The sequence below is a fragment of the Microtus oregoni genome, unplaced genomic scaffold (assembly GCF_018167655.1).
Source record: "Microtus oregoni isolate MIOR12 unplaced genomic scaffold, Mior012 000072F_ref0000427, whole genome shotgun sequence".
NCBI lineage: Eukaryota > Metazoa > Chordata > Mammalia > Rodentia > Cricetidae > Microtus > Microtus oregoni.
In genome coordinates, this window is record NW_024543979.1 from 5,142,877 (window position 1) to 5,214,965 (window position 72,089).

Genomic DNA, 72,089 nt, shown 5'->3' on the forward strand with positions numbered 1-72,089 from the left:
AATAATTGAGACCAACTAGAGTTTATGTTACATCACCCAATGTATGCATCACTAGATACAAGACAACAAACTCTCAACTCTGTCCTCAAGATGTCTGTTTACATGAGCAGCACAAATTGTAGTGTCTTAGTGGAGCTCCTGTTTTCTCAGACACTGGATGCCTGGAGTCTTATAATAATCTTATACAATAAAGGATTGTCTGGAGGCATTACCATCCCTGACTTCAAACTCTATTACAGAGCTACAGTATTGAAAACAGCTTGGTATTGGCATAAAAACAGAGAAGTCGACCAATGGAATAGAATAGAAGACCCTGACTTTAACCCACAAACCTATGAACACCTGATTTTCGATAAAGGAGCTAAAAGTATACAATGGAAAAAAGAGAGCATCTTCAACAAATTGTGCTGGCAAAACTGGATGTCAATCTGTAGAAGAATGAAAATAGATCCATATCTATCACCATGCACAAAACTCAAGTCCAAATGGATTAAAGACCTCAATATCAGTCCGAACACACTGAACCTGATAGAAGAGAAAGTGGGAAGTACTCTACAGCACATGGACACAGGAGACCACTTCCTACATATAACCCCAGCAGCACAGACACTAAGGGCATCATTGAATAAATGGGACCTCCTGAGGCTGAGAAGCTTCTGTAAAGCAAAGGACACTGTCACTAAGACAAAAAGGCAACCCACTTACTGGGAGAAGATTTTCACCAACCCCGCAACTGACAAAGGTCTGATCTCCAAAATATATAAAGAAATCAAGAAACTAGACCATAAAAGGCTAATCAACCCAATTATAAAATGGGGCATTGAGCTGAACAGAGAATTCTCAACAGAAGAACTTCAAATGGCCAAAAGACACTTAAGGTCATGCTCAACTTCCTTAGCGATCAGGGAAATGCAAATCAAGACAACTTTAAGATACCATCTTACACCTGTCAGAATGGCTAAAATAAAAAACACCAATGATAGCCTTTGCTGGAGAGGTTGTGGAGAAAGGGGTACACTCACCCATTGCTGGTGGGAATGCAAACTTGTGCAACCACTCTGGAAAGCAGTGTTTCGGTTTCTCAGGAAATTCGGGATCAATTTACCCCTGGATCCAGCAATACCACTCTTGGGAATATACCCAAGAGAGGCCCTATCATACAACAAAAGTATATGTTCAACTATGTTCATGGCAGCACTGTTTGTAATAGCTAGAACCTGGAAACAACCTAGATGCCCTTCAACGGAAGAATGGATGAAGAAAGTATGGAATATATACATATTAGAGTATTACTCAGCAGTAAAAAACAAGGATTTCTTGAATTTTGCATACAAATGGATGGAAATAGAAAACACTATCCTGAGTGAGGTAAGCCAGACCCAAAAAGAGGAACATGGGATGTACTCACTCATATTTGGTTTCTAGCCATAAATAAAGGACATTGAGCTTATAATTCATGTTCCTAGAGAAGCTAAATAAGAAGGTGAATCCAAAAGCAAAACACATGGGCATCCTTATGAATATTAACCTTCATCAGGCGATGAAAGGAGACAGAGACAGAGACCCACATGGGAGCACCGGACAGAAATCTCAAGGTCCAAATCAGGAGCAGAAGGAGACGGAGCACGAGCAAGGAACTCAGGACCACGAGGGGTGCACCCACACACTGAGACAATGGGGATGTTCTATCGGGAACTCACCAAGGCCAGCTGGCCTAGGTCTGAAAAAACATGGGATAAATCCGGATAGCTGAACATAGCGGACAATGAGGAATACTGAGAACTCAAGAACAATCGCAGTGGGTTTTGATCCTACTGCACATACTGGCTTTGGGGGAGCCTAGGCAGTTTGGATGCTCACCTTATGAGACCTGGATAGAGGTGGGCAGTCCTTGGGCTTCCCACAGGTCAGGGAACCCTGATTGCTCTTCGAGCAGATGAGGGAGGGGGACTTGATGGGGGAGGGGGAGGGAAATGGGAAGCGGTTGCGGGGAGGAGGCAGAAATCCTTAATAAATAAATAAATAAAAAAAAGAAATATCTACTTTAATAAAATAATTATATATTAGCAAACACAGTGGTATTGTATACACCCTGCCTAAAATCTATTAGAAACAGCATTTCTAAAAATAAATATTAAAATGGACTTTAGTGTTTAACTGAACTGTTCAAAATAAATCTACAAAATATGCTAGAGAAAAAAAAGATGTCTGTTTACATGAGCAGCACAAATTGTAGTGTCTTAGTGGAGCTCCTGTTTGTTCAGACACTGGATGCCTGGAGTCAGCTCTGTGCTTTGGAGCAATCTGCCTTCTGAATCATCTGTCTTGAATGACACTGTACCTTGAACCAACTGAGTATTTACTGACCAACCTGTTCCAGAACAGCTCTCTCTGCTGCATGTGTATCAGCTCTGTTTTCCCTTCCACAACTCTGCCTTAACCCTTGCATCACTGTAAGCCTTTATGGGTGACACTGTGTATCGTTGTGTTCAATGCAGTGTGTGATCTGAGATACATTATTGGTCACTAGGATTTGTTGCAGCTGTCTTGGCATGGATATATGGGTACACACTGCTCTTTGAAATGAAGAATCAGAGGCACCTTAAGAATGAATTTAACCTTTCTTGTATGTGGGTCAGGTTAGCTCCTTAGGACTGAACATTCTGGGCTCAATCATCCCCTGACTATTTTCCCTTAAAGCTGCTTTAATGTTCTCCAGTTTATACCTAACAAAGAGATTTCCATATCCTCTGGACATCCTGAGGAAGCTTCCAAAGGGACATTGCAAAACACAAATACCCTATTCAGGAGGTCTTTACAGTTTTTTGAATTGCCTGGTGATGGAAAGCTAATCCTTTTCCTCAAGAATAACACAGATTCTGGCAGATAGCAGGTTTTGTTTTTCTGCCTTTCCTGGAGTTTGACCTGTGCTTGGGAGGTTTTATGGCTTAAGGCAGGAGAGGGTTGGGTTAGCTTCACTGCTGCTGTCCCTCAACCCTGTCTGCTTTGGTTGTCATTAGAGCTCTTCACACAGCTGCTCTCACCCTGTCTGCTTTAAGGATGCTCCTGGAGGAGGCTTGCCTGAGCAGCTGGACCATCACAGGCAGCAGCTCGACTCCCAAGATGTCAGCTCTTAGAAAGGAAATCTGGCTGTGTTGACGATGGCATTTTAAACTGTTTCATGTTTCACATGCTCAGTTCACTGAAGGTCTTGCTTTAAAGCAGACACTTATAACTTGTGGAGTGGACATATAAATTTCATTTATATTGTTTTTCCTTGGAAATCTCGAGCTTCTTTACTACTGATTTGGTGTTTCTAATTATTGTCATTTTGAAATTTATGACTTTTTAGAGTTTTACTTATTTTCTTTTTAAAAAATGTGTTTAGTATTGTGTGTTTACATCCAGGATGCCCTTGTAGAGCTAGGGGACAAATTGTGGCATCAGTTCTCTCTTCCACCTTTGCATGGGTTCCAGAGACAGAGCTGGGTCACCAGGTTGGCACTGTCGGAGCCTTTAGAGCACTCCCCCACTGAGCTATCTCCCCTATTCTTTTCTAATTGCTTCTTTTTAAAACTGCTTTTAGATGAAGACTTTCCTTTTAGAAGACTTTATTAAAAACATTCAAGCTCTTCACTGAGGAAGTCTGGGGAATTTCCCTGAGAGAAACATGTTTGCAGCTGTCCTGGGTTGTGTAACTTTCCTTAGTTGGAGCCTTAGGTTTGCTGTGACTTTTCTGTCACAAGGAAGCTGAAAACGATTTAAAGGGAAGGAAAATGTAAAAGCTATTCACATGAAGAGGACTGCTTTCCCTCAGTCAGCAGAGTCAGCCCCTGGCCTTCCTGCCCTCCAGCACCATGGCTAAGTTAACAGGGCTTTGAGTTCCTGCCCTCCAGCACCTTGGCTAAGTTAACAGGGCTTTGAGTTCCTGCCCTCCAGCACCTTGGCTAAGTTAACAGGGCTTTGAGTTCCTGCCCTCCAGCACCTTGGCTAAGTTAACAGGGCTTTAAGTTCGTTACTTTCAGTTTCATTTCTGCAGCACCATGTGATTTTTTTGCAGTGCCTGTGTGTGTGTGTGTGTGTGTGTGTGTGTGTGTGTGTGTGTGTGTGTGGTGGGTTGGCTTATAAGAAGAGCAGCATAGGAAGCCAGAGACAGGAAAGCAAAGGCAAGACAGAGGCAGCTGAGAACTGTTCTTGCACCTGGGAAGGGGGACCAGATATATTTACTTTTTCTTCCATTAAGAAGCAACTGACTCTGGAAGCTGAAGTTAATTTCCATTTCCAAGAGGCCACAGAAGGACATTCAGAAAGGCAGGTATGTTTTGTCTGGTCTGCAGGGGTGTGACTGGCTTTAGGTGTAAGAAGCTCAGTTTCTTTCTTTTGACAAGAGACAGATTCTAAGTGGTAGCCTGACACTCCAGTCCCCCCTGCCCTGGCAACTTCAGCTCAGGTCACTGACAAGGGCTATATGCACTTCGTCATGCTATTGATTTTATTCACATATATGGGAGAAAGTTGAAGAGAACCTGTGACATCACCTGTTATCTAAATGCTCATGATTCTGCACATTCTCCTTCCTCAGCATAATATCCTCAGGCTCGTCTGTGTGGTAGTGTGCATTAGAATTTTATTTTTTCTTTGGAAGAATAATATTCTATCGTGTGGGCCATCACACTCGGTGAATCTACATATCTGTGGATGGTCTGTTGATGAGAGATTGGGTTAGAGTCACATTTTGACTTTAACCTGATCGTTAGTATTCAAATGTGTCCAAATCCTTATCTGTGTGTTGTATGTAACTAAAACAAAGTTCTTTGCTCAAAGGTTACTATTCATTTTTATAAGAAGCAAGACTATTCTCCATGACGTAGCATCATTCTCTATTCTTAGCTGCAATGCACAAATATCTAAGTGATTTGAATTCTGATTCACATTTATTTGTTTTTGTTTTGTGTGGTAGCTGTCCTGGTGAGTACAAAGTGACATTCTGGTTTTGGGTGGCAGTTCCTCAATGTTTCTGAAAGCCACATTATAATGCAGACTGGGTTTGAAAAATTGTTGAGCAACTAAACCAAGTAGGTCTTAAGATAGCCTCATTCTTGTGTAAACTGCAAACACAAGCAAAATCAAGCAAGTGATTTCAAGTAAGTATGCATGTTTCCCAGAAGCAAGACTCAACCTCAGTAAAGTCTAAGAAATCAAGTCACATGAGATTACGTGACTATAGATTTTACACCAGTCTCCAGAACAACAAGACAGAAATCTTGTAGCTAAAGTTTCTTAACTTTGCTCTTACGTTTTCCTAATAAAGGTGACCTAAATGTTGTTGTGGGAACACAGACACTTTATCTTTCATTCTTGTACTTCCCAGTTTGTACCCTGCATCTTTTTAAATAAATTCTTTAAAATTTTAGAGTTGTCTTGTACAGAGTGATTAGCAATATTGAATGTTTTCTCATGTGCTCATGGCCATTCATAATCTGCTTTGGAGAAACGAGAGTCCAGTGTTCTGGCCATTTTAAAACTGAGTTGTAACTGTAGAGGTTTAAGATATTAATCTTGTACCGCGTATTTAATGTACAGAGCTCATCCTTTGGTGCAGGAACATTCCTAATTTTGTAACATGGATTTTATCTATATTCACCCCATTGAGATTTTGATATCACATTCAAGAAATAATCTGTTCTTGAAGTCCAAGTTAGGTAAAACTGAGACCAGGTTAGCCCAGGCTAGCTTATTACAATTAAGGTCTGCCTTGCTCCCTGCAGTCAGAATATGTCAGGAGGGGGGTTGTCAAGAGTGAAAAGTTAAGTGAACACACATGTAATTCACACTGTTTATTCATTTGGACATCTCAGTGTGTGCGTGATTCATGGGTGTGTTCCAAAGCTTCTATACATTTTCAACCATTTTAAATTCACAGAGGGAGCAAGGACTTAGAAACCACTGCTCTGCCATTTTGCTGGGTCTTTAAGGCTTTGCAAACTCACCTACCTTATTGGCAGGGTACAGTAATCTGTAACGTGTAGGCACTTACAGATTGTGGGGTTCACAAGGTAAGGCATTCATTACAAGGCTTAGCATATTGTAGGACTTTGTGAAGATAGTCATTGTTTGGGTTTTATTCCATTGAAGTCAATCTTTCTTCATGCTGGCAGCCCATGTCTTACATAAATCTTCTTTAGAACTGTGGAAGAATGATAGAGAATGTCCTCTGTATCTGCTTGCTGCCTTAGGAAATGTACAAATGTCATCAGTCCTAACTCACCTTGGGCTTGAGTAACACTGAGGTAAAGAATGACTTTGTATTCTTCTTGCAGATTCTTTTAGCTTGGCAAGTTGCTATGGCCAGACCACAAATGATGGCTCCCATTTGTCTGGTGGAGAACCACAAGGACCAGCTGTCTGTGAACCAAACAGCCATCGAGATTCTGGACAACATTTCCCAGCCAGTGGTAGTTGTGGCTATTGTTGGATTGTACCGAACAGGGAAGTCCTACCTGATGAATCGTCTGGCAGGACAGAATCACGGTGAGTGGCATGCTGGGTACTATCCAAAGGTTTGACTATCTTTGTGCCATTATATTAATTCTGATTCCCAATTAGAACAAAAAAAAGCCAAAATCCTTTCAACACATCTACCCTCTCAAGCTAATCTGCATGAGTAATTACTGTTCGCCAATAATCGGTTCCTGCGTCAGGGAAACTCCCAGGAGTGCTCAAGACAGGGCCTTTTCTGATGCTCTAAGCAATGGGATTCTGTGTGTTGGTCTCTGGTCTCATACATCAGGTTTTCTTTCTCAATAAAATATTTTCACCAGGGAAAAATATCTTTGAATATCTAAGACTTTAAAAATTGTGTAGGGCTGGAGAGATGATCTAGGCTGCTCTTGAAGAGGATAGGATTTGGTACCCAGTACCCATGTGATAACTCAAAATTCTTTGTAACTCCAGCTCTGGAGGATTTGCTGCCCTTATTTGGCCTTTATGCACTTGGGGCATGTGCATGGTGCACTCACATACGTACAGTCAAAATTCTGATAGTCATAAAATGAAATCAATAAATCTTAATACCTGTTCATTTGTAATTAAAATTTTGAAAACATTTTAAAGGACTTTATATCATTCTATAGTTGCACATTCCTGTTTATTTCTTCTGCTTTTCTTTAGTAACTTTGAATATAAAAACTATTATACCAATTTCTTTTTTCTACTTTCCTGTTTTTCTCTTCTTGTGTGTCTGTGACATGGAACCCATACCATTTCCCACAATATGTAAAATACCTGTTTTTTTGACTGTCTTGTTGTTTGGCCTGACTGTATCTATGTAGTCCCAGCTGCTGTCAAACTAATGACAATTCCCCTGCCTCTGTCTCCTGCCTTTAGGGATGGCAGGTGTGTACAAGTGTGGCTGGCTCAAAACCCTCACTGCCGCCACCAGAGGCTCCATATTCTCCCCTTCGTGGATGCTTCTGTTTCCATTTGGAGTCCTCTGAGGCTTAATTCTCTTGTTAAATGCCCACTATAGCTTGAAATAGATGACTTATAAACTAGTATAGTTTTGAGGACAGATGAAGCACCATTTTGATTGCTGAGATTCACAGCACTGCCAATTCTACTGCTTCCATCTGATTTTCGTGTGGATTGTTCTCTTCTTTGCTTTTCATGGCTGAGTCTGAAACACCAGAGAGAAGAACTTAATGGGGAAGGACTTTTCTCAACATGGTTTCATAGATTTCACTTCCTAATGGTTGGGCTTCTTGATCTTGTGGCTCTATTGAAACCACAGTGGCAGCTGCATAAAAGACTGGTAGCAGAGATTGGGAAGAGTTAAGACTTCCGTATCCTCCATCTAGGCTTCAACTCCCAAAACTTTCAGAATTCCTTAAGATGGTGCTGGCTTCCATGAACTGAAGTTTTAGTGCACGAGGCCTCCTGGCACTGATACTTTTAGCACACCAGGCTGCCTGTGCAGGACGTTCAAAAACCAACCCTTATCCCTCATCTCTCCCTGCAGGCTTCCCTCTGGGCTCCACTGTGCAGTCTGAAACCAAGGGCATCTGGATGTGGTGTGTGCCACACCCCACCAAGCCAAACCACACCCTGGTCCTCTTGGACACCGAGGGCCTGGGCGACGTAGAAAAGGTAGGATGAGGTCCATGCTGACTGTTATGAGCCCTTGTTATCTAACTAGCTAACTTATTCATGAATACATCTAATAGTTCTACAGACTGAATTACAGTAGGTGAGATAAATACTGATTTATTTAGATTTCACATTTAGACAAGGTCAAGTTTTTGTTTTTGCTTTTGTTTTTGAGACAGGGTTTCTCTGTGCAGCTTTGACGCCTATCCTAGAACTTGCTCTGTAGACCAGGCTGGTCACAAACTGACAGATTCTCCTGCTCATAGCTCCCAAGTGCTGTATTAAAGACCTGCACCACCATTGCCCAGTGATAAGATGAATACATTAGGTGATACATGCTTTTATTTCTTGCCATTTGAGTGAATGACTTGAGTCAATTCAATAAAATTTTGTTTAGTAGTTAAATTCCTGGATAATAGGTATAGTAGTTAGATATTAGGGAAGAAAATAAAGGTTTTTTTTTTCTCATGAACCTTCCTAGTTTTATTGAGGATCCTACCTGTGTGTTTCTCATATAGTCCAGTACCTGGAAAGAAGCAGAACAGAGAGAAGAAGAGCAGTTACGGGGCAGCCTCTGACATCTGAACTCCAGAAGGAGAACTAGGGCAGGGATTTTAGAGCTAGCCTGTGTTGGGTAAAGGGTGAGGGTATTCATCTCTAGTGCCTACCCGTCACTGGAAGTCTTTCCTGGAGGCCTTGTCATTCTAAGTGCTGGCATATGAGAGCTGTTACCCATCAGCTCGCACAGAGCTAGATGAACAAGATGTTCCCTTCTGAAAGGTGGACCAGGTGGCACAGTGCTACCCCTACTAGGAGCAATTAGGTGGATGGATGCTTCCATGGGAAGGTAGATGGCATCACAGGAGGAGCAGTTAGGTGGACAGAAGCTCCCATGGGAATGTAGATGACATCACAGTAAGAGCAGTTGGGTGAACAGATGCTTCCATGAGAAGGTGAATGACATCACACTAGAAGTAGTTAGGTGGATAGATGCTCCCATAGGGGATGACATCATCCCATCTCAGTTGGTGAGCAATGGCTGACTAGTCTTCTGAGATACCTAGGATACATTTTGGAAATGGGGTTAAGGATTGGGTTTACATTTTTGAGAGCTATATTTTTATTGTGTGTAGTGTGTGTGTGTCTGCTTGTGGTATGTGTGCGTGTGAGTAAAGACATCCTAGGTATTTGGAGGCTTTGGATTCCCTGGAGCTGGAGTTACAGAAAGTTAGAAGCAATCTGATGTGTATATTCGTAACCAAACTGCGGTCCTCTGGAAGAGCAGTGAGTGTTCTTACCACTGAGACATCTGTCCAACCCCTTGAGTTTACATTTTTTATGGTGAAACTTGTCAGCTGTCCTCGGGGCAATCTGGGGAGAACTGATTCTGCAGGTTCAGTGAAGGCCTGTTTGTCCCACAATAACTAAATAGGATAAATTTGGCTGTTTAAATAAGGGAACTGAGTGATTTAAAAAGATTTTTGATGTATGCAAGATGTTATGTGGTGCATGTAGATGCATGTATGTGTGTGTATGTAGATGCGTGATGTGTGTGTGTGTGTGTGTGTGTGTGTGTGTGTGTGTGCAGGCACAGGTCACAACACCTTCCTGCTTCATGGGTTCCAGAGATTGAAATAAGCTGTTGCGGTTGCCCAGTTAGAGCCTTTCCACCCTGTGTCTTCTTGCTTGCTGATTCATCCTTTTATTCTCCTCTTAGTTCTAGACATAGAACCGGACACTCCACTCTCCTAGATGCTTGCCATGTTCATCTGCATGTTTATATCACAGGGTTTCTTTCGTGTGTGTCTGCATCTGAGTCTGGTGCAAATGTGTAGCGTGTTTTCTCTGTCCACTCATCACTCCAGGTTGAGTCCCTGCCTTGGCTGAGAAAACTGCAGCCGTTCCTTCCCTGTGCTGCTCTGTTTGCCGCACACACACACTGCGACTGCCCTATCCAGGGACACATCCTAGCACTTACCTGTATCTATTTCCGATGACTCTTGTGTGTAGTGTGCATGGGATCTAATTCTGCTTTTCTGCATGTGGATGACTCTAGAATACTCTAGTCTGGACTTGACCATATTCTCAACTTTATTTTTGTCCCCATGAGATTGTCAGTGCCCCTAATCTGCAGGACGTAGTCTAGAAAACTATTTCTACATTTTCAAAATGGATTATGAATATTTGTCATTGATTAAAGTGTTGGCTACAAGTTGTTATGGATAATGGTCAGGTGTTGTAATAAGAGCTTCGGGGCTGCGTCCCCAGCACCCCGGCCGCCTGCTAGCTTATGCCCCGAAATAATTACACAGACACTGTATTTTTTAAACACTGCTTTGTTCATTAGCTCTAGCCCTTACTGGCTAATTTTGATATCCCGATCAACCCATCTCTAATCATCTGTGTAGTACCGGTCTTACCAGGAAAGATTCAGCATGTCTGACCTGGCGGCTTGCTTCATCGCGTCTGCCAGGGAGAGGGGAGCACATCCTCTTTCTGAGGCGTCTGCCCCAGAGAGGAGAGCTATCGAGTCTGAGCTCACTTCCTCTTCCTCCCAGCATTCTGTTCTGCCTACTCCACCCACCTAAGGGATGGCCTATCAAAATGGGCCAAGGCAGTTTGTTTATTACCAATGACCTTCCTCCATCAGTCAGGAAAAAAGCTAAACAAAGGAAATTAGATTCAAGACTATTGTATCGAAAAGGAGAAAAAGACAGGGTATAGGTATGATCTTGTTTTGAAAAGAAAAAGAAGCCAGGTTTCGTGGTGCATGCCTTTAATCCCAGCCCTTGGGAGGGGATGCAGAGTCAGCAGATCTCTATGAGTTTGAGATCAGCCTAGCCTACAGAACAAGTTTCAGGACCGACTTCATAGCTATTGAGAAATCCTGTCTCAAAAAAACCAATAAATAAATAATTAAAAAAAAGAAAAATGAGAAGGAGAAGTAGGGGGATAGAGATAGAATTGGATAAAAGGGAAGATTATTGAATCTACTCTGGAAAGAGGGAGGATATAGAAATGATGAGATGAAAAGGTAGATTATTGAATCTACTTGAAAAAGCAGCTGCAAGCTTTAAATGTATTACATCTGACTGAACTTTTGTATATTGTATAGAAATGTTGAATATTGATACAAATTTAAAATTAATATTGTTAAAGCATACTGTACAGGCATTTCAAATTTTGTTCAAGGTATTGTACCTATGTAATTTATTTAACAATGTAAGGAAAATTTCTAGTCCTTGAAAATTATCATTACCAGCTATTTAGGATAAGAAGAAAGTGTAGGTTAGTAGTTAATCACCTAGTATAATCAAACTTGTAGTCATATTTTCAAGGTCAAACAGATATATTTTAGATAGATAGATTATCATCAAAGACTTCAGAGATCTACAGAATATGGCATTTAAGATGTTTTAATAACTTAGATTCTTTTTTTTTTTTAATGAAAATGAGACATGTTTCCTCCTGGCAGCACCAATCTACTTTAGAGAAGATCATGGGCCTCCAAAATTCCACTTGAACTTTTCTTTCGTTGTGGCAAAAGTAAGCCACTGGGAAAGAAAATGCCCCTGCCTCAACTGCTGACAGTATTCTGTCCTAATTAGACAAAGCAGGACACAAATTATCCTGCTTAACAGAAAAGTCTGTCAGATACACTAGGCCTGTAGTTCAAAGATGGATGATATAACATTGCAGAGGAAGTTTGGGTGACTGTCTAGGCAGCAGATGTTTCTGTCATTACCCACATTTTGGGAAGTCACTTGCTTTTACTTCCTGTTCACTCTGTTAATATTATTTCCTTCTTGAGTCTCTGAGGCAGTTGAAGATTAGATAACTATATTTATAGTTTCCTAGATGCAGAAAGCATGTTAGGATAGAAAGTAAATTAGGTATAAGACTTTGGACTTTCGAAGGTAGGATAGATGTGAAATATTTTCTCTGAATTTGTCAAATGCAAATGAACTAGACATTGATGTACTTACCATCTGTATATATTTTAGTTATTGTATATAATTTTTCTTATATTAGTTACATACTTCTTTTTTATTTTAGACAAAAAGGAGAAATGTAGTGTCACTTTGTTTGTATTTTAATAAATAAAGCTGACTTGAAGATCTGAGAGTCAAAAGTCCCATTGGTCAGCCTTACACACTAGGTAGTAGTAACATAAGCCTTTAATCCCAGTAGCCTCTCTAGTTTTCCATACAACCTGGGGAGTGCATATCTTTAATCCTAGTGGTGCACACATTTAATCCCAGTCCTTGAGAGGCTTATAAAAAAAGAGGAGGCAGCTCTCTGGCACAGTCTCATTCTGAGATCCCTGGAAGCAGGATCACCATTTTTCGACTGAGGTCAAAGTAAGAGCCAGTCTGTTTTGCTTTTCAGGTCTTCAGGTTGAACCCCAACTTCTCTCTCTGAGTTTTTATTAATGGTTCCTCACTCTGCCTTCATGTGTCTTCCAGGGAGACCCTAAGAATGACTCGTGGATCTTTGCCCTGGCTGTGCTTCTGAGCAGCACCTTTGTCTACAACAGCATCAGTACCATCAACCACCAGGCCCTGGAGCAGCTGCAGTATCCTTGCAGGACCTGAGTGACCATGTTTCATTGAGTGTTCTGGAATGCATATGGCAGCACTGACCTGCCCTGTCACTGTGTGGCTTTTGGTGGGGCAGAGGACACCCAGGGCAGCAAAAACTCTTTATTGTGATTTATTTTAATAAGAAAATCATGAGAATGTGCATGTGAATTCACTTTTCCTTAACCCAGTTCCAGTTATGTCACAGAACTCACTGAGCTGATCAGGGCAAAGTCTTCTGCAAGTCCTGATGGAATCAAGAATTCCACAGAGTTTGTGAGTTTCTTCCCAGACTTCATCTGGGCTGTTCGGGATTTCATGCTGGAGCTGCAGATAGGTGGAAAGAGCGCCATGGAGGACGAGTACCTGGAGCACGCACTGAAATTGATCCCAGGTAGAGGGAGAGCTGGGGTAGGGGACCGGGAAGGGCTGGAATCTGTTGAGTTGCTCCCATCCTCAGGGGGGTCCCTCTGTATTTGCAGTGGGATGGAAATCTGTAGAAATGCTGATAGGTCATTGGCTGGTAATGCTTGGGAACTGGAGTTTGATTTCTTTTGAGAAAAGTAGAACCTGGAACACCACCAGATTATTCCAAATCATGTTCTTTACAGTTTGCACTTTAGCATCTAGAGTCTAAAGCATCTAACCTTCTTGAAGTCCAGACATCTGTCTTGTCTGTTTTGTGCCTATCTTCCTTTAAGAAGTAGCTGGCTACATAATTCTTATTCATAAATGTTTCATGCATAACCAATCTCAAAATGCATTTCACAGAGTTATACATTGTTCTACTCTTGCAGGAACAGAGGGTTTCAATGTTGAATTGGTTATGTTGTCCACAAAACAGCTATACTCTAAGTATAGTTACAAATGTAAATTTTTTAGTCTATGTCATCATAATTCATCATTCTACAGTGTCAGAATCAGTTATATTATACTTTGTAAACTATTTGCATGTGTGTTATTAGCATGAATAACGTGACTTTACAAAGTGTTGAAGTCCATGAAGTCTAGTGAAGAATACCAATTCTGATCTGCTCAGTGTTTTTATTTTTCTGTCTTTGCTTTCTCAGGACATTAAAAACATAGTATTGAGGAAAGCATTCTGTGAAACCTGTACTCATAGTCATAAAATTGGATATGAAAAGGAAAGTAGTATCCAGCCCAGGACACCCCAAGGCCAAGCTCTCAGCACTAAGAAGAGACAAACGGCAGGGGATGAGACAAACACAGGAGATAGAGGATGCGTGATAAGAGGAGGAGAAGGGAGAGGGGCACAGATATTTGTTCCAGAGTACTACGGACTGCCTCTGAATAGAATGGAGACAATAATGGCACCTAGACAAAGGGCAGTTTACAAAATAAAAGAGGAAGTTTCATGTAATGGTGAGGTCTTTAATTTTAACTGGGCATGTTAATTAGGTGAGCCAAGGGACCTTTTGGTTGTTGAACTTAGATGCTTCCAAAGCTGGACCTTGGTATTTGGTCTCAGGAGGATGAAATGGCGTAATAAGGAATAGAACTTGGTAGGTAGTTCTACAAATGTAACCTAAAGAACTTTAGCAAGGCAGAGGGATTGGGGGAAAGGCAAAGCCTGCCAGAACCATGCTCACCACACTCAAGCTGGCCAGAGTCTCTTCACTATAATATATTATTATTGTTTATTTTTTAAACCAGGAATCAAATGTGGCTCTTAGTTGGCCTGGTGTTCATTATGTAGCCCAAACCGGGCTGGCCTGAAATTCACAATTTCTTTTGTCTTTTCCTTCCATTTACTGGGTTTGAATGTGTAAGCCACCACCCAGATTTTCTTTCCTTTCCTTTTGTTTCCTTCCCTTCCCTTTCTTTTTTTTCTTTGTTCACACATATAACCCAGTCACAGGCAAACATGAATACACACACCACAAATGTTCACATGAGCAAAATGGAGAAAATTCTCAGGTCAGGAGTTTCATAAAATGCTGTCTTGATGTTTCTCATCAAATCTCTAGACTTATGTATCCTACATATTTTCGTAGATCTTCCATCCTTCCCCAGTTGGGAGAAACATCTATTTTCTAGGAGTGTATACTTGGCATTGACATCAAATGAAGTCTTTTAGTGTCAATGTAGTTTTTCTTTGCTAACTGTGGCATCATTCTGAGAACTGCTAATGCTGCTATTTTTACTACTTTTTAAAAAGTCCTTTGTGGCTCTTCTTTTGAGTCCCATAGCTCCTTCTATACAAAGGGGTGATTGGATCAGAAATCACACTTGATGTTTTGTTGCTCAGTCAACAGGATACACAAATAAAATGTGCTTGATGGCATGTTCAGGTCTGTGGATATCAGCCATATGATCCTCCAGTGGAGTCAAGTGTCTCCTGAATATTTCACCAGACGTCTGCCAAGTACAAACTTGGTATACTTTTGACCTGTAAAGAGTGTTGCATGCTTATGGTAGAGACCTGAGAGTGCAGAACACTTCACAGAGACAAGGGCTTCCATCATTTGCTCTCTGTTCTAAGTCTATTCTCATGGCTTTGTGTTTCCCTTAACACTAGGTGACAATCCCAGAATCCAAGCATCCAATCTGCCCAGGGAGTGCATCAGACATTTTTTCCCAAAGCGGAAATGTTTTGTTTTTGATCAACCAACGCGTGACAAAGCACTGTTACGCAAGCTTGATACTATCTCAGAAAAACAACTGGATCCTATGTTCCTGGAACAAACAAGGGCTTTTGTTTCTTACATCTTCACCCATGGAAAGATCAAGACACTCAGAGAGGGAATTAAGGTCACTGGGAATCGTGAGTGTTTTTTTTTTAAACACACTTTTATATAGAGTAATATATGTTGAAATTAATATGTGTATTTTAAAAACTTATCTATACAATGATAATATGCTTGTGTCCATACTCTGAAAAACCTATATGTTTTATAATTAACTGTAGATTACAAATCCTTCTTTAAAAATGCATACTTCATCACTGGTATCTATAGCTCTAACACACCTATATGAAATTCTCAACTGATAATAAAATCACAAGTGAAAATTGTCTAATCAAGTACAAAATCAGTGTTTAAACTGCTCAAGTTGATGTATTTTATTTGCAGAGGGGGTGATTTGTATACTAATTATTCTTTGGAATGACAATGTGTAATGTAATTTGGAAATTGAAATATTTCCAACATAAGTACTAGTGTTTAAGCAATGTAAATCCATTCTTTTAAGATTTAATGATACGTTTTTCCTTTTTAGTTTATGTTAGTTTATCTATTTTAATGAATTTCAAGATTTAAAGGCAACGTTACATTTTTTATAGATAATTGAATTTATTGCATGAAGATTGATATTAATGTTAACTGGAACCAGAAAACCACAAAAACAAAGGGAAAATCCAAAAAAATATAATGTCTTGTAGGAGATTGTTTGTTTGAGTTTATGAGTGTGCATGTATAGCTTTGAAAGAGTAGAACTATAGTCTTAAAACTGCATCACAGACACTTATAACTTCATACTTATCCCCTAAAACTCCTGGTTCATGAAGGACTGGGGACTCTGGTGACGACCTACGTGGATGCCATCAACAGTGGAGCTGTGCCTTGTCTGGATGATGCGGTGACAACTCTGGCCCAGCGTGAGAACTCAGCAGCTGTGCAGAAGGCAGCTGAGCACTACAGTGAGCAGATGGGGCAGCAACTGAGGCTCCCCACAGACACGCTCCAGGAGCTGCTGGGTGTGCACACAACCTGTGAGAAGGAAGCCATTGCTGTCTTCCTGGAGCACTCCTTCAAGGATGAAAACCAGCAATTCCAGAAGAAGCTGCTGGTAATGTTGGCATCATTATCTTTCATGACTCTGACCTTTCAAGGCTGTGGTGCTACTGTGCCTTCATGACCCCGGGTGTGTGATTCATTCAAAGATGAGCACTCTGTGTGGTCATAGGGAACACAGTTGTGAAAGACTCAGGCCCCCTTCTCAAACTTCAGGTGCTTTATATACAGAAATCTCTAATGAGCCGAATAATGAGTATGTAGTGGCCCAAGTCCTTCACACAGTTAATTTCTGTGGATTGCAATGCTTCACACAACACCTGTAGCTCATCCCTGAACTTGCTTTATTCTTCTGTTCCTATGAAACAGTTTTGTCTCACTAGAGTCCCACTGCAGGTCACTGTTCTTCTATTGCTCCTTGTCATATCTTTGTGTCATGGAAGATAGAATTATAGGATGGGACCCAATAGGAACCAGAGGTTGTCGCACGCAGAACCATCATTTTATAAAAGGTCCTGAGGACTAGGAACATCGGGAACTTTTACTGTGGCCTTGTACAGATTTTGTAGAATCTTAATTCAGGCATTAGGACTTCACATTCTCTTGTGGTCTTATTACACTACAATACTTTCTTGTGAGAAATAGGCTGACTCTTCTACAAACTTTCTTGGAACTTTATCTGTTCTATTCCTTCAATGTGTCAGATCTCTGTTCATTTCTCTTGTAGGAATTAATAGATGAGAAGAAAAAGATGTTCATGTTGAAGAATGAAGAAGCATCAGATCAATACTGCCAGGAAGAATTGAATCGGCTTTCAAAGGATTTTGTGGAAAATATTTCAACATTTTCTGTTCCTGGAGGACACAGGCTCTACATGGAAATGAGGGAGAAGATTGAGCAAGACTATTGGCGGGTGCCCCGGAAAGGGGTGAAGGTGAAGAGCAGGGAGCATGGGAAAAGGGGGAGGAGTAGAAAGCATGGGAAAGGGATGAAGGTCAATATCAGGGAGCATGGGAAAGAGATGAAGAGCAGAGACATAGAAAAGGGAACAGGGTGAGGAGTAGGGAGCATGGGGAAGACGTTGAGTATAGGGTGCATGGATGCTCATAGCAGAGGAAGGATAGTGTCATAAAACAGAAGCATACAGTACTTCCTAAGTGCAATAAGAAAACACAAGGAGCTGGGCGGTGGTGGCGCACGCCTGTAATCCCAGCACTCGGGAGGCAGAGGCAGGCGGATCTCTGTGAGTTCGAGACCAGCCTGGTCTACAGAGCTAGTTCCAGGACAGGCTCCAAAACCACAGAGAAATCTTGTCTCGAAAAAACCAAAAAAAAAAAAAAAAAAAAAAAAAAAGAAAGAAAGAAAACACAAGGACAGCATGGCATGTCTAGCTTCATGTTGGTGTTGGTGACCAAAACATGGCTTTGCAGGGCAAGCAAGTGCTTTACCCTCAAGCCCCATCACCAGAATTGTGTTTGACTGAAACTGATGCTATTTACTATTAATTCTGAGAAATATTCACATAAAAATTCTGAATCACAAAGTTTCAAGTTTGTCAGGATACTGTACCTATGAGCTACTAATAAATGTAAGAACACAGCTAACATATTAATCAGTTGTTGCCAGTGAAACCATGGTGTGTTCTTTTTTTCAGTTCTTTTTTTAGTTGTGTAAAATGCTTTAGGTGATGCCCCACCACTACTGCGAGAGTTTGCACATTTGTACCTTGAAGTCCAGGCAGATGGAGGGACTTGACCATGAATACAGTCAACAAGAGCAGAAAAAGTGAAGGCCACACAGTTATGCAGCATTTTACATGGGATACAATATTTGAAAGCATCATAGGTTACAGTGCCCAAATCTGCACATGATGTGGACAGGAGTGATCTGGGAACAGGTGGTGGCAGGTGGCCCTAGTGGAGATGACAGGGAAGCCATGAACCCAGAAGTATCTATTGCCACTGAAGAGCAGGGCAGTCTTCAGGCATCCCCATAGCATTTGACAGTGAGGAACAGTGTTGACTGTGTTAACTCACACAGGTTCTCTCCCAGGATGCCTCAAAGTCTCTGCTCCTTCTTGGTCTTGCAGGCAAGTGAAGTCTTCCAGAGCTTTCTGCAGTCACAAGCCACCATTGAGAGTTCCATCCTGCAGGCAGATACAGCCCTAACTGCTGGCGAGAAGACCATCGCAGGTATAGGAGATTGTCTCTTGGCTTTCAGCAGGGGTTAGGTTCCTACAAGGCTTCCTGATAGAGGCCAGGGTAACCCATTCCCAGATTAAAAGCTCTCTACCCTTCTGTGGAAGCTCACGCTGCAAGCAACAGGAAGTCAGTCTGTGTTTTAGCCAGATGGGCAGGGTCTCTTCATCCCCTTTAGAAACATTCTCTCCATTGTGTGGATCAATGTGGAGTCTGTGGTTTCCTTTCAGATCTGAATTTTTCTCTGGGTTTTGGAATATAGACATTTTGCTTAACCCATCATTTCTGTCCCCCACCATCCATCCTCATTCTTCCATCACTTTCTTCCCTCCATGAATCTTACTGGGGCAGAGGAGCGGGCCCAGAGGGAGGCAGCTGAGAAGGAACAGGAACTGCTAAGACAGAAACAGGAGGAGCAGCAGCAACTGATAGAGGCTCAAGAAAGAAGTCACAAGGAAAACCTTGAGCAGCTGAAAATGAAGCTGATGCAAGAGCGTGAACAACTCATCAAGGAACATAAAATAATGCTCGAGAATCAGCTGCAGGTAAGACTCCTTATCCCCCTGGTGCTTGTCATACCCTGGGTAGCAGGAGAAATTATGTAGCCTGCTCATGAGTGGAAGCACCTCTCTAAGGTATTGTTCCTTAAGGGGCATTCCCTCAGGCTTTCAGTTGCTCCTTTAGGGTTTGAATGACTTCAATAGTTTGATACATCAGTTCAGGATATTTAAAAACAACCTCATTGGTACTCACCAAACAAACTCCCATCCAGGTAGCTTAATAAGGACAGCAATGGGCCTGGGTTATCAAGGCCTATATTATCAGGCACCTGACACCCACCCTCCCACTCTGAGAATGATCTATGCTGACATAAAACTGAAAGAAATATCCAGACTGCAAAGAACAGATAATTGGCAGCTTCTGCAGCTCCTGTTGCTGTCTTCAGAGTACACAGCCTGCTTGAAGCAGCACATGGCAGAAGAGTGATTGTCTCATTGCCCAACTACAAGCAAAATGGTAACAGATTTCTAAAAGAACTGATTGGCTGCCACTGTCTGTATGACGTGGTTGCCACACTGTCTCAGTGGATTGGGCTCCACACAATCTGACTAGTGCTTTTCAGTGGGCATGAGTGCGGTAATGTGTTCACACCTCTGCCAGCATTACAACCAACCAGACATAGTGGATCAATCCTAGGGAAATTTCCACTATTCTTCCGCACAGTGTGTAGGATTAACTCAGAGAACCTTCTTCATGGAAAGGGAAGTAATTTCGGGCTATACTAAGGACCACTCGCCAAATGTTTGAAACTATAACTTGTACAATGTTGGGATTTTACAATATTGTCTTCTCTCTCATGTTCACCGTTTTTAGCATCAAAGGGCTTTGCTTGAAGAAGGATTTAGGGAGAAATCTGAGGAAATGAAAGGAGAAATTCAGCGACTGACATCTACTGTAAATGACATGAAAGAAAACAGTGTTTCCTTTATAGGTCATCTTCTAAAAGAATTTGCTACAGGAATTGCAGCCCCTGTTTTACTGCCTGTGATGGCTGTAAAAAAAATTATTTCAGCATTTAAATAGGATTCACTCTTATTTTGATTAAGTGATAGACCATGAATATATACTCTGCCTTTTTATGAAGCTTCATGTTTTCATTTTCATTCAGCAAATTTCAGCATTAAAAGTGCTAATTAGAGTACATGTATGCCTGCCGCACATTAGATAGAACATGTACTTGTCTGCACAGACAAGGCTTTCTTCAGGGCACAGATGTTTAAACCATTCCTGTGGAAGCTATGATTACTCATTATACACTGTCACAGTTACTGTTGGTCAGCTTGACTGGATATAGAATCACCCAGGACACAAGCTCTTCTATACCCCGTGAGGACCATATATATATACCATATATATATACCATATAGGGAATCATCTCTGGTCACTATGGTAGAAAACCCATCCCAAGTGCGGGCACCACCATTCCTGTGGCCTGGGGACTCAGTTAATAGGTGAAATCAAGCTGGGCACTAACATGTACCACTTGTTACTTCCTGACTGGATGTCATGTGATCAGCCAGCCTCTGCTTCTGACTGTATGCCTTCTCCGCCATGTTAAGTGTGCCATCTGGAACCCTGTCTTTCTTAAGTTGCTTTGCTTGAACCATTTTGTCACAGTAAGAACAAAAGGTATTGATATCATTGGTGGTAAATCTGGAAACTACTTAAGCATCATTGAGAAAGATTGGTAACAAATTGTAATATGTTCTGATCCTGGACTACTGTATAGTCTAGAAACAAGTGTCAGTCAAGCTTCCTGTATACTAACATAAGTTGATCATAAAGATTTCTTATTAAATAAAGTGAAAACTCTACATAACAGTGTGATTTATTTTAAAAGTGGTTCTATTTCATTCACATGCACAGTAGCATGGATCAAGCCTTCCAGAAAATTAATGTAACCTGTGATCCTTTGGCTTCCACTAGGGAGAACAAGTTAGAATCAAAAATTGAAGGGACACATGTGTTTCCTTATGTACTCAGTCTCATATGTTTCTTGAAGAATGCTGGGAAAACATGACAAATTTACATTTTAAAATAGTGAAAATAATTTAAAATTTTCTATTACATGGTGAAATTTCACTATCCTGAAATAGGAGAAGCTTTTCGAAGGCAACTATGATGAGAACCTCAGTTCCAGGAAGCATAACATTTGCATCTTAATGCTGTTTTTTTTTCCTTTGTGACTTTAAAATAGTAATTTAAATAATAAATCTTATGTAACACAATGGAAACATAGGCAATCATTACAATTTATGCATGCCATTTTTCTATTATATTTATTTGCACAGTAATAGAGGAATTGCAAGTAAAGAGTCATCACAGTGTAAAATATAAAAGGTGCACAGCTCAGAGATGGCTCAGTGATCAAGAATAATTCACATTGTTCTTATAGAGAAGCTCAGTTCACAACATCCACCTGGGGTGGTTCACAAATCCTGTGACTCCAGCTCCAGAGGATCTGACATCCTTTTCTGGCCCCAAAGGTCACCAGTAATGTCATTACATATCATAGTTTAAACAAATTTTAAAGACTGACATTGACAATGGGCCATAAGAGTGATGATACTCAAGGACCCTTACTATTACATATATACAATATATTTCAAATATATCTATTTCCTCTCCAAGTTCTCTGACACACTCAAATTCTGCTCCTAATTTCACATCTTCTTTTTCTCTTCATGCTCTTCTTCTTCTTCCTCATCTTTACTTCCGAATGTAATTGAAGGCCTCATGTTTATGTCTATAGAATACCATCTGTTGCAGCACAGGCAACTCATCATGAGCCACACATCTGTAGAAAGCGCACTCTGGCTCTTCCAGTTGCCAGCTATCTACCACTAAGTTTTCCTCAGCTAGAACTGGGTCCCTTAAGCTCATCGCCACTCCCTGCTGGAGTGACGACCAGCTTGACAGTGAGCATATCTTCTACCAGCAACTATAGCTACTGTCATAGCCCCATCATGTCCAAAGATATTTTGAAACAATAAGGTCTTGTTTTAAAATCCTTATATTTATTTCACAATTCTGTTGTAAATATCCCCATGACTTCTGGAATTTTAGAGAAGCTTTCTTCCTCTTTCTTAATTCCTCATAAAATGTCAAGAATGAATTGTGTGGAGGAAGGATCTTGATGCTATTTAAGGTGGCTAGCAATGAACGTTTTCAGAACTACTTCCCTTCATGCAAATGAGTTGCAGACACAGGAGCATTCAGAAAAACATGTCTGACCAAATACATTGCCAGCTGTGGAACATCAATAACAAAAACATGTATAACAACAAATATCAGATATTGTGCATTTTTTGGGATTTCAGTTTGGTGCCTGAAATTGTTTAGGAAGAGTGGAACTACAAGAGCTGAGAGGGCTGTGTGCAGGGTTGGTCAATCAGGTGGGTGTTGAAGTCCCTGTAAATGACAATAATAGCTATGGGAAGACAGGGGAAACAAGTCTAAAGTCAACCACCAAGGAGAGAAATGAAGGAATAGTGGCCTTGTTGAGGACAATGTGATGAAGGAGAATGGATATGTATGGTGGTTGAAACAAACACTTCAAGGAGGAGAGAGCTGGTAAGTGAGAAAACAGAGCAGAGGGACTCCTACCTCAAGTTTAGTTCCTAAGACAAAAGGAAGGTAGGACTTCCAGGGTCTGTTTTAGCCACTTTTTACAAAGCAAAACCTTCATGAACCAAGAACATTCTACAGTCCCAAATCTACAAGAGGGTCTTGTGCTGATGATGGATGCTTCCTAAAGGCAGTGTGCTGGTATTGGATGTTTCCAAAAGCATAGAGAAAGCCTATGTGAAAGGTCAACCTGGCTTCAATATGGCAGCCTTTGAATTTGTTGGAAGTGAACGCATTTTAAACCACTGTATGTCCACAGATATGTCCCCAGTTCTCAAAAATGTAACAACATCTCAGTCACACACACACACACACACACACACACACACACACACACACACATTTACAGAAAATCTTTCCTCACTACGGTGTGGTAATCCAAAACCATCTCTGGTGTAGGAGGTCCTTCCGTTTATGTGTTGCTGTCATTGGTTGAATAAAGAAACGGCCTTGGTCTACTGGATAGGACAGGACTTAGGTGGAGTAGACAGAACTGAATGCCGAGAAAAGGGCAGAGTGTCAGATGCCATGGATTTCCAGCCTGAGAAAATAAATCCAAAATTTGTAACAGATGGGAGCAAGCTACAGTGAAAATTTACAGCAAGTAATAGTCACTTTATTCACAAGGCAATAATTCCAATACATCTTGTAACTTGGCCTAAGTCTCCATATAATGTCCTTGGCTTTGTGCTGACCTTGTGAAATGACGCTAATTGATTACTGAATAATGCTGTAGCTTGTAGCAATAAAAGGGTTTCTAGTCACTCCATACTGGAGCCGAAATCAGAATCATAGTTCATGCCTCTCATTGCAGGCCATGGTAGAGAAACATAGGCCCTGTCTGCAGCATGGCAGACTCCTGAGGTCTTTCATGGCTGTTGTATAAAGAGGCTCCTCCCAGCCACTGCCTGTGGGATTGAGAGCACAGCTGCAGATTGCATGGTGAGTTTCTGTAGACTCTTACATGGGTCTCTGTAAAAAGACTTCTAGCTGCTGCCTATGGGAAGGAGGCATGAGATATCTGTTGATACCTCCACCATGTTGGAAAGCCTAAGTAGGTGGAGCCTGCAGCCAAAACTGCCACATTGGTCCCAGCCATGCCTGATTTGCAGTTTAAATCAGTGGTCAGAAAAGAATTACAGATACATACGATGAAGACAGATTCAGACATAAAGAAACCTCTAATCAGGTTCCTGTATGTTTAAATATGTGCATAGGATTGAGAGAGAGAGAGAGAGAGAGAGAGAGAGAGAGAGAGGAAACAGGAGACAGTCATAGATTAAAGAATAATATAAAGATAGTAAATGAAGTTTTTGAAAAAGGAATAAAATAATAAATATTATAATAAGCCATATGAAAATGAAAATACATGGAGAGTCTGGATTATGTATATTATTGCATTTTCTTTGAATGTTTGTTAATGAGCTAAGTGCTGAGAGACATTTGATTATGGGGGCTATTAAGTTAAACCAACATGTATGATTTCAAAGTATCTTGACTTCAAAGTTTAAATCTAAGTATATGTTGCTTTGGAAAAGAAGTTTGGTTTGTTCTGTCCACGGAAGATGAGAAGCTATGGATTCTTTCCAGGTTAATATGGTTTGAACTAGCAAGAACCTCTGTAAGATCTCCAATGGGAACAATGGCCCAGGTGATCCAATATTCAAAATAGCTACAGGGCTACTGGTTGAGATGAATAAACCATACAAAATACCCCATTCAGGACTTGACCTTAATTCTACATATTTTCAGGATCCCCATAAGATTACCAGCACACCTAATCAAGAGGTGTAGTATAGAAAATTACACCAAAATTCTCAAAATATTGTTTATGACTGTTTGTTTTCATTTAAAGGGGGTTGATTATAAATGGTTTATGGTAATAGTCAATCTCTTTCTTAAGAGAAAAGGAGGCTATTAATGGGAATGTTAAAAGTCCAGCTTCCAAGGATCCCTCTCAGCGTTGTGACACAGCTGCGGCGAGAGCGTCAGACTCGCACTCAGCGTCTCTATCCTGCATCCTCTGGGACAAAGGATCATGCTGCAAACGCTGCTGTGGCAGCCCTCCGCTCTGTTGTGGCAGGGATTTTAAACAGTGCTTCTATTTGAGCCTCCAGGAGCAGCTCGGTGGGCAAACAGGGAGAGATCTGCTGTTTATCAGCTGCTGGAAGCTCCCTGGGTTTTTGTTCTCTGTGTACTACATCTAACCTTTCCAGTGACTCATTTTCCCCCAGTTTTTCAACAAATATCAGGGCAAATTTTACCACAGGATTTGTCGTGACACCGTTGCACAGGGAGTTTTTACAAAGAATTGCCCCAGAGGATTTTCAGCGCTCTGCAACCGCTTGTGCTCTGACTTGCGCTGCCTAAGCGCTGCAAGGGGGATCTAAAAACTGCTCAAACCAGGCAGGCAGAGACTGTCTGTGCCTGTGGATCCCAAGAGGTGTGGAGTTTAAATCCACATCGGAAACAACTGTGGCAATAAAAGTCACTGCGCTAGATTCTATATTGAACAACTGGCTGTATGCACAGGCTGCAGCTGAAGTAGGGCTCCCGTCAAGCCAAGCTGGAGGCAGGCAACTGAACTGGGGGTTGGGGGAGGTGGTGTTGGGGTTCTAAAACCAAATGTTGGGCGCCAGATGAAGGTATGTCACAAAACAATCCCACACCAGTTTGGAATTATGATTAATAAAAGGGTTATTTATTTAAAGGAAAAAACTTACAGATCACTGTCCTAGGCAACAGCCCTCTGCATGACCAGCAAAAGGGGTCTAGTAGCCAGAAGCAGAGTCTGAAGCAAGGGAGAGAGACCACACCTCCTGCTTTAAAAAGCAATGACCACACCAAAGGGCGCTGGTATCTTAAAGGCTATTGATTGAAGGAGTGGAAGGAGCTCCCGCAGCAGTACAGGAAATGAAATTTGTAATAATATTGATAGTATTGGAATGTATTATATTGAGTGAGGTCAGGAAAAACAGATTTCACTCTCAAATGTTAGTCCTACATTGGAATGTTTAGATCTCTCTGTTTAACTTGGATGCCCGGAGACACTGGAAGTTTTAAAATGGCCATTGCTAGGAAGGGTAATGAATGCATATTATATGAAAATACAGAGAGAGAGAGAGAGAGAGAGAGAGAGAGAGAGAGAGAGAGAGAGAGAACTCTGCCATAGGAAGGAAAAATTGATGGTAAAAGAGTTGGAAAAGGTGAGGAGGTGATAGGAAATTAATCTGACTGGAACTGTGTGTAAAAGTCATGTAGAAATCTACAATTTTGTAAGCGAATTAGACAAAAATAATTTATAGCCCATATGTGTGTTGATGTGTGTGTATATGTGTGTGTGTGTGTGTGTGTGTGTGTGTGTGTGTGTGAAGATCACAGGACAACTTTTTCAAGTCAGTTCTGTTCTTTCTGTGGGAACCCCTTTAGCCAATAGCTTTTAAGTTGCTGGCCCAGTTTGAGAGTGGTCACATGTACTATATATACAGTTGTAAAAGCATGCACAGCCCCTGGGCTGCTGGATTCAGTTCCTATTCTCTGCTCATGAATTGGACTGCTGATTGGTGATGCTCCCCCTAAATAAAGAAACCTTTATTGTACTTCGTTCTGGGTTAGTGTGGAACTATTTTATTATAGTCAGCAACAGATTGGTGCCCAGTGTGGGACAGAGCATAAGCATGGGACTGGCTGAAAAGGCCTGCAGCCTTCTACACCTGCCTACGTGGCTTGAAACTTCTCTGCAGTGGAGCTACATTTTTGGCATTTAGCTGCAAATATTTCGGCTAGCATAGCAACTTGGCAATTTCCTGTTGTTCACCCACACAGCTTTCCTTGCCTATGACCCCAGGAGCACAGGCTTTCTGGTTTGCTTTTATGGCTTTTGAGCACTGGGTCCCTTGATATTTTTGGCCACCAAAAAACCTTCTTCATGTCTGGATTTGGTTTAACTGCTTTTAATTTGTTAGTAAATTTTTTAGTATTTAAGCTGGTGCCACTGCAGAATGATAGCTGGGCCCTTTGAGAGGTCACTGGGTGTGACTCCCTGCTCTGCACCAGGAATCACAACACCTACTGGCTAATAAAGATTATTACCCCTCAGTTCACTAAAAACATGTAACAGAGGTAAGTTCATGAAATAAATAAATTAATACATTTAAAATGATATATTTGTAGACAATATCACCATTCAGAATTTTAATAACCTTTTTATTTCTACTATGGATGGAATTCTGCAAGGATTATGTGGTGCTCTTAGTACATCCATTTTTATTATCATGAAACTTAGCCTTGTTCTCCATATTATATTGATGTGGGATTCCCCTCTGTATGCTGTAAATACTATTGGTTATTAAGGAAACTGTCTTGGGCCTACATGGAGAATAGAGGTTGGTGGGGAAAACTAAACTGAATGCTGGGAGAAGGAGGAGAAGTTAGGGAGAAGCCATGGAGCCACTGCAGGAGACAGACTCTGGAACTTTGCTGGTAGGCAACAACCTCGTGGTGATGCACAAATTAATGGAAATGGGTTAAATTCAGACGTAAGAGTTAGCAAATGAGAAGCTATATCAGACTGGTGTCCATGTGGCCAGCTAAAATCCACTAAAAAATAAGAAATTTTGGAAAGGAATTCTAGATACGGAAAAAAAAAAGTTCAGCTGAATTTTTTTTTTTCTGGATAGGCTTTGCTTGATGGCAGCACACAGCAGCTCCTTTAAAAGAGATTTTCCTGATTCAGTGGTAGCAGAAAAAAGTCACGGTATCAAAACAACTGCTTCCTGTTTTGCCAGCAGAAACAGTTTTGGCTCTTTGGGGAGTTGAGCTATGAAGCATTTGAATGGGGTTTGTGGAACCAAGTGCTTGGATACAAACTCGGAAAAGTAGCTGAAACCATGCCCACAGCACAGTGCCCTCAGTCTGAACGGGTGGCAGGATCAGGACTGCTAGGAGTGCACAGGCTGGAGAGCATGGTGGATTCCTGCTACCATACACAGATATATTTCCAGGCCATGCAATGCTCTGCTTGAGATATTTAGCTATTACTCAGATAAAATGGGCTTATGTGCTGTATGCTCATTCTCAGAGTTAAAGAGCTGAGTGCGGCTCCTAAATGACAGTCCCAGAGCTGGCTAACACTTACATATTAATTTAACCCATTTCTATTAATCTGTGTATGGCCACGTGGCTGTGCCTTACTGGGTAAATTGTCAACATCTGAATCCGGTGGGGCTCCATGATGTCTCTCTGACTCCACCCTTTTTTCTCCCAGCATAGAGCCTAGCTTTCCCTGCTTAGTTCTGTTCTTCCCTGCCATAGGCTCAAAGCAGTTCTTTATTCATTAACCAATAAAAGCCACACACAGACATAAGGACCTTGCACACCATGTGCAAGATTAGGCCCAGAAGTTAATTGATTAGATGAAATCTTTAGAAATATTCACAGGTTATAATTTCAGGCTTTACAAAAGACAGTGGTAAAGGGATTTGAATCGACTGAGGAAAATATCAGAACTGATAAGTGTAGTAATTAGGGGCGGCGGGGCTGCGTCCCCAGCACCCCGGCTGCCTGGCTAGCTTATGCCCGAAATAACAACACACAAACTGTATTCATTTAATCACTGCTTGGCCCATTTCTATCTAGCCTCTTCTAGGCTAATTCTCACATATTAATTTAGCCCATTTCTAATCATCTGTGTTGTGCACCTAGGTGCACATACCGGGAAGATTCTAGCCTATGTCCATCCTGGGTCGGAGCTTCATCGCATGCATCTGCCTGGGAGCTGAGAGCATGGCGTCTCTCTGAGGCGTCCGCTCCCGAGAGGAGAGCTGTGGAGTCTGAGCTCACTTCCTCTTCCTCCCAGCATTCTGTTCTGTTTACTCCTCCCACCTATCTTCTAACCAATGAGGGCCAAGCAGTTTCTTTTTATTTAACCAATGACCTTCCTCCATCAGATAAGCAAGAAGAGGAGCTACCAACAAAGGGTTTAGCATTTCCAGAACTTCTCAGAGTTAGAAATGACTTACAAAGAGTTTTAGAAACTTATGCCATTCTTACCTCTGACAAACCAGCATGTTCTCAATATCTAAACAGATACATAGAATGTAAATGAAAACCTATTGGTGTAAAAGATTTAAAAAATGTTAAGCAAGCAGTTTTATTTTATGGCATGCATTCACCATTGGTTAGGGAGATGGTAAAGACACGGACTTCAAGCAGTGAGGTCACTCCACATGACTGGCTTCAATTAGTTTCAGCGGTCCTTGAAGATGGGCCACAATTACAGTCAAAATGTTATTGGACAGAGGAGGCTGAAGTCTTAAAACAACAGAAAAGGGTCAAAGGATTTGAGGCTTCCCAAAATCAAATTCTTGCTGAGGGCTGTTATGCTATCCACATTTTCAAGTTCTTTATAATGTACATCCCTTTTCCTTGTGCCATACAGTAGCCTTTAAAGCTTAGGACAGAATTGAAAAACCAGGAAGTACAGTTAATGTTATAGTAATGTTAAACAATGCCCACGAGAACCCTTTAGTGACTTTTTATAAAGATTAACTAAAGCTGAATAAATAGGAGTAACAGATCCAGAAGCTACTCTGAACTTACTCACACTAATAATAATAGTGAGTGAATACTTGTGAGATGTGATCTATTATTTGTGGACAATTTTATTAGTATAGATTCTTGAGTATTGATACAAATTCAAATTATATTTGTAATATTGCATATACTCCTATTTCTGTTTACAATATTTGTTCATCGATGCAGTTATTTAGTCATATTGTATGCAAGCATATTTCTATCACTTTTAAAGATATTTTGTATATTTTCTACAGGAACCAGCTTTTTGTTTCATTGATTCTTTGGATTGTTTTCTGTGTTTCTATTTTGTTGATTTCAGCTCTCAGTTTGGTTATTTCCAGTCTTCTACTCCTCCTAGGTGAGTCTGCTTCTTTTTTTTTCTAGAGCTTTCAGGTGGACTAAGTCTCCAATGTGTGCTTTCTCTGTTTTCTTTAAGTGAGCACTTAGTGCTATGAACTTTCCTCTTAGGACTGCTTTCATAGTGTCCCATAAGTTTGAGTATGTTGTTTCTTTATTTTCATTGAATTCCAGGAAGACTTTAATTTCTTTCTTTATTTCTTCCTTAATCCAGGTATGGTTCAGTAGTTGACTGTTCAGTTTCCATGAATTTGTAGGCTTTCTGGGGGTAGCATTGTTGTTTAATTCTAACTTTAATCCATGGTGATCTGATAAGACACAGGTGGTTACTAATATTTTTTTGTAACTGTGGATGTTTGCTTTGTTACCGACTATGTGGTCGATTTTCGAGAAGGTTCCATGAGCTGCAGAGAAGAAGGTATATTCTTTCCTATTTGGGTGGAATAATCTATAGATGTCTGTTAAGTCCATTTGCTTCATTACCTCCATTAATTCTCTTATTTCTCTGTTAGGTTTCTGTCTGATTGACCTGTCCATTGGTGAGAGAGGAGTGTTGAAGTCTCCTACTATTTGTGTGTGCAGTTTAATGGCTGCCTTGAGTTTTAGCAATGCTTCTTTTACTTATGTGGGTGCTTTTATACTAGGGGCATAGATATTCAGGATTGAGACTTCATCCTGATGAACTGTTCCTGTTATGAGTATAAAATGTCCCTCTCCATCTCTTCTGATTGATTTAAGTTTGAAGTCAACTTTGTTAGAGATTAGTATGGCCACACCTGCTTGTTTCTTAGGTCCATTTGCTTGATAAGCCATGCACAAAACTCAAGTCCAAATGGATTAAAGACCTCAATATCAGTCCGAACACACTGAACCTGATAGAAGAGAAAGTGGGAAGTACCCTACAACAGATGGGCACAGGAGATTGCTTCCTATGTATAACCCCTGCAGCACAGACATTAAGGGCAACATTGAATAAATGGGACCTACTAAAACTGAGAAGCTTCTGTAAAGCAAAGGACACTCTCACTAAGACAAAAAGGCAACCTACTGACTGGGAGAAAATCTTCACCAACCCCGCAACAGACAAAGGTCTGATCTCCAAAATATATAGAGAACTCAAGAAACTAGACTTTAAAAGGCTAATTAACCCAACTAAAAAATGGGGCACTGAATTGAACAGAGAATTCTCAACAGAAGAAGTTAAAATGGCCAAAAGACACTTAAGGTCATGCTCAACCTCCTTAGCGATCAGGGAAATGCAAATCAAAACAACTTTGAGATATCATCTTACACCTGTCAGAATGGCTAAAATAAAAAACTCCAATAATAGTCTTTGCTGGAGAGGCTGTGGAGGAAGGGGTACCCTCATCCATTGCTGGTGGGAATGCAATCTTGTGCAACCACTTTGGAAAACAGTGTTTTGGTTTCTCAGGAAATTCGGGATCAACCTACCCCTGGACCCAGCAATACCACTCTTGGGAATATACCCAAGAGAGGCCCTATCATATGACAAGAGCATTTGTTCAACTATGTTCATAGCAGTATTATTTGTAATAGCCAGAACCTGGAAACAACCTAGATGCCCTTCAATGGAAGAATGGATGAAGAAAGTATGGAATATATACACATTAGAGTACTACGCTGCGGTAAAAAACAATGACTTCTCGAATTTTGCTTGCAAATGGATGGAAATAGAAAACACTATACTGAGTGAGGTAACCCAAACCCAAAAAGATGAACATGGGATGTACTCACTCATAATTGGTTTCTAGCCATAAATAAGGGTCACAGAGTCTACAATTGGTGAACCTAAAGAAGCTAAGTAAGAAGATGAACCCAAGGAAAAACATATAGTTATCATCTTGGCTATGGGAAGTAGACAAAATTGCCGGGGAGAAAATTGGGATCTTGGGGGTGGGGTGGGATGGGGGTAAGGGGAGAGGGGGAGAGAAAAGGGAGAAGGGGAGGATGGGGGAACTTGGGGAAAAAGGATGATTGGGATAAAGGAAGGTTGGATAGGGGAGCACGGAAGCACAATTCTTAGTTAAGGGAGCCACCTTAGGGTTGGCAAGAGACTTGAATCTAGAGTGGCTCCCAGGAGCCCAAGGTGATGTCCCCAGTTAGTTCCCTGAGCAGCTAAGGGTAAGGAACCTGAAATGACCCTATCCTATAACAATACTGACGAATATCTTGCATATCATCATAGAACCTTCATCTGGTGATGGATGGAGATAGAGACAGAGACCCACACTGGAGCACTGGACTGAGCTCCCAAGGTCCCAATGAGGAGCAGAAGGAGGGAGAACATGAGCAAAGAAGTCGGGACCACGAGGGATGCACCCACCCACTGAGACAGTGGAGCTGATCTATTGAGAGCTCACCAAGACCAGCTGGACTGTGACTGAAAAAGCATGGGATAAAACTGGACTCTCTGAACATGGCGAACAATGAGGGCTGATGAGACGCAAAGGACAATGGCACGGGGGTTTGATCCTACGTAATGTGATGGCTTTGTGGGGGCCCAGCCAGTTTGGATGTTCACCTTCCTAGATATGGACGGAGGTGGGAGGTCCTAGGTCTTACCACAGGGCAGAAAACCCTGACTGCTCTTTGGACTGGAGAGGGAGGGGGAAAGGAGTGGGGGGGAGGGGGAGAAGGGTGGGAGGAGGGGGCGTAGGGTGGGAGGAGGGGGAGGGAAATGGGAGGCTGGGAGGAGGTGGAAACTTATTTTTTTTCTCCTTTTCTCAATAAAAAAATATAAAAAAATAAAAATAAAAAAGATATTTTGTATATTGATTCAGTTTTAGGATATATCATACTGCACTATACTTTTCTAACTATGATCAAGATACTTAAACATTATTTATATTTTGAGGTCATTGTCCTCGTTTTCAGCACAGCTGTTTCAGATTGTTTACTACTCTAATATGAAGCCTTAGTCTTAAGGTATATAGATATTAAGAATTGTAGAACAATATTCAAAAATGTTTGCCATACTTATTGTTAGACTGATCAGGTTCTTTAGGTGCATAGAGGTTGCATTTGACATAGATAGGTAATCTTCAACCACTTCAAAGAACTGTACAGTATGGCATTCAAATAACTTAGGATTCTGTTTCCATGAGACATGACTGCTCTTGGCAGCACTGATCTATTTCCAAGGGAATCTTGAACACTGAAACCCCTCTACTTGGAGCTTGTTTCTTTTTAAAAATATTGGCCTTTGGGCAAAGAACTGCCAATGCCTCAACCACTGACAAAAATGCATGGTGTCCAGACTGGACAAGTAGGATACAAGAAAGGAGACTGCCAAACCTTGCAAAGACAGGGTCAGACAGTTTTAAATTTTTTCTGGCCTCTGAAAATGATCTGTCTGTTACTCTAGGCCTTATCCAAAGTTGTTTGCTTCAATGTTGCAAGTGAGACTTTGGGTGATTACCCAGGGAGATTGTTGTTTCAGTCATGTGTTGCATCTTTTGGGAAGTTGTTTGATTGCACTTTCTATTTACAAAGGCAATATTATTTCTCTGTGAGTTTGAGACCAGCTTGGTCTACAAACGCTGGTTCCAGGACAGGCTCCAAAGTTACAGAGAAACCTTGTCTCTAAAATGAATAAATAAATAATATTTCCCTTCTCATGTCTTTGATGAAGTTGAAGATTAGACCATCATAGTTACTTTTCTCTCATGACATAGCCAAGCCTTTTCTAATATGAGACTTAGACTCCTTAAGATAGGATAACTATTAAAACATTTAGTTTCTTGCTTGATATTGTTTATACTAGTTGTAATTCTAAATTTTATACTTGATATGTATTTTTATTATATATAGTTTTGTCTTAGATTTAGAACTTTTTTATTCTGACAAAAGGGGGATATAATGTTGGAACTCCTTCAGCCAATAGCCTTTAAGATACTTGTCCATTTTGGATGTGGTCACATGTACTACAAATAGAGATGTAAAAGCTTGTGCAACCCATTATTGGCTAATAGATTTTGTTCCTGATCCCCACTCATGCATAGGACAGCCAATCTGTGAATCTACCCTTAAATAAAGAAACTCCATTTTAGGCTACTGTGAGACATTTTATTATAATCAACAACTTGTTCTTCTAGCTTGTTGAGGCGATTCTTCCTGTACTTTCTTCCATGCTGGCTCTTCCAGGTTATCAGGTCCTTCAGTTTCCACGTGAATCCCCAAGCTGGCATTTCAAAGGCATACCCCTGTAATCCCTTTTCTTGGTGTTCTGATATAGAAGTCAGGTTTCCAGTCTTCTGCAGATAGCACCTTTACCTGCAGGAAACTACTTGCTGCACCCTGGATGGTTTTCAGAGCCATTTCCTTGGACATGGTTCAGAGGATCAAATTCAGTGCCTTGCATATGCTAGACAAGTTCTCTGCCTGCCCTGAGGGATTTTAAATATAGAAGCTTTTTATCCACTAATAGGGTAATTAGACTTATTTCCTTTCCTGTTTGTATCACTTTCTTTTTCTCTTTTTTGTCTTATTTCTCTGAGTATTCAATCTGTGTTTTAAATAATAGTTGAGGGAATGGTCACCCGTGACTCTATCCTGTATTTAGAGGAAATAATTTCAGTTATTTTCTATTCAGGATTTTGCTGTTGGTAGAACTTTCATAGTATCCTTTATTGTGTGTAGGAATGAGATTTCTCTTCCTGGTTTGTTTTGGGCTTTAATCAAGAATGTGTCTGGTTTTCAAAGACTTCCACCATCTATTGAGATTATGATATCATTCCTATCCTTGATCATATTATGTGCTTAACTTCTTTTAATAATTTGAATATGTTGAATCGTGCTTTAATAAAATACATGCTATTCAATCACCATGTTTTTCTGTAGTTTCTCTTGCTGATGACTTTAACTCCAGTTGTTATGACCCAATAAGATAAAAAATTATCTTTTTGATTTGTTAAAAGTGTGTGACAGACTGTTTCAATTTTTAATATGTAATTATCTTTCTTTTCTAACTTTGACTGGATATCTGCTTTGTCAGGTAGAGTATAGCTTTTGGAGTTTGTTTCGTTAAAATGTGATTTTCCATCTTTGTAGTTTCAATCTTCATATGGGTTGCCAGCTAGTTTAGTTTCTCACTGCAATAAACAATTAGTTATCATTTTCTGCTTTTCAATTCAACCTGCCATTGTATCATTTACTGCATAGTTGAGATCATTTATATATAAGTTAGTGGTAAAATGTTTGTACTGAATGAAACTCTATAATTTAGTGGCCTTATATTCATTATCTGATTTTTTGTTTTAACCTCAATTGTTATGTGTTCTTTTCTTTCTCTTTCATCTCAGATATTTGCTGACTCACTGACAGTTTGCCTTCTAGTGTTGTGATTAAACATCATGTCCAAAAGCTACTTTGGGTGGATAAGTTTTGTTTGCTTTATATTTCCACATCACAACCTATTACTGAAAGATGTCAGGTAGGAACTCGGGAAGGAACTGAATCAGAAATCATGGAGAAATATGACTTACTAGTTGCTCCTCATGGCTTGCTCAGCCACTTTTCTTAAACATGCCAGTACCCCAACATGGGCTGGGCTCTTCCACATCAATCATCAATCAAGAGAATGCCCTCTGCCTTGCCAATCTGATGTAGGCAATTCCTCACCTGAGGATTCTTCTTTCCAGATCACTTCAGTGTGTGTCAAGCTGATAAAAGCTAACCACACACTTCCTGAGTTACTGCTGTTGATTCCTCAGAACTACAGGAGTTATTTTCTCCTGAGCTCTTGTGGTTCTAGCTTGCTGTCTTCTCCCTTTATGATTTTATGTCCCGTGAGTGTCTTCTTTACTCCTGCCTCCCTGGTATTCATTTCTTTAGCTGTGTCCATCTTGAAGGTCTTTATAAAGGACAAATTTGTATGTAGTCATATTGGTCATTAGTTCTTTTCTTTGAGTGCTCTAAACACATAGTTGCACACCTGTCCTTTAACATTTCTGTCAAGGAAGCTGCTGTTTTTCTGATTGGTTTTACCATCAGGTCCATGTTAGTAACTTGCCTCTTCTCTGTAATCACGTCCAGAATTCTTTTCTTGTTCTGCATTGCATTCTCTGCATTTTACCAAAAGTGTGATATGACAATGATATTTTTTGTCATCTCTATGTGGTAGTTTAAATTACCTCTGTCCCTGCACATCCTAATATTTCAACAGATACAGAGTTCTTTATGATATTGCTTCAATTAATAAATTATATATATCTTTAGCCTCTATTTCAGCATTCTATTCTAATGAAATTGTGTTTCTGTTCAGTCTCTTTGTCATGCTCTGGAGGTCTTCATAATTTTTTCTTTATTCTTCTATATATACAATGAAAGACCCTACAGACCCCCTCCTCAAAACCCGCAGCTAGCATGCTCCCGGGGGAACATCCTGTTTGCTTAAAAAAAAAATTCTCCAGATCAGCAGCCAGCCTGCTCCCGTAAGAACATCCCATGTGCCTGAGAGAGCAGGAGATAGAGATAGGAAGACTGCAAGGCAAGATGTCAATAAGACAGGATATCAACAAAGCAGGTTAACTATAAGACAGGAACAGGATGACCGTTGCCAGGCATCCATGCTGAGAAAGGAAACCATTCATGCCCCTGCCTCATTCTGATAACCACGCTTTTGCTTCTGTAAGCTTGCTTTTTGCTGACACCCATGCTGAGAGAGGAAACCATTCATGCCCCCACTGTTGTTCCCTTGCAACACTACAACTCCCAGCATCCCTCTGGACTCCAGCGCACGCAAGCGCGGGACACATTTCCCAGAAGCCTTTGCATCCTCCGTTAAAAGCAAGGACAAGTCACGAGTTCGCCCCTTCCTTCCGCCTACCCTAGTGTGTCTGCACGGTTTCCCTTACCTGTTTGTTATCCCCCCCCCATTAAAGTGTACCACGTGGTACCGCCGCGTGTCTGTGTCTTTTCTAGTGTAACCCTCGTCTAACCCGCAGGAATTAAGAACAACATTTGGTGCCGCATCGACCCGGAGACCTCTCCGTCTGGTGCCCGAGGCTTTGCCTCTGGGTTTCACCGACAAGGTCTAGAGAACCGACAGCCTTCGCTCACCACCACCTGTTCCCACGGCCATTTCCACCGCTTCATCCTGGTCCGTGAGTTACCCCGGGTTCACTTCCTTCCCCCTGGGGCGTTCAAAGACTGTCCAGCTGGCTTTCTTTGCGCACCTCGGGCTAGGGCTAGGTTGCTAACCCGCCTCCCCCGGTTTTTTGCCCTCGGCCGAAACGCTCAGTCCGCGCACCCGGAGTTCGGTGCTCCGGGCTTTTTCTCTTTTTTCTTCCTTTTTTCTAACTTTTTCCTGTCCACTTTCGGGCCGCTCCTTGTGGCACCTCCGGGCCCTGTGCCCTAAAGAGCTTAATCGCCTCCTCTCAGCCGGGACTTTCTCTCCCGTACGGTTGCTGGGCTCGGGGCAGTTAAGTGTTAACACGCCCCAAATTCGCAAGGACGCCTGCGTTTTTGGCTTGCCGTGTTCGCGGTACTCTGTTGGTACCTTTGCGGCTGGGCTGCACTTCAGCCATGGGCTCAAAAAATTCTAAACCGGTCCCCCCATCTTCCCCGCTCAGGCAGCTTCTGGAAGCTCTCCAACCCCACGCCCTCATTCCCTCCATAAAACTTTCCAAGTTAACACGGCTTTGTTCCAAGACTTGGCCTAAATACAATTTACAGGGCTCCATTCGCTGGCCTTCCCAGGGATCATTTGACCCTGACACTCTGCGGGAGTTGGCAAATTTTTGTCACCGGTCAGCTAAATGGAAGGAATTAATGTACGTGATGGCCTTCTTTTATATGGCTCTAAAAACTGACCCATCTACCTCGTCACACTGTTCACCGGCTCACATGTTTTTGGCTCTACCCTCCCTCCAGGAACCCTCCGCTCCGACCATGGACCCCAATGATGACCCCCTGCCTCCCCGACCTCGTGACACCACTCCTTCCTGCCCTGCCCAATCGGGGGCCACCTCCTCTATCCCCCCTCCTTCAAAAGTTTCTTTTAGGTACAAAAAGGAGTCGCCTACACCTTCTCCCCACGCCTCTAAACGCTCCATTCCTAGGTCTCCAGGAGTTCCGCGTAAACATCCTTCTGGGTCGCCTTCCCGTTCCTCTGAATCCCCCAAAAAATCTCATTCCCCCCGTCTCATATATCCCAGCCTTTCTGATCCAGCTTCACCTAACTTTTCTCGCAGCAGGGCTCGACTGCGAAGACAATTAACGATTTCTTCCCATCACAGCAGGCACAGGCGGGCCAATCAACTTCGGATTCTTCCGTCTCACCTCCCTGCCCCACCCCTCTGCCTTGGTCTTCCAAGACCCCCTCAGGCGCTAACCCCACCCGCCACCTTGCGCCTAATTTCACCCCTCCCCTTACGCGCTCGCGAGCCGCTGCCGCAGCAGCAGACCCTGATCAACCCAAACCAGCTACCGTTCTGCCCTTACGAGAGGTAGCTGGGGTCGAGGGCCCACTTCGGGTGCACGTCCCCTTCGCCTTATCGGAACTTTCACATATTTCTAAGCTACTAGGGTCGTATACGGCTAACCCCACTAATTTCACAAAAGAGTTTCAATATTTAACCCAATCTTACAGCCTAACTTATCATGATATTTATATGATTCTCTTTAACAACTTGCTTCCTGAGGAACGCCGACGGGTCTGGGAGCAGGCGAGACTGCATGCTGATGAAGTACACCAGACTCAGCCTTCTCATCCACCCAGTGCAGAGGAGGTGCCCGAACAGGAACCCCACTGGGATTACAACTCCCCCGGGGGCATTCTGTCCAGAGACCGATTCTTAACCTGCCTCCTGGTGGGATTAAGAAAGGCGGCTCTCAAACCAGTCAATTATTCTAAACTTGCAGAAATATTTCAGGATACAAACGAGAATCCTTCCACATTCCTTGACTGTCTCACCAAAGCTATGCTACAGTTCACAAACATGGATCCAGAATCCAACGAGGGCAGACAGCTCCTGATGTCCCACTTTGTCAACCAGTCCTACTCAGACATCAAGGCGAAGCTCAGACGTTTGGAGAAGGGTCCCTTAACTCCACAGGCACAGATCCAGGAGATGGCCTTCAAGATCTACCACTCAAGGAATGACAAGGCCAGAAATCATTGCCACGTGATCACCGCACCCGCCAGGCCAGCCGAGGTGATGGACTCCACTGCCCGCCCTCCGCGCGCGGCTCCCCCGCCCCCCGGCCCATGCTTCAAGTGTGGTAAGACAGGTCACTGGTCAAAGGCGTGCCCCAATCCCCATCACAACCCAAGGGGCCCCTGCCCAAGGTGTCACAGGGAGGGTCATTGGTCCACAGACTGCCCTTGTGCATTCGGTGACACTGGGGCAGCCGCCCCAGAGGACCCCCAGGTTGACCTATTGGGTCTGGCTCTGGAAGACTGAAGGTTCCCGGGCTCCTCCACTGACAACCCGACTGCTACGCCCATCTGCAACCAGGAGCCGCGGGTACTTCTTACAGTGTCGGGACGCCTCATCTCCTTTCTCTTGGACACCGGAGCAACATATTCGGTTCTAAGGGAATTTTGGGGGCCAACCTCCCCCTCACGTTCCCCTATTGTCGGGGTAGGGGGACAGCCTTATCTACCTCTCCAAACTCCACCTCTCAACTGCATATTTAAAGGTATCTTTCTCACTCATTCATTTCTAGTTCTACCAACCTGTCCAGTCCCACTCTTGGGAAGGGATCTTCTGACCAAGCTGGGAGCTTCCATTTCTTTTGCACCCCCCACCCGTTTCGTTTCAGACCCGTCGGTGACACAGCTGCTGCTTCTCCTGGCTCCGTGACCCTCTGATACTAACATGTCTTTTCCCCTCCCAGCTTCCCAGGTGGACCCTCTCGTGTGGGACATCCAAAACCCAGCTGTCGCTAAACACCCCCCCCCCGTTGTTATTCAGTTAAAAAACCCTACTGGGTATATCACCCAAGCCCAGTACCCGCTTCCTTCCCAAAGCCTCAAAGGACTAAAACCTATAATCTCTCATCTCTTGAGGAAGGGGCTGCTCCGCCCCACCTCATCCCCCTTTAACACTCCTATACTGGCTGTCAAAAAATCTAACGGAACTTATCGTTTGGTTCAGGACCTCCGGCTCATTAATTCTGCTGTCGTTCCCTTACACCCAGTGGTACCCAATCCTCTCACACTTCTGTCTAACATTCCTTCAGGGACCTCCCACTTCTCAGTCTTAGACCTAAAGGATGCCTTTTTCTCTATTCCTCTCAGCCCTCAGTCTCAGAACATCTTTGCCTTCACCTGGACAGATCCTGATACTAATTTCTCCACACAACTAACCTGGACCGTCCTGCCTCAGGGATTTAGGGACAGCCCACACCTCTTTGGCCAGGCTCTGGCCTCTGATCTGCTCTCACTGTCCCTCCTTAAATCAAAACTGGTACTCTATGTCGATGACATCCTGCTATGTAGCCCCTCTTTGGAGACTAGCAGGACTGACACCGCCACCTTATTAAATTTTTTATCCAAAAAGGGCTACAGAGTCTCGCCTTCGAAGGCTCAATTGTCCACCACTCAGGTAACGTATTTGGGGTTAACTATAACCCCAACACAAAAGGCTATCACCTTAGACAGAAAGAGACTAATTCAATCTCTTGCAGTTCCCTCCACCAAAGAAGAGGTTCTGTCATTCCTGGGAGTGGCCGGTTTCCTGCGATCCTGGATTCCCTCATTCTCTCTCCTCGCCCGCCCCCTATACGAAGCAGCCCTCGGCTCTATGCATGAGCCCCTGCTTCACCCCATCACCAAACCTTTCCGGAGACTCCAACAGGCCCTTACCCAGGCCCCAGCTCTCCATCTTCCGGATTTAACCCGCCCTTTTTCTCTTTACGTAGCAGAAAAAGAGGGCTATGCCCTGGGAGTTCTAGGCCATCAACTGGGACCTTCCTTCGCACCTGTAGCTTACCTGTCAAAGAAGATGGACCTCACCACTCGGGGCTGGGCACCCTGCATACGGGCCTTGTCAGCTGCGGAACTTCTTATTCTCAGATAACGGTCCAGAGTTTACTTCTCAGATTTCTCAAAATCTGTCTAAAACGCTCGGGATCCCCTGGAATTTCCATATACCGTACCATCCTCAGTCGTCAGGTAAGGTAGAACGAACTAACTGCTCTTTAAAGGAAGCCCTCATTAAGATGTCACAAGAACTCCACCTCGACTGGGTAAGGCTCCTGCCTTTAGCTCTTTTCCGACTCCGAGCCCTTCCAAGGGGCCCCCTCCTCATCTCACCCTTTGAACTCATGTATGGGCGGCCGGTCTTAACCCCCGGCTTCTCATCGGAGACTTCCCCCCTTCCTGACCACCTGCTCACTCCCCTCCTGTTCCACTTACGCTCACTACTATGGGACTTCACAGATCACTCACTACCTCGACCATGTGCTAATACATGTCCGCCGCCAGTTAAAATAGGGGATGAGGTATTACTCTCACCCCCAGGCCAGCGCCCTTCACCCCTTTCCCCTAAATGGCAGGGCCCTTTCAAAGTAATTCTTTTAACTCCCACAGCTGCCAAGCTTAAAGGAATTCCTCATTGGATTCACCTGTCACATCTTAAACCGTTTATCTCCACAGCTCAAGATAATCCTTCATACACGGTGACTCAAACCGGACCCTGTACTCTTAAGTTCCAAAGGACGCCGGATTCAGCCCCCCTACTACAGTCTAAGGACAACAATGGTCCCAATCCGTCACTGTGTTAACACACCCTCCCTTCTTTAAATTCATAAATAACCGTCTAGCTGTCATTACAGGTACCCCCATCAAATACGAAGGCAAATGGTAAGCAGATTCTCCTCTACAAAGCTCTTTTACGTAACAGGCCAGCCGCTGACTGCAGCAGTGGCCCCTGAAATGTTAAGAGATGTATGGTTAGAATCTATTTCTTTTAAGACAGTTTCCTTAAGCTCTGGGATGCCAGCCCAACAGATCAAACACAAAGGAATAAGTATCACTTAATTTTTTTTTTATCATTTCTTAACCCCGGACATCCTAAGACCCTCTCCCCCCCCTCTTCACCCCAGCTCCCCAAAAATTCCCCCCCCCCTTCTTTTAATTTTTTTTCTTTTACTAATGCAACTTTTGCCTTCCAGCATCTTAATGATGACCCAGCTACTCAGGAAAAGCCACACAGATTTCTTCAATCAGCCGCCTCAGACGACAGCCAGGACTTCAAACATCAGTGACCAACTACACCAGCCAGCAACCCTGGACATCATTGACCAACTACACCAGTGACCGCAAACGCCAATGGGACATTGCCAAGATAATCGGACGTTCCCTGGACCCCTCAACGCCCAAAGCCAGCAGGAAGCAGCCATGAGAGACTGGACTACGCCCCCATTCCCTACCCTTTAAGGTCCCCCAATTTTTTTAATCAAACCAAAAGGGTGAAATGTTGTTCCCTTGCAACACTACAACTCCCAGCATCCCTCTGGACTCCAGTGCACGCAAGCGCGGGACACATTTCCCAGAAGCCTTTGCATCCTCCGTTAAAAGCAAGGACAAGTCACGAGTTCGCCCCTTCCTTCTGCCTACCCTAGTGTGTCTGCACGGTTTCCCTTACCTGTTTGTTATCCCCCCCCCATTAAAGTGTACCACGTGGTACCACCGCATGTCTGTGTCTTTTCTAGCGTAACCCCCGTCTAACCCGCAGGAATTAAGAACAACACCCGCCTCATTCCGGTCGACTGATAACCACACTTTTGCTTCTGTAAGCTTGCTTTTGCTCTCCCCTATAAAAAGACCTCCCCCCAGTCTGCAGGTGCGCAAGTCCTCTGAAAGACTTGCTGCCTGCAGGTACCTGTGTTTACTCAATAAACCTCTTGCTAATTGCATCCTGTGGCCTGGTCTCAGAGTGTCCTGGTTCTGGGGTCTTTATCAGAGAGGAAACGTCCTCTCTGAGGGTCTTTCATACAATAGCTCTTTAACCTTGTATTTGTAGCCTTAATATTTTATCTCTCTGCTAATTTAGTCTGTTGGTTTCTTCTGAATTTTAAAAATTGATTTGCAAAGTTTTCCATAATGTTCATTTTTAAAAATTCTCTATTTACCACTCATAAGCTGTATTGTTTTATTTCCTTCAGTTTTCTACCTTTTCGATTTGCAATCCTTTCAAAGTATACTTCTTGAATGATTTCTTCAGTATTTTACTTAAACATTCTTAGATTCTGTTGACAATGTGTTCTGATCTTTTGACAAATTTTGTTTCCTCACATTCTGTGTTTTGTTGTTGAAGTTCCTGAAGCTGTGGGAGTGAATATGGATTTCACACTGATAAGAGGATTTGTATAGTGAGCATCCTTCTACAGAGGTCTTAATCCCTAGCAATGATCAGAGCACAGAAGATAAACGACAGTAACAACATCAGTGTGAACTTTCCAAATAAAAAAACGGGAATAAAGAAGTAATGGACAGGAGTTGGTGATGCATGTCTTTAATCCCAGCCCTTGGGAGGTAGGGGCAGGTTGACTCTGAATCAAGAGAAGTCTGGTACACAGAGTGACTTCCAGTTCAGCCAGTAATACATAGTGAAATCCTGTCTCAATAAAACAAACAAATATAGAGCAAGAAAGTTTATGAAAAAAAAGAAGTTGAAAGATCAGGAGATTAAAAGTATAGTTACAAAGTTTAAAAATGTAAATAAAATAGATAATGTGCAGGCCTATGACCCTGACCCATGGAAGGTTAGGTTAAGGATCACAAATCTGTGGCAAGTCTGAACCATCCTCATAGACCCCGCCTCAGAGTCAACAGCAGCAGTGTTAGGTCTGACTGTTACTGTGCTGCTGCTCTGGCCATGTGCACATATCTCTCCAAATCTTAAACTGAGATAACTGGCAGGTAGTTTCTGCTGGTGGGGCTTGCATACTACAAGAGAGGCCAAGTGTTTCTGTTCACTAACCTCCCTTGATTTCTTGAGAGAAAGAGAGAGACTTGGCAAAGTCTGTTCCCCTCTGCTGTTCTCTCACTCTTTCTTTCCTGTGGCAGGGCCCAAGAACAAGGTGACAGGGAATTGACTGACTGTAGTCAATGCTTGAATTCTGATCAGAATATCTGGGGTTAATTGTTTTGACTAGAAAAGTTAACAATCTTTTGCCACCATATTGTGTGGCACCCCCTTCCATGCTGGTAGATGGGATTCACTGCAGCCTGCCCTGAGGTCTGCCCAAGTTGACTTCTGGCCAAACAGGTTTGTCTCTGGGTCGTAGGGTGCTGGGGTGGGGGAGGGTCTCACTGCCTCTGGGTGCTAATCTAAGGCAGCTGTGTTGTGACACTGTAGTCAGTCTGCCATCTACCAGGACTGCTTTTGTATTCAGATCTAAGGGGCTATAATTATCCGCCATCATTTAGAGGGGTTGGTTAAAAATTATTATATTATGACCTACTGACGGAAATAGCAAGATAGTTTTTGTACAAATTTTTATGATAACTGGAAAGTGATAAAGAAGGCAGGAGACTGAAATAATGAAAAGAGAGGAAGGGAAAGAGAAAGTTGTCTAAAGTAAAAATGCCTAAGGAATCAAAGAAAGGGACAGGAGATATATAGAAAGTTGCAGGAGGACAGAGGGGATGTCAACTACATTGCTGTGATTTCTTGATATAGAAAGTTGTACAAGGTCAGAGGGGATGTGTATTACATCTTCTGTGGTTTATCATACCTACAAATACTAAATTTAAAAAGAAATCATAAAATAAGTTAAAAATTGACCATATTAGGTTAATTCTAGTTAAAAAGGTTTGTTTATCTTGTTAAAAAGTTGTGTGTTTTTGTTTGATTGGAATGTTTGTCTCTGTTTTCTGGTGAGCTCATAGTTTTTGTTGCAAGCTTGGATCTGAGACAACAACGTTTTGGTAAATTTTGCTGCCTCCATGCTAACACCAGCCAGTCAACTGCCACTGTGGCCACATTTTGGGGCATGACTCAGAATTTATCTCTGAGCTCTTGTCACTAGGTTTGGTTTAGTAGGAATTCAGATTATTATTATTATTTTTGATGTAATAGCATTAAAACTGTCTTATTCTATGTTGCCTGAGGTTTTCTGTCCTTCTTCATTTCTGTCCTCCTGCCCTGTTCCCCTGGTCATTAGGTCCCAAAGAAATCACACAGAGCTCTATATTAATGATACACTGATTGGCCCATTAGCTCAGGCTTTGTATTAGCTCTTATAACCTATATTAGCCCATTATTCTTATATATGTTAGCCACATGGCTTGGTACCTTTTCAGTGGGCCAGGTCACATCTTCCTTCTTCTGTGTTTAGGGAGGACTGCTGAGAGAGCTTCCTCCTTCCCAGAATTCTCCCGTTCTCATTGACCTGCCTCTAATTCCTGTCTGGTTGTCCAGCTTATACTTTCTGCCTGGCTACTGGCCAATCAGTGTTTATTTAAAACATCATTGACAGAGTATAGACAATTGTTCTGCACCATTTCCTCCTCTTTTTAAATTTTTTGTTATTAAAAAATAAGAACATCTATAGTCCATTTTTTGGAATGTGGGTGTTAATTCCTGCAGATACCTTTTGCTCCTATGTAGCTCTTTTTCTTTTCAACTTGTAGTTTTAGTTTTCCATATGATAATTCTCATTCCTAATGGATTTCATTCCAGTATCAGTCATGGGTTTCTCTAGTTCTCCTTCTCAATCAATCAGTGTTTAAGTGGTGGCTAAATGCCTTTATTGAAATCTTAACTACGATTATTTTTAAAATAGATTTTGTATCTTGTGACAAGAAATCTGTATTTCCTTTCTTTCTTTCTTTGAATGTAGCAATCAATTTTTATATTATTAATGATTGCAGTCTGGATTACTGTTGTGCCCACATCTTGAGTCTGACAATAGACAACTAAGGATCCTGTTGCTGATCCAAACATTCAAGGGTCTTTATTATCAAGCTCGAGCCTGGTTTACATCCCAACACTTACACACAGCAGAAGAAGAGAATGCAACCCCAAACTCAGGGGAGGGTGAGCTTTAAAGGAAAAAAAAAAACATAATCAGGGAGTTACATGTATTGGTGTTTCAGGCTTGGATTGGGGTATGGGGAAAGTTGATTTTTAAAATTATTGGTCTGGCTATTGGCTGAAAATGACAAACCGCCTACAGGATGTCTGCCAGAACATCTGGACCTTATAACGTTTTTTGTCCTGTCTTCTGATTGGGTATGTCTTGGGGTTTGTTTAAAATTTGCTGCCACAGCATATTCCATGATTTTGTTTATTAGGAACTGAATTCAAGAACTGGTCACCAAATATCTTAAAATGAGGTCCCCTTTCAAGATGGAGTTTGTGCGGCTATGTAGGTTTTCCTAGGTCCTTGGGTAACTTGTGACCCTCCTTCTATGTTCTCACTTTAGAAATATTTGCTCATGTTTATTGACAGGCCTAGAAATTTCCAATTGAAATCTTGGGTAATATTTTTTGAACAAGAGAGATTTCACATTCTTCCAACCATGTCTGAGTAGAGCACACTGATGTGGCAGAGGTTTAGCCCCATAATTTGTTTGTCCTAATTCCCAAAGCCTAAGCTTCTGGATCTCAAGGCACAGGGTTTAGAGCATGCCATTGTTCAGAGGTCCCACGTTTGCCTGGTGTTGGAATGCTAATGATTTTCCTAAGAATAACACAGATTCAGGCAGATGTGTTTAGCAGGTTTTGTTTTTCTGCCTTTTCTAGAGTAGGCCCTGTACTTGGGAGGTTTGGATGTGCTGATGGCAGGAGGGAAGTTGGAAAGGCATTGGGTCAGCTTCACTGCTGCTGTCCCTCAACCCTGGCTGCTTTGGTTGTCATCAGAGCTCTTCACACAGCTGCTCCCAGATGTCTGTCTGCTTTAAGGATGTTCCTGGAGGAGGCTTGTCTGAGCAGCTGGTCCCTCACAGGAACGAGTTCATTACCCAAGATGTCATTTCTTAGAAAGGAAATCTGGAAGTGTTGACGATGGCATTTTAAAATGCTTCACATGCTCAGTTCACTAAAAGTCTTACTTTAAAGCAGACACTGATAACATGTGAAATGAGACATTCAAATTTCATTGTATTGTTTTTATTTGGAAGTCTTATGCTGCTTTACTACTGATTTGGAGTCCCTATCTATTGTCCTTTTGAAATCTAATTCTTCCCAGAGTTTCACTTATTTTCTTTTTTAAAAAAAATGTGTTTATATTGTGTGTCTACATGCCAGGATACCCTTGTAGAACTGAGGAACTGTGACATCAGTTCTCCACTCTACCTTTGCATGGGTTCCAGAGACAGAACTGGGTCACCAGGCTGGCACTGCTGGAGTCCTTAGAGCACTTCTCCCCCTGAGCTGTCTCACTACCTCTACCTATTAATTTCTGATTAATTTCTGATTGCTTCTTTTAAAAACTGTTTTTAGAGGAAACTTTCCATTTTAGAAGTGAAAGACCCTCGGAGAGGACCTTCCCTCCGACGAAGACCCCAGAACTCAGGACACTCCGAGACCACAGAATGTGATTAGCAAGAGGTTTATTAAGTAAACACAGATACCTGTGTGCAGCAACTTCTTTCGGAAAACTTGCACGCCTACAGACTGGGAGGAGGTCTTTTTATAGGAAAGAGGGCAGCAAAAGCAGATTACAGGAGCAGATGCGTGGTTAGTGGTCAGTTGGAATGGGGCAAGAGGCATAGGTGGTTTTTCCTTTCCCAGCACAGATGTATGGCCACAGATATCCTGTTGTATAGATGTCCTATCTCACAGATATTCTGCTTTGCAGCCAGGGGCCCTGACCTCACTCTGCACTTACATCTGTTTGTCAAAAGCCTTGCAATATGACGTTACAGCAGCTAAGCTGGGATCTTTCATAGGGGGAATTGTTTCTTCGTGAACTGCTGATATTCTAAGTTTGGCACATGTGCTGACTATAGGCATCCTGTTTCCCTAAGCGAACGGGATGTTCTCATGACAGCCTGCTAGCTGCAGGTCCTGAGAGGGTCCTGAGGGTCTCAAGCAAAGAGGATGTTCTCATGAGAGCCGGCTAGCTGCAGGTCCTGAAAATCTTTCAAACAAACAGGGCATTCTCACGGGAGCACGCTATCTGCGGGTTTTGAGGGGGGTCCGTAGGGTCTTTAAAGAAGTGTTAAAAACATTAAAGCTCTTCATTGAGGAAACCTGGGGACTTTCCTTTGAGAGAAATGTGTTTGCAGCTGTCCCAGGTTGTGCAACTTCCCTTAATTGGTGCCTGGGTTTTGTGGCATACAGGCTTTTGTAGTAAGATCTAATGACTCTCTGAATTTCCTCTGTGTCTGTGGTTATGTCCCCCTTTTCATTTCTGATCTTATTAATTTGCGTGTTCTCTCTCTGCCGTTTGATTAGTTTGGATAGGGGTTTATCAATCTTGTTGATTTTCTTCAGGAACCAGCTTTTTGTTTCATTGATTCTTTGGATTGTTTTCTGTGTTTCTATTTTGTTGATTTCAGCCCTCAATTTGATTATTTCCAGTCTTCTACTCCTCCTAGGTGAGTCTGCTTCTTTTTTTCTAGAGCTTTCAAGTGGGCTGTTAAGTCTCCAATATGTGCTTTCTCTGTTTTCTTTAGGTGGGCACTTAGTGCTATGAACTTTCCTCTCAGGACTGCTTTCATAGTGTCCCATAAGTTCAAGTGTGTTGTTTCTTTATTTTCATTGAATTCAAGGAAGACTTTAATTTCTTTCTTTATTTCTTCCTTAATCCAGGTATGGTTCAGTAGTTGACTGTTCAGTTTCCATGAGTTTGTAGGCTTTCTGGGGGTAGCATTGTTGTTGAATTCTAACTTTAATCCATGGTGATCTGATAAGACACAGGTGGTTACTAATATATTTTTGTAACTGTGTAAGTTAGCTTTGTTACCAAGTATGTGGTCAATTTTCGAGAAGGTTCCATGAGCTGCAGAGAAGAAGGTATATTCTTTCCTCTTTGGGTGGAATAATCTATAGATGTCTGTTAAGTCCATTTGCTTCATTACCTCCATTAATTCTCTTATTTCTCTGTTAGGTTTCTGTCTGATTGACCTGTCCATTGGTGAGAGAGGAGTGTTGAAGTCTCCTACTATTAGTGTGTGCGGTTTGATGGCAGCCTTGAGTTTTAGTAACGTTTCTTTTACGTACGTGGGTGCTTTTATATTAGGGGCATAGATATTCAGGATTGAGACTTCTTCCTGATGGATTGTTCCTGTTGTGAGTATAAAATGTCCCTCTCCATCTCTTCTGATTGATTTAAGTTTGAAGTCAACTTTGTTAGAAATTAGTATGGCCACACCTGCTTGTTTCTTAGGTCCATTTGCTTGATAAGCCTTTTCCCAGCCCTTTACTCTGAGTAGGTGCCTGTCTTTGTGGTTGAGGTGTGTTTCTTGTAGACAGCAGAACGTTGGATCCTGTTTTCTTATCCAATCTCTTAGCCTGTGCCTTTTTATAGGTGCGTTGAGCCCATTGATATTAAGTGATATTAATGACCAGTGGTTGTTAACTCCGGTCACTTTTTTAGTAGTAGGGTTTGTGTGTTTTCCTTCTTTGATTTGCGCTGGTGAAGAGTCTCTAGATGTCTGAGTTATTGTGGTCATTGTTGGACTCCTTGGTTAGTGATTTTCCTTCTATTATTTTCTGTAAGGCTGGATTTGTGGCTACGTATTGTTTAAATTTGTTTTTATCCTGGAAAATTTTGTTTTCTCCATTTATAGTGAATGAAAGTTTGGCTGGATATAGTAGTCTGGGCTTGCATCCGTGGTCTCTTAGTTTTTGGAGAACATCTATCCAGGACCTTCTGGCTTTCATGGTTTCCATAGAGAAGTCAGGTGTAAGTCTGATAGGTTTACCTTTATAAGTAACTTGGCCTTTTTCCTTTGCGGCTCTTAATATTCTTTCTTTATTCTGTGTATTTTGTGTTTTGATTATTATATGGCGAGGGGATGTTTTCTTTTGATCCAGCCTATTTGGTGTTCTGTATGCTTCTTGAACCTTCATAGGTACATCTGTCTTCAGGTTGGGAAAGTTTTCTTCTATAATTTTATTAAGTATATTTTCTGTACCGTTGAGCTGCACTTCTTCTCCTTCTTCTACTCCAATTATTCTTAGGTTTGGTCTTTTTATTGTGTCCCATATTTCCTGAATGTTTTGTGATGAGAGTTTGTTGGACTTGCTGTTTTCTTTGATCAGAGTGTTTATTTTCTCTATGTTATCCTCAGAATCTGAGATTCTTTCTTCTATCTCTTGTATCCTGCTGGTTATACTTGATTCTGTAGTCTCTATTCGTTTACCTAGATTTTCCATGTCCAGCCGGCCCTCTGTGTTTTCTTCTTTGCCTCCATTTCAGTTTTCAAGTCATGAACTGTTTCCTTTATCTGCTTGATTGTTTTTCCTTGGTTTCCTAGGGTATCATTCACTGATTTACATAATTCCTCGAACTTTCTATTATACTTCTCATCCATTTCCATAAGGGCGTTTTTTATATGCTGTTTAAGGGTGTCAATCACTTTCATGAAGTCAGTTTTTTCTACTTCTTCTTGATTAAGGTGTTCATGTCCTCCTGTTGTGGGGTCACTGGCTTCTGGTGGTTTCGTGTTGTTTTTCAGATTGTTGGGAGAATTCCTGCATTGGCGTCTGCCCATCTCTTCCTCCCAATACTCCCCTTTGGATCTTCTTTTACAGGATCAGGTCTTCTTGCCCACTGATTTACCTTCCCAGTGATGTCACTCCCCAGAGATGTTTCTCCACAATGATGTTTCACTCGGTGCCCAGATCGAAACTCCATGCTGCTTGGTTAGCTCATGAACAAAGGGCCCACCCTGCTCGCTGCAGGCAGGCTATGGGAACAAAGGAGCTACCGGCCACCCCTTTGTCCTCCCGGTTCTGGTTCGGTCCCAGCACCCTAGCAGGCTGAGCAGGGAGGTGCTATGCCCCAAAGAAGGGAGGGAGGGAGGGAGACAGGGGATGTGGGGATCTGGATGTAAGCTGAATGGGATAGGAAGAGAGAGGCGGTTTGGGCAGTATAGCCCCTGTAGGATGGCCAGGAAGTGTGGGCGGGCTGAGGTATGTTCCCAGCTGCCGCAGCACTCACTCACCACAATGATGTTTCACTAGGTGCCCAGATCGAAACTCTGCGCTGCTTGGTTAGCTTGTGAACAAAGGGCCCACCCCTGTGGGCAGGCCATGGGAACAAAGGAGCTACAGGCCACCACTTTGTCCTCCCGGTTCGGATTCGGTCCCAGTGCCACCCTGGATGGTTTTCAGAGCCATTTCCTTGGACATGGTTCAGAGGATCAAATTCAGTGCCTTACACATGCTAGACAAGTTCTCTGCCTGCCCGGAGCCATTTTAAATATAGAAGCATTTTATCCACTAATAGGGTAATTAGACTTATTTTCTTTCCTGTTTGTATCACTTTCTTTTTCTTTTTTCTTTTTTTGTATTATTTCTCTGAGGATTCAATCTCTGTTTTAAATAATAGTTGAGGGAATGGTCACCCTTGACTTTATCCTATATTTAGAGGAAATAATTTCAGTTATTTACTATTCAGTATATTGTGGTTGATAAGATTTCCCCAGTATTCTTTATTATGTGTAGGCATAAGCTTTCTCTTCCTGGTTTGTTCCTGGCTTTAATCAAGAATGTGTCTGGTTTTCAATGACTTCCTCCATCTGTTGAGATTATGATATCATTCTTATTCATTATTAATTTGCATATGTTGAACCGAGTTTGAATAAAATACACACTATTCAATCGACATATTTTTCTGTAGTTTCTCTTGTTGTTTACTTTAACTCAAGTTACATTATGAACTGATAGGATACAAAAAAATTATCTTTTTGATTTGTTCAAAATTTGTGATGAACTGTTTCAGTTTTTAATATATGATTATCTTTATTTCCTAAGTTTTACTGGATATCTGCTTTGTCAGGTAGAGTGCAGGTTTTGGAGTCTGTTTGGGTAAAATGTGATTTTCCATCCTTTCACTCTCGGTCTCCATATGTTTCTCACTGCAATAGACAATTAGTTATCATTTCTTTGCTTTTCAGTTTAGCCTGCCATTGTATCATTTACTCCAGAATTGAGACCATTTGTATTTAGGTGAGTGTGGAAATGTTTGTACTGAATGAAACCATATAATTTAGTAGACTTATTTTCATCATCATCTGATTTATCTGTTTTGGCTTCAATTCTTATGTGTTCTTTTCTTTCTCTCTCATTCTAAATGTTTGCTGGGTCACTGACAGTTTGCTTTCTAGTCCTGTGATGAAACATCATGACCAAAAGCTACTTGGGGAGGATAAAGTTTGTTTGCTTTATATTTCCACATCACAATCCACCACCAAAAGAAGTCAGGTGTGACCTCAGGCAGAAACTGAATCAGAAGTTATGGAGAAATATGGTTTACTAGTTGCTCCTCATGGCTGGCTGAGCACAATTTCTTAAAAATGCCAGAACTCCAATGTGGGCTTGGCCCTCCCACATCAATCATCCATCAAGAAAATTCCCCACAGCCTTGCCAATCTGATGCAGGCAATTCCTCAACTGAAGATTCTCCTAAGTGACTCCAGTGTGTGTCAAGCTGACAAAAGCTAACCAGCACACTTCCTGAGTTACTGCTGTTGATTTCTCAGAACTACCGGAGTTATTTTCTCCTGAGCTCTTGTGATCCTAGCTTTCTGTCCTCTTCCTTTATGATTTTATTTTCCTGTGAGTGTCTTCTTCACCGCTGTCTCTGTGGTCATGCATTGCTTTAGCTGTGTTCATCTTAAAGGTCTTTATAAAGGACAAACTTGTTTGTAGTCACATTGACTGTCAGTTCTTTACTTTGAGGGCTTAAAATACACAGTTGCACACTCTGATCTTTAGCATTTCTGTCAAGGAACATACTGTTGTTCTGAGTGGTTTTCCAATCAGGTACATTTTAGTAACATAGCTCTTTTCTGTAGTTACTTCCAACATTCTTTTCTTCTTCTGCATTCTCTGAATTTTACCAAAAGTGTGATATTACAACAATATTTTCTTGTCATGTCTATGTGATGGTCTAAATTACTCTGTGCTCACACATTCTAATCTTTCAATAGATACAGGATATATTACTATATTGCTTCAGTTAATAGGTTCTCTATATATTTAGCCTTTATTTCAGTATTCTATTCTAATAAAAATGTGTTTCTGTTTGGTCTCTCAGTCTTGACCTGGAGGGCATCATAATTTTTCTTTATTCTTCTATAAATGTAATAGCTCATTGACATTATATTTGAATCCCTAATATTTTATTTTTCAGTTAATTTAGTCTGTTGGTTTCTTCATATTTTAAAAAATTTATTTTCAAAGTTTTCCAAAGTTTTCATTTTAAAAAATTCTCTATTTACCACTCATAAGCTGTATTTCCTTCAGTTTTCTACCTTTTCAATTTGCAATCTTTTCAAAGTAAACTTCTTGAATACTTTAATACTGAACTTCTTCAGTACTTTACTTAATTTAAATATGCTTAGATTCTGTTGCGCATGTGTTCAGATCTTTTGAACAAGTTTTGTTTCCTCACACTCTTGTGTTTTGTTGTTGTAGTTCCTGCAGCTGTGGGAGTGAATGTGGTTTGCACACTGATGTGAGGATTTGTCCAGTAAGCTTCCTTCTACAGAGGGCTTATTTCCTAGCACTGATCAGAGCAAAGAAGGTAAACCACAGTAACAATATCAGTGCAAACTTCCCTCAATAATCATAATGGAAATAAAAAAGTAATGGACAGAAGGTGGTGATACATGTCTTTAATCCCAGAGCTTGGGAGGTAGGGGCAGGTCAATCTCTGAATCAAGAGAAGTCTGGAACACAGAGTGAGTTCCAGGTCAGCCATTGATACAGAGTAAAATTTTCTCTCAATAAACAAACAAATATTGAGCAAGAAAGTTTATGTAAAAGAAAAGAAGAGGAATGATCAGGAGATTAAAAATGTAGTTATAAAGTTAAAAATGTAAATAAAACAGATAATGTGCAGGCCTATGATCATTATCCATTGAAGGTGAGGTAGGACATCACAAATTTGTGGCTAATCTGAACCATCCTCATAGACCCCGCCTCAGAGTCAACAGCAGCAGTGTTAGGTCTGACTGTTACTGTGCTGCTGCTCTGGCCATGTGCACATATCTCTCCAAAGCTTAAACTGAGATAACCTGGCAGGTAGTTTCTGCTGGTGGGGCTTGCATACTACAAGAGAGGCCAAGTGTTTCTGTTCCCTAACCTCCCACAATTTCCCGAAAGAAAGAGAAATAGAGAGAGAGGGAGAGGGAGAGAGAGAGAGAGAGAGAGAGAGAGAGAGAGAGAGAGAGAAAGAGAGGAGAAAGCAAGGTCTGTTTCTCTCTGCTGTTCTCTCACTCTCTGGCCTGTTGCAGGGGCCTAGAATAAGGTGACAGAGAATTGACTGACTGTAGTCAATGCTTGAATGCTGATCAGAGAATCTGGGATTAATTGTTATGACTAGAGAAGTCAACAATCTTTTGCCACCATGCTGTCCCTTTCATGCTGGTGGATGGGATTCACTGCAGCCTGCCCTTGGGTCTGCCCAGGTTGACTTCTGGCCAAACAGGTTTGCCTCTGGGTCATAGGGTGGTGGGGGAGGGTCTCACTGCCTCTGGGTGCTAATCTAAGGCAGCTGTGTTGTGACACTGTAATCAGTCTGCCATCTACCAGGGCTGCTTTTGTATCCAGATCCAAGGGACTATAATTATCCGCCATCATTTAGAGGGGTTGGTTAAAAATTATTATATTATGAACTATTGAGGAAACAGCAAGATATATTTGATACAAGTTTTTATCTTAACTGGAAACTGAGAAAGAAGGCAGGAGACTAAAATAATGAAGAGAGTGGAAGGGAAAGAGGGAGTTGTCTGAAGTAAAAATGCCTAAAGAATCAAAGGAAGGGACTCAAGGTATCTAGGAAGTTGTAGAAGGCCAGAGGGGATGTGAACTACATCTTCTGAGGCTTCTCATACCTGCAAAAACTAAATTTAAGAAGAAACCACAAAATAAGTTAAAAATTTGAACATATTAGGTTAATTCTGGATAAAAAAATGTTTTATCTGTCTTGTTAAAAAGTTTTGTCTAGTTCTTGAGAAAATTGTATGTTTTTGTTTGGTTGGAAAGTTTGTCTCAGTTTTCTGGTGAGCTCATAGTTTTTGTTGCAAGCATAGATCTGAGACAAAAATGGTTTGGATATTTTTGCTGCCTCTACAGCAACACCAGCCAGTCAACTGCCACTGAGACCACATTTTTGGGCATGACTCAGAATTTATTTCTTAGCTCTGGTTACTAGATTTTGATTTCCAGAATACAGATTTTTTTATATAGATAGAATTTAAACTGTTTTATGCTGTTCTTTATTAAATGCCTAGCTCTAGAGTTGAATTATGGCTCTTCGTTCACTAGACCCAGGCATGCTTATTTATAAGTTTTCTCTCTGCTGCTCTGTCAGCATGAGCCCCTGATACAGTGACAAAGAGAAGAAAACAAAACAGAATAGCCAAAATATTTGACTTAGTTCTTATGAATATTCTCTACTTTAAAGTTAATAAGTTTATTTTGTTAGATATAATTAAAAATCTGTTAAAATTAAACAAGTTAAACAGTTAAAATTAGTAACACTGGAAATTGAGGATCTGAAATCTATGCATGGGTAATTTAATGGAACCATATAACATCATTCCAATTTGGATTGCCACCATTTCTTAGTCAGTCACATGGTTTGTTGCCATTTTGCTAGAATTAAAATAAATGAATGCCTCATGTTTTCACCACCATCCTGATTAAAGATGACCATATGGAGTGGGCCCAACTGGTAGGCAATAACAGAAACCTGAGATAGTTTGGATTGGGATAGATTTTTATATGATGAGTCATATCATGTCCTGAAAACAAGGTTTATAAAAAAATAGGTTTTAAAGTAATAAAGCTACACCTCAATGCTTTTATACATAAGTCTATACATTGCTCAGCAGTTAAACTTCATAATTTAGGAGACACCCAGGTAATAATTGTTTTTAAGACATAAAGGGACCGTAGGGAACAGCTGAGACTAGAGTCCCAAAGAGAGTACAGTTTCAAGAATGGACTTTAACAGTTTTAGAAATGCCAGTGCTAGGTGATTGTCACCAGAAGCACCAGCTACCGTGAAATGGAGCTGACTGTGTGACACTTGTGCTTATAAAATGTTTTATATTGTTAATATTCAGACGTAAAATACAAAGCCAAAAGTTAGAGCCACAGCATAAGCATCATATGCTAGCCAGAAACTGGGATGTTCATTTCTTGTGATGCAGCAAGACAATAGCAATTTCTCACCACCTCACTCCAGTAGCTTTCAGGAATTCAGAGACAGTGGATGCCATGATGGGTTGATAAACTAAAGTCAGGGCACCTTGATGTGAGAGCCCCTTCTGTGTGTTGCTTGTATTGATTAGTGAATAAAGAAACTGCCTTGGCCTGATAGAGCAGAACTTAGATAGGCAGGAAAGATGGAACTGAATTCTGGGAGAAAGAAAGCAGAGTCACAGAGATACCATGGATCTACCAGAGACAGATGCTGGAAATATTACCTGGTAAGCCACTGCCACATGGTGACACACAGATTAATAGAAATGGGTTAAATTAAGACATAAGAATTATCAAATAAGAAAATAGAATGAATGGGCCAAGCAGTGATTTAATTAATATAGTTTCTGTGTGGTTATTTTGGGTCTAAGCTAGCTGGTTGGCCGGGATGAACAAACAGGCTCCCTGAAACAGCACCTGAGGAATTTTCAGGTTCCAATGGCAACCTTACCACTAACCAGCGCTCAGTATTGTTGGCTTCCCACTGACCACACCAAAATAGGATTTTAATTTACCTGGAGTTAAGGAAAGCCTTCAAAATCTATCATCAGATTCTAATGTATGTGGGGGGTGGGAGGCTCAGATTTGCTGCCAGGTGGCCCACCAATTTGACCAAAATTCTTAATGGGAAGTCCCTACCAGCCTTCGTAGAGAGAAGGATGGGGGACTTCAGGGCCCAGTCTTTAATAGATGTGGAAGCTGCGGACAACAAGCCAGCTGTTATTCTAGTTTTTGTAAATCAGACTGATCCAGACATTAGAAAAAAGGTATAGAAATGAGATGGTTTCACAGGAAATTCTTTGTCTGAACTTCTAGAAGTAGCAGCTAAGGTGTATAACAACAAAGAAAACACAAAGGACAGATGGACAAAAGAACTGGGTTCAAACTCATAATTAATAAGACTGTTGGTGGTCTATGGGTGTCCAGCTTTTGCACAACAACATGAGATTAAATTTCTGGCCTCTGGGGACAACAACATAAGATTGAGTCTGTCTGAAAAGAGATCATATACCTTTAACCTCAACACTAGGGAGCTGGAGACCAGAGTGATATGGCTGGGGTGGAGAGAGGTATATATCGCAGGAGATGTCAGAAGCCAATGGCCATCTGAGGTTTGGTGGAGACACATGCAGTCTGAGGACAGGATTGCTCCTTTGGCCTGAGCATTTGTAGAGGTAAGAAAACTTTCTAGTTCTGCTCTGCTTTTATGGTCCTTCAGCTTTCCTCCCCAGATACCTCTCTCTAGGTTGTTTTATTTTTTATTTTTTATTTTTTTGGATTTTTTGAGACAGGGTTTCTCCGTAGTTTTTTTTTTTTGGTTCCTGTCCTGGAACTAGCTCTTGTAGACCAGGCTGGCCTCAAATTCACAGAGATCCACCTGCCTCTGCCTCCCGAGTGCTGGGATTAAAGGCGTGCGCCACCACCACCCAGCTCTTGGTTTTTTTTTTTTAATAATTAAGACAAACTAGAATTCATGCTACACCATCTAATGTATGTATGACTAGACACAAGTCAACAAACTGTCAACTCTGTCCTCAAGATGTCTGTTTACATGAGCAGCACAAATTGTAGTGTCCTAGTGGAGCTCCTGTTTGTTCAGACGCTGGATGCCTGGAGTCAGCTCTGTGCTTTGGAGCAATCTAGCCTTCTTTAGGCAACTTCAGCAGTCATTTCTCTGTGGGTTCTGAATGCCCAGTTCATCAAGCAGTCCATTCAAAAGCAGTTTCTTGCCCAAATGGCTAATCAACTCCATAAGGAGACTCTTCAATGCCCATCTTCCTCTTGAAGTAGACTGGTGCTGCCAGAAGCAGATGTGTCTCATTGTCATGAAAAGCCATACATTCTTAAACATTTTAAATGACATATTCTATAGTCTTTGAAAGACTTGAAATTTATCTCTGTATGTCTAGGAAACCTAACTATCATGACTACAAACTTGATTATTATAGATGACTATTACATTATGTTTTTAAATGAGCTGCACAAACATAATGCCTTATCAAGAGCAGAAATATATATATATTTATATGTATACAATATAACAAAATTGACCTTCAATCTCTATCTATAAACCAAGATCCATACCCTTGCAAATCTCTATAGTATATCCCCCTTTAAATATAAACAAACATTTATAAACAATATTTGGGAATATAGACATAGTTGTTGCATGGAGAGTGGGGGGCCCTTTTTTTCCCTCCCAGCCACCTGACTAGCTTACACCTGAAATAATCACACAGAAACTGTATTCATTTAAACACTGCCTGGCCCATTAGCTCTAACTTCTTATTGGCTAATTTTTACACCTTAATTTAACCCATTTCTGTTAATCTGTGTATCACCGTATGACTGTGGCTTACTGGCAAGATTTTAACCAGTGTCTGTCTCAAGCAGGAGATCCATGGTGTCTGCTACTCTGCCCTTATTTCCAGCATTCAGTTCTGTCTCTCCACCTACCTAAGTTCTGCCCTATCAGGCCAAGTAGTTTCTTTATTGATTAACCAATGAAAGCAACACATAAACAGAAGGACCTCCTATGCCACATAGATCTGTCCAAACTTCTTCCTGCTGTTTATTGGGTGAAGTAATTTTTGAGGGGTATTCAAGGCAACTTTTTAGGGGGTCTTGGTCCATTAAACCACATTAGTCTGGAAGGATCTGACAGGTTCTCATCCTCTGTGGAAACAAAAGAAGAACCTCTTTTCCAAAACAAAATATTCTTAGACTCAAATTCTGAAGCCAAGATACCTTCATGTTAGTTTAACTTAGCAGTACATACAATGAAATGTCTTTCTGTATTTAACTCCTTCTCAGTCAAAAAATTCAAGAAGACACAATAATATACATAATCCAGACTCCTTATATATATTCTGTCTTTATATGGGCTATTTATTCCTACAAGTTTAATATTTATTTTATTATCTTTACTCCTATAATCTATGACTGTCTGTACTCTGTCATTTTACTCATTTTCTTCTCTCTTCCAAGCCTACATACATTTATCCAATACTATGACTCATCTAGCAGTCTTTTATGCCTGAACCTGTCATATTGTGTATCTGTAAATCTTTACTGTCCAGGAGCACTTCTTAAAATGCTAAGCACTTCTTAAAAACTTAATCTATGCCATTACTAGGGTTTATACAGACTTTCTGCTTGTTCTGTTTAGTCTGACATGACAGAGGAGGTCCATTCACTGCCTCTGAGCCTTGCACACTGCCCCAGTTCAAAGTATGCTGTGGATCTATGTCGAGCCAGTAAGCAGTCTTTAACCTGCTGCTTACAAATCCCATTTAAATGCTCAGCCTCCTGAAAGAGCCAGAGGTTCAATCGCAGCATGGACCAGAATGCCAGCATTTCTTTTTTCCGGCTACTGCTGAATCAGGAAAACCTCTCTTAAAGTAGCCATGCCTTTGCTTCTTTCTAGCAAACAGAACCCACCCAAGAAAATGCCACTACCAAACCATGCTTAACTCTTTTCTTTTGTGTCTAGGATTCCTTTCTAAGCTTTCTCAGGGTTTAAGTGGATTTTACTTGGTCACATGGGTGCCAATTTGTTGGAGGAGAGAGCTGCTTGTTTGTCCCAGCCACCTAGAACTGAGATAATTACACAGAAACTATATTAATTAAATTACTGCTTGGCCCATTAGCTTTAGCTTCTTATTGACTATCTCTTAAATCTTAATTTAACTCATGTCCAATAATCTGTTTTCTACCAGCAAAGATTCAGCTCTTCTGTCTCCGGAGGTGGCTCCATTTGATGGAGGAAGGTCATTGGTTAATTATAATAAAGAAACTGCTTGGCCCTCATAAGTTAAAACATAGGTGGGAGGAGTAAACAGAACAGAATGCTGGAAGGAAGAGGAAGTGAGCTCAGAGGCCATGCTCCCCTCTCCCTGGCAGACGCACGCGATGAAGCAAGCCACCAGACATGCTGAATCTTTCCTGGTAAGACCGGTGCTACACAGTTTATTAGAGATGGGTTGATCGGGATATCAGAATTAGCCAGTAAGGGCTAGAGCTAATGGGCCAAGCAGTGTTTAAAAGAATACAGTATCCGTGTAATTATTTCGGGGCATAAGCTAGCAAGCCGCTGGGGTGCTGGGGACACAGCCCCGCAGCTCCTACTACTACATCCATTAATACAGTTTCTGTAAGCAGCTGGGAACTAACTAGCAGCCTCCTTACTACAGTAGTCTGTGAGGCTAAGTAGGTTTTCCTAGGTCCTCACCTTATTAGCGTGAGCCTCTTTCTATGTTCTCACTTTAGGAATATTTGATCATGTATATTGATATGCCTAGAAATTTGCAATTGAAATTTCAGCTCACATTTTTTTTTGAACAAAAGAGATTTCACATTCTTCCAGCAATGTCTGAGTAGAGCACACTGATGTGGCAGAGGTTTAGCCCCATAGTTTGTTTTGTCCTAATTCCCAAAGCCTAAGCTTCTGGATCTCAAGGCACAGGGTTTAGAGCATGCCATTGTTCTGAGGATCCAGGTTCCCATGGTGTTGGAATGCTAATGTTTTTCCTAAGAATAACAGAACTTCTGGCAGCTTTGTTTAGCAAGTTTTGTTTTCCTGCCTTTTCTGGAGTTGGGAGGTTTTATGGCTTATGTCAGGAAGGAAGGTAGGAGGGCTTGGCTGGCTTCAGTGCTGCTGTCCCTTAACCCTGTCTGCTTTGGTTGTCATCAGAGCTCTTGACACAGCTGCTCCCACCCTGTCTGCTTTAAGGATGCTCCTGAGGGAGGCTTGCTTGAGCAGCTGGTCCCTCACAGGCAGGAGCTCACCACTCAATATGGCAGACATTAGAAAGGAAAACTGGCTGTGTTGACAGTAGTCTTTTAAACTGTTTCACATGCTCAGTTCACTAAAGGTCATGCTTTAAAGCAGACACTGATAACATGTGAAATGAGACATTCAAATTCCATTGTATTGTTTTTCCTTGGAAGTTTTAAGCTGCTTTACTACTGATTTGGTGTACTGAATTATGGTCCTTTTGAAATCCATGCCTTCCCAGAGGTTTACTTATTGTCTTTTTTAAAAAAAAATGTGTTTAGTATTGTGCGTCTACATGCCAGGATACCCTGGTAGAGCTGAGGGGACAAATTGTCCCCTCCACCTCTGCGTGGGTTCCAGAGACAGAGCTGGGTCACCAGGCTGGCACTGCTGGAGTCTTTAGATCACTTCTCCCCACTGAGCTATCTCACTATTCCTACCTATTCTTTTCTAATTGCTTCTTTTAAAAACTGTTTTTAGATGAAGGCTTTCCATTTTAGAAGAAGTGTTAAAAACATTCAAGCTCTTCACTGAAGAAGCCTGGGGACTTTCCTTTGAGAGAAACATGTTTGCAGCTGTCCCGGGTTGTGTAACTTCCCTAAGTTAGTGCCTTGGGTTTGCTGTGACTTGTTCTGTGCCAAGGACACTGGGGAGAGTTTAAAGGGAAAGAAAATGTGAAAACTACCCACAGTGAGAGGACTGCTCTCTCTGAGTCAGCAGAGTCACCCCGGCCTTCCTGTCCTCCAGCATCTTTGCTAAGTAAACAGGGATTTGAGTACTTTACTTTCAGTTTTATTTCTGCAGCACCATGTGATTTTTTTGCAGTCTCTCTCTCTCTCTGTGTGAGTGTGTATGTGTGTGTGTGTGTGTGTGAGAGAGAGAGAAAGAGAGAGTATGTGCGTGTGGTGTGTTAGCTTATAAAAAGAGCAGCATAGGAGCCAGAGGCAGGAAAGCAAAGGCAAGACAGAGGCAGATGAGAACTGTTCATGCATCTGTGGTGAGGACCAGATATATTTACTTTTTCTTCCTTTAAGAAGCAACCCAGTCTGGAAGCTGAAGTTAATTTCCATTTCCAAGAGGCAACTGAAGGACATTCTGGGGAGGCAGGTTTGTGTTTTCTCCTCTGCAGGGGTGTGACTGGCTTTAGGTGTAAGAAGCTCAGTTTCTTTCTTTTAACAAGAGACAGATTCTAAATGGTAGCCTGACACTCCAGTCCACCCTGACCTGGCAACTTCAGCTCAGGCCACTGACAAAAACTCTATGCTTTTTTTCATGCTATTGATTTTATTCTCATATATGAGAGCATATTGAAGAGAACCTATGACATCACCTGTTATCTAAATTTTCAGGATTCTGTACATTCTCCTTCCTCAACACAATATCCTCAGGCTCATCTGTGTTGCAGTGTGCAGTAGAATGTTATTCTTTTCTCTGGTAGAATAATAATCTATCTTGTGTGGGCCATCACACTCTGTAAATCTATATATTTGTAGATAATTTGTTGATGAGAGATTGGGTTAGTACTGTGATGATGGCTGCTGTGATCATTGGTGTTCAAATGTGTCCAAATCCTTATCTGTGTGTTGTATGTAGCTAAAGCAGAGTTCTTGGACCAAAGGTTACTATTCATCATATAAAAAGCCAAGACTGTGTTTTCTAAGATGTAGCATCATTCTCTGTTCTTAGCTGCAGTGCACAAATATCTAAGTGATCTGAATTCTGGTTCACATTTATTTGCTTTCGTTTTGTGTGGTAGCTGTCCTGGTGGGTACAAAGTGACATCTTCTGGTTTTGAGTGGCAGTTCCTCATTGTTTCTTAAAGCCTCATTATAATGCAGTCTGGGTTTGAAAGATTGTTGAGCAATTAAATCAAGTAGGTCTTAAAATAGCCTCATTCTTGTGTAAACTGCAAACACAAGCAAAATCAAGCAAGTGATTTCAAGTAAGTATGCATGTTTCCCAGAAGCAAGACTCAACCTCAGTAAAGTCTAAGAAGTCAAGTCACATGAGATCATGTGACTGTAGATGTTTACACCAGTCTCCAAATCAACAAGACAGAAATCTTGTAGCTAAAGTTTCTTAATTTTGTTCCCACGTTTTCCCAATAAAGCAGACTGACATGTTGCTGTGTTAGCATAGATACTTTATCTTTCAGTCTGCTACTTCCCAGTCTGTACCCTGCATTTTTTCAAATAATTTCTTTAAAATTTTAGCATTGTCTTGTACAGAGTGATTAGCAATGCTGAATGTTTTCTCATGTGCTTATAGCCATTCATAACCTGCTTTGGAGAAATAAGAGTCCAGTGTTCTGCCCATTTTGAAATTGAGTTGTAACTGTAGAGGTTTAAGATATTAATTTTTATTGCATATTTAATGTACAGTGCTTGACACATATTCTTGAATTGCCCTTTTATTATTTTTGTAAATCTGTGGTGCTCAAAAGTTCTTAATTTTACAAAGTAGATTTTTATCTATATTAACTCTGTTGAGATTTTGATATCAAATTAAGAAATAATCTGTCCTTACTATTCAAGTTAGGTAAAACAGAGACCAGGTTAGCCCCAGGCTAGCCTGTTGCAATTAAGGTCTCCTTTGCTTTCTGCAGATAGAATCTGTCAGGTGGAGGAGGGAAGGTAAACAGTCAAAAGTCATGTAAATACCCATGTATTTCACATTGATTATTAATTTGGAATCTTAGTGTTTGTGTAATTCATGGATGTGTTTCAAAGCTCCTATACATTTTCAGCCATTTTAAATTCACAGAGAGAACAAGTGCTTAGAACCCACTGCTCTGCCATTTTGCTGGGTCATTAAGGCTTTGCAAACTCACCTACCTTATTGGCAGGGTGCAGTAACCTGTAACCTGTAGGCTCTTACAGATTGTGGGATTCCCAAAGTAAGGCTTTCATTACAAGGTTTAGCATATTGACAGATTTTGTGAAGATAGCTGTTATTTGGTCTTTATTACATTTGGTCTTTCTTCATGCTGGCAGCCCATGTCTTACATAAATCTTCTTTAGAACTGTGGAAGAATGATAGAGAATGTCCTCTGTATCTGCTTGCTACCTTAGGAAATGTACAAATGTCATCAGTCCTAACTCACCTTGGGCTTGGGTAACACTGAGGTAAAGAATGGCTTTCTATTCTTCTTGCAGATTCTTTTAGCTTGGCAAGTTGCTATGGCCAGACCACAAATGATGGCTCCCATTTGTCTGGTGGAGAACCACAAGGACCAGCTGTCTGTGAACGAAGCAGCCATCGAGATTCTGGACAACATTTCCCAGCCAGTGGTAGTTGTGGCTATTGTTGGATTGTACCGTACAGGGGAGTCCTATCTGATGAATCGTCTGGCAGGACAGAATCATGGTGAGTGGCATGCTGGGTACTAGCCAAATGTCTGACTGTCTTTGTGCCATTATCTTAATTTTGATTCCCAATTAAAACAAAGGAAAGCCAAATTCCTTTCAACCCATCTACCCTCTCATGATAATCTGCATGAGTAATTACTGTTCGCCAATAATCGGTTCCTGCACTCTCTCTCATGAGTGCTTAATGTAAGAGGAGGTCTGCTTGTTCGTCTTGGCCACCCAGTACCGAAATAATCACACAAAAACTCTATTAATTAAATCACTGCTTGACCCATTAGCTCTAGCTTCTTATTGGCTAACTCATACATATTAATATAACCCATTTCTATTAATCTGTGTATTGCTATGTGGCTGTGGCTTTCCGGATAATGTTCCCAGTGTCTGTCTCAGGTAGAGGATCCATGGTTTTTCTCTGACTCTGTCCTTCTTTCTCCCATCATTCAGCCTATCTTTCCCTGCATACTTAAGTTCTGCCTTGCTTTAGGTCCAGAATAATTTCTTTATTCATTTACGGTAAACACAGCACATAGACAGGACTGCCACATCAGTTCAAGACAGGTCCTTTTCTGATTCCCTAAGCAATGATATCCTGTGCATCAATCTCTTGTCTCATACTTCAGGTTTTCTTTCTCAATAAAATATTTCTACCAGGGGAAAGTTGCTTTGAATACATAAGACTTTATACATCATGGGTTGGGCTGGGGAGATGATTTAGGCCACTCTTGAAGAGGACAGGATTTGGTGCCACTACTGTAGTAATGGGGCGGCAACGGGGCTGCGTTCCCAGCACCCCGGCCGCGTGGCCAGCTAGCTTATGCCCTGAAATAATTACACGGACACTGTATTCTTTTAAACACTGCTTGGCCCTTTAGCCCTAGCCCTTACTGGCTAATTCTGTTATCCCGATCAACCCATCTCTAATAATCGGTGAGCACCGGTCTTACCAGGAAAGGTTCAGCATGTCTAACCTGGCGGCTTGCTTCATGGCGTGTGTCTGCCCCGGAGCGGGGCATGGCATCTCTCTCAGGCGTCTGCTCCCGAGAGGAGAGCTGTGGAGTCTGACCTCACTTCCTTTTCCTCCCAGCATTTTGTTCTGTTTACTCCACCCACAGGGCCAAGCAGTTTCTTTATTGCTTAACCAATGAAATCAACAGATTGATATATGACACTCCCACATCACACTACCCATGTGGTGACTCAAAATTTTCTGTAACTCCAGCTCTGAGTGTTTGATGCCATTATTTGGCCTTTATGCATTTGGGGAATGTGCATGGTGCACTTATATATGTGCAGGCAAAATTCTGATATTTTTAAAATGCAATAATTGAATCTTAAAAATTATTTATTTATATGTAAACAAACCATTAAAAACATTTTAAAGGACTTTATATCCTTTTATGGCTGCACACTCCTTTTTGTTTTTGCTTTTCTTTAATAAATTTGAATATAAAAACTATTTTAACAATTTCCTTTTTCTAATTTCCTGTTTTTCTCTTCTTGATTGTCTCTGACATTGAACCTATACCATTTCCAAAAACTTGTAAAACATACCTCTCTTTTTGACTGTCTTGTTTTTTGGCCTGGCTCTAGCTATCTAGTATCAGCTGCTGTCAAACTACTGACAATTCCCTTGCCTCTGTCTCCTGCCTTCAGGGTTGGCAGGTGTGTACAACCATGACTGTCTCAAAAACACTGCAGCCACTAGAGCGCACCATGTTCTTTTGTTCGTGAATGCCTCTGTTTCCATTTGGAGCCCTTATGTGGCATCATTCTCTTATTAAATGCCTACTATAGATTGAAGTAGATGAGTTGTAAACTAATATATTTTTGAGGAAAGATAAAGCACCATTTTTAGTGTTGAGAGTCCCAATACTCCCAATTCTACTGCTTAGATCTGATTTTTGTGTTTATTGTTCTCTTTTTTTGCTTTTTCATGGCCAGGTCCAAAACACCAGAGAGAATATCAATGGAGAAAAACTTACCTCAACACAGTTTTAGAGATTTCACTCCCCAGTGATTGGGTTCATTGGTCCTGCAACTCTAGTGACATCACAGAGGCAGCTGCATGGAAGATAGGTAGCAGAGACTTGAGGAAAGGATTCAGATCAGTTCAGACTTCCAATATCTCTCCTCTTGCCTCTTTATCCTCTGTTGAAGGGAGGCCGATTGTTGGTTCCCATCTGCCCAGCCCTGAAATAATCACAGAGAAACCATATTATTTAAATCACTGCTTGGCCCATTAGCTTTATCTTCTTCTTTGCTAACTCTTACATCATAATCTAACTCATCTCTCTTAATCAGTGCATCACAATGAGGTTGTGACCTACCAGCAAAATTTCAGTGCATCTGTCTCTGGCCACAACTCCATGGCTTCTCCCTGACTCCAGCTTTCTTTCTTCTTCTTTCTTCCATTTTTGTTTTTCTCACCTACCTAAGTTCTGTCCTGCTATAGGTCTCAATCAGTTCTTTATTAACCAGTGGTATTCACAGCATACAGGGGGGAATTCCACATCACCTTTCTTTTTTCTATTTAATTAAAAAGAAGTGTTTTAACTTTAACATAGTCAAATTACATTTAGCAAGACAGGCATCTCAAGCAAGAATTATAGTTACAATATTTATATCAACTTTATCTTTTATCATAAATAAGGAAAACTATAACTATAGCTATAAATTCTTCAACTCCATCAAAGTCTCCAGAAGGATGTAATATTACCTAAGTAAACAGGAAATACATTATAAGCAACTTCTAAAACTCTAGGATTGACAGAAGCATCTCTTCCTGGACAGTTATTCAAAGTTCTTCTCTACATTTGGGCATCTATCTTCAGCCTACAGACTCATATTACACAGCAGACTTTTCCATGTAGCAGGAAATTTCAAAGACAGTTCTGCATATATTGGCAGTTTGTCAGTTACTTTCTTCTGTGTCCTGAAGAATGTCTGATAGACTCTCTCATAAACCATGAACCCTGAAGGACCATCTCACCCATTTCTCTGTGGGTCCTGCATGTCCAGTTCCTCAAGCAGTCCAGGCAAGAGCAGTTTCTTGTCCAAATGGCTAGCAAATTCCACCAGTAGCCTCTTTGATGCCCATCTTTTTCTTGAAGTAATTGGTGCTGTCAGGATCAAATGTGTTTCATTGTCATGAAAAGTCCTAAGTTCTTAAAACATTTAAAATGCCATATTCTGAATGTCTCTGAAAGATTTGTAATCTATCTGAAATATATCTCTACGTATCTAGAAAACCTAATTAATATGACTATAAGTTGATTATTATAAATGGCTATCTATTAACTTATATTTCTTAATTATGCATACACTATTAAGTGAGTTGCACAAACATAATACCTTAATCAGGAGCAATAATACACAACACATTATAACAAAATTGACCTTAAATTTGTATCAATACACCAAGACCCATACCAATGCAAATCTCTATAGCATATCTCCCTTTAAATATTAAAAAAAATATAAACAGTATTTGGGAATATGGGTTTAGTTCTTCTCCAAATTACTTTATGCTTTTTGTTGGTATAGTAATTTTGGAGGTGTTCACAGCAACTTTTTCAGGGTTCTTGATATATCAAACCATATTAGTCTTGAAGCTAACCACTAGTTCTCATCCTCTGTGGAAACAAAAAGAAGAACCCCTTTCCAAAGCAACATATCTTTAGACCCAAATTCTGAAGTCAAGATACCTTTATAATATACATGCTGGTTTACTTTAGCAGTCCATACAATAAAATGTCTCTCTGTACTTAGCTCCTTCACAGTCAAATAATTCAAAGAATAATACACATAATCCAGACTCTCTGTGTATTCTCCATCTTTATGTCACTTATTTTTTCTTTACTCCTTTTAATCTATGACTCTGTGTATTCTGTCTCTTTAAAGACTTTGTTTTATTATTTTATAACTCTCTGTACTCTTTTTCTTCTCTCTCCCAAGCTTGTGTATATTTTAAAAACACACCATGTTTCATTTAGAGGTCTTTTATGTCCGAATCTGTCATATTTTGTATTTGTAATTCTTTACTGTCCAGGAGCACTTCTTAAAATGTTAAGCACTTCTTAAAAACTTAAGCTGCATCATTTCTAGGAGAAACATGTCACTTCCTGCTTTCCCCACCCAGACCCAAATGGTGGGGCTGAGGTCTGTTAAGCGCGAGCCATGCTCACAGCCCCAATTTCAGGCACCCAGTAGGTCTAGGTTACCATTAAGCAAGTGGTAGCAGTCTGCTTTTAAACTCCATTTAAATGCTTGGTCTCTTGAAAGAGCCAGAGGTCATGCTGGAAGCATGGCCCAAAAAGCCGGCATTTCAAAGCTTCAGCTTTTCTGCTACTGCTGAATAAGGAAAACCTGTCTTAAAGGAGCTGCAGCATACTTCCAGCAAGCAAAGCTCATTCAGGAAAATAAATGCAGTTAAACTTTGGTGTTTTTTAGTGTCTAGAATTTCTTTTCAAGCCCTCTTAGGTTTTAAGTGGATTTTAATTGGCCTCATGGATGCCAATTTGTTGAAGAGAGGCTACTTGTTGGTTCCTGGCTGCTCAACCCCAAAGAAATCATACAGAAACCATATTATTTCAGTTTCTGCTTGACCCATTAGCTCTAGCTTCTTATTTGCTAACTCTTACATCTTAATTTAACCCATATCCATTAATATGTGCATCACCATGAGGTTGTGGCCTACCAGCAGCTTCAGCATGTCTGTCTCTGGCAGCCACTCCATGGCTTCTCCCTGACTCCCTTCCATCTAGTCTTCAACTCCCAAAACCTTCAAAATCCTTCAAAATGGTACTGGCTTTCATAAACTGAAATTTTAACACACAAGGCTTCTGGACACCAAAGATTTAGTACACAAGGCTTCCAGGCACTGATGTTTAGCACACAAGACCTTTATGCACTGATGTTTGAGGCTACCTGTGTAGGATGTTCACAAACCAACCCTTATTCCTCACCTCTTCCCTCAGGGTTCCCTCTGGGTTCCACTGTGCAGTCTAAAACCAAGGGCATCTGGATGTGGTGTGTGCCACACCCCACCAAGCCAAAGCACACTCTGGTCCTCCTGGACTCTGAGGGCCTGGGCGATGTGGAAAAGGTAGGATGAGGTTCATGCTGACCATTATGAGCCCTTGTTATCTAATGGATTAATCTATTCATGAATAGATTTAATAGTTCTACAGACTTAACTATGGTGAAATAAATACTGATTTATTTAGATTTCAAATTTAGATAAGTTTATATTTTTGTTGTTTCTCTTGTTTTTAAGACAGGGCTTCTCTGTGTAGCTTTGAAGCCTTTCCTAGAACTTTCTCTGTAGACCATGCTAGTCTCAAACTCACTGAGATTCCCCAGCTCATGGCTCCCAAGTGCTGTATTAAAGGCCTTCACCACTACTGCCCAATGATCAGAAGTATCACATTAGGTGGAATGTGCCTTTAGATTGAATAATTTGATTTAATCCAATAAAATTTATTTATTAGTTAATTTCCCGGATTCTAGGAATAGTAGTTAGATATTAGTGAACAAGATAAAAGTTTTTCCTCCCAAGAACCATCTTAGTTTCATTGAGGATTCTTCTTATGTGTATCTGATATCGTCCAGTACTTGGAAAGAAGCAGGATAGAGAGAAGAAAAGTAGTCACAGGGCAGACTCTGATCTCTGAACTCCAGAAGAAGAACTAGAGAGAGAACTTTAGAACTAACCTGTGTTGGGTCAAAGGTGAGGGAATCCATCTCTATTGCCTAGCCATCTGTTGTCTGAGGTTTTCTGTCCTGCCTGGTTTCTGACTTCCCACCAAATTTTATAGCTGTTTAGCCCCAAAGAAATAAGGTCTATATCAATGATAAACTGATTGGCCCATTAGCTCAGGCTTCTTATTAACTCTTATAACTTATATTATCCCTTTATTCTAGTTTATGTTAGCCACATGGCTCAGTACCTTTTTTTGTGGGGTAGGTCACATCTTGCTACTTCCATGGTTGGAACAGGACTGGGGAGGAATGGGCATCCTCCTTCCCAGAAATCTCCTGTTCTCATTGACCCACCTCTACTTCCTGTCTGGTTGTCCCACCTATATTTCCTGCCTGGCTACTGGCCAATCAGCATTTATTTAAAACATAATAGACAGAATATAGACAATTGTCCCACACCACCCATCACTGGAAGTCTTCCCTGGAGGCCTTTGTCATTCTAAGTACTGGCATAAGAGAGCTGTTACCAATCAGCTCTCACAGAGCTAGATGAACAAGGTCTTCCCTTCTGAAAGGTGAGCCAGGTGGCACAGTGTTACTTCTACTAGAAGTAGTTACATGGAAAGATGTTCCCATGAGAAGGTGAATGACATCACAGTAGAAGGAGTTTGTGAAAGAATGCTTTGATGAGAAGGTGGATGACATCACACTAGGTGCAGTTGGGTGGATGATGCTTTGATGAGAAGGAGGGTGACATCAGCAATCTCAGTTGATGAAGAATGGCTGACTCACCTTCTGAGATACCAAGGTACATTCTGGAAATGGGTTTAACTAATTAGGTTTACATTTTGTGAGTTATAATATTATTGTGTTTAGTGTATGTGTCTACCAATGGGTTTATTCTTGGTTAAGAAAAATAAGGTTTTATCAAGGACCATCCTCTGAAAAATCTCCAATAGGAGCAGATGGCCCAGAAGAGCCACATTTTAGAGAAACTTTGTTGTAGTTTTCTCCAAGTTCTATATCCAGAACAGCTTTAAGACTGCTGGTCAAGATGATTTAGCCTCACAGAATATTCTAGTCAGGACTTGACCATAATTCTAAATTTTATTTGGATCCCCATGAGATTATCAGCACCCCCAATCTGCAGGAAGTAGCCTAGAAAACAATTTCCATATTTCCAAAAATGGATTATGAATGTTTGTCATTGTTTAATGTGTTGGTTACAAGTTGTTATGGATAATGGTCAGAAAAAAAGGTTAATTAAAGGAGATTAGATTCAAGACCATTATATTGAGAAGAAAAAAAGAAAGGGTATAGATATAATCTTGTTTTGTAAAGAAAAAAAAAGCCAGATTTTTGACACTTGCCTTTAATCCCAGCCCTTGGGAGGGGAAGCAGAGGCAGCAGAACTCTGTGAGTTTGAGATCAGCCTGGTCTATAGAGCCAGTTCCAGGACTGGCTTAATAGCTAATGAGAAACCCTGTCTCAAAAATAAATAAATAAATAAATAAATAAGAAAAACAAGAAGGAAAAGTAGGGGGAAATAGGATTGGATAAAAGGGCAGATTATTGAATCTACTCTGGAAAGAAATAGGGAGTATATAGATATAATAAGGTATAAAGGTAGATTATTGAATCTTTTTCAAAAGCAGCTGCTAGCTTTAAATGTTTTACATTGGACTGAACTTTTGTATATGGTATAGAAATGTATATAAATACAAACTTGAAATTAATATTGTTAAATCATACTGTACATACATTTCAAATCTTGTTCAATGTATTGTACTTATGTAACTCATTTAACAATGTAAGGAAAATTTCTAGTCCTTGAAAATTATTACCAGCTATTTAGGATAATAAGGAAGTATAGGTTAGTAGTTAATCACCTAGTATAATCAAACTTGTAGTCTCATAAGGTATGTTTTCAAGATCAAATATATATATTTTTGATAGGTTATCTTCAAAGACTTCAGAGATCTATAGAATATGGCATTTAAGATGTTTTAATAACCTTGGTTCTTGTTTTTTTAATGACAATGAGACATGCCTCCTCATGGCAGCATCAATCTACTTCTGAGA

The 72,089-nt window shown here is 41.2% G+C and overlaps 2 protein-coding genes across 2 annotated transcripts in view; both read left to right on the forward strand.

Annotated features, from left to right (window-relative positions):
- Positions 1-4,163: 4,163 nt before the first annotated feature.
- On the forward strand, positions 4,164-21,040 carry LOC121440956 (guanylate-binding protein 6-like). The gene is made up of 11 exons (XM_041642038.1): positions 4,164-4,315; positions 6,321-6,531; positions 8,018-8,145; positions 12,612-12,721; positions 12,923-13,119; positions 15,265-15,510; positions 16,252-16,532; positions 17,205-17,411; positions 18,567-18,669; positions 19,027-19,220; positions 20,050-21,040. Exons 2-11 carry the CDS (start codon positions 6,345-6,347, stop codon positions 20,257-20,259), a joined length of 1,863 nt encoding a protein of 620 aa, XP_041497972.1. The 5' UTR covers positions 4,164-4,315; positions 6,321-6,344; the 3' UTR covers positions 20,260-21,040.
- Positions 21,041-61,915: 40,875 nt separating this feature from the next.
- LOC121440936 (guanylate-binding protein 6-like) overlaps positions 61,916-72,089 on the forward strand; it is a 22,188-nt gene continuing 12,014 nt past the window's right edge. Inside the window, exons 1-3 of the mRNA XM_041641974.1 lie at positions 61,916-62,046; positions 64,095-64,305; positions 69,284-69,411. Coding sequence (XP_041497908.1) covers positions 64,119-64,305; positions 69,284-69,411 — 315 coding nt within the window. The 5' untranslated portion in view covers positions 61,916-62,046; positions 64,095-64,118. The remainder of the gene's footprint in view (positions 62,047-64,094; positions 64,306-69,283; positions 69,412-72,089) is intronic.

Excerpts from the sequence above, each read along its gene's own strand:
- LOC121440956 (XM_041642038.1), top strand. The coding sequence starts at position 6,345 with ATGGCCAGACCACAAATGATGGCTCCCATTTGTCTGGTGGAGAACCAC. Across the intron at positions 16,533-17,204 it reads AATTCCAGAAGAAGCTGCTG|GAATTAATAGATGAGAAGAA; the intron begins GTAATGTTGGCA and ends TTTCTCTTGTAG. Across the intron at positions 19,221-20,049 it reads TGCTCGAGAATCAGCTGCAG|CATCAAAGGGCTTTGCTTGA; the intron begins GTAAGACTCCTT and ends CACCGTTTTTAG.